The sequence below is a fragment of the Hordeum vulgare genome, chromosome 1H (assembly GCF_904849725.1).
Source record: "Hordeum vulgare subsp. vulgare chromosome 1H, MorexV3_pseudomolecules_assembly, whole genome shotgun sequence".
NCBI lineage: Eukaryota > Viridiplantae > Streptophyta > Magnoliopsida > Poales > Poaceae > Hordeum > Hordeum vulgare.
Window position 1 is genome coordinate 505,742,789 of NC_058518.1, and position 72,089 is coordinate 505,814,877.

At 45.6% G+C, this 72,089-nt stretch overlaps 3 protein-coding genes and 1 non-coding gene across 4 annotated transcripts; 2 read left to right on the forward strand and 2 right to left on the reverse strand.

Annotated features, from left to right (window-relative positions):
* The first annotated feature begins 17,273 nt into the window (after positions 1–17,273).
* LOC123451200 (nuclear transcription factor Y subunit B-4-like) lies at positions 17,274–19,915 on the forward strand. The gene is made up of 6 exons (XM_045128210.1): positions 17,274–17,468; positions 17,604–17,802; positions 17,896–18,025; positions 19,193–19,198; positions 19,284–19,361; positions 19,505–19,915. Exons 2-6 carry the CDS (start codon positions 17,612–17,614, stop codon positions 19,517–19,519), a joined length of 420 nt encoding a protein of 139 aa, XP_044984145.1. The 5' UTR covers positions 17,274–17,468; positions 17,604–17,611; the 3' UTR covers positions 19,520–19,915.
* A 2,765-nt stretch (positions 19,916–22,680) lies between these two features.
* On the forward strand, positions 22,681–23,181 carry LOC123420275. The gene has a single exon (XM_045107312.1). The coding sequence runs from the start codon at positions 22,718–22,720 to the stop codon at positions 22,958–22,960; it is 243 nt and encodes an 80-aa protein (XP_044963247.1). The 5' UTR covers positions 22,681–22,717; the 3' UTR covers positions 22,961–23,181.
* A 3,879-nt stretch (positions 23,182–27,060) lies between these two features.
* On the reverse strand, positions 27,061–27,132 carry TRNAP-AGG. The gene has a single exon. It is a non-coding gene; the product is annotated as a tRNA-Pro (tRNA).
* Positions 27,133–35,399: 8,267 nt separating this feature from the next.
* LOC123451209 (ketol-acid reductoisomerase, chloroplastic) lies at positions 35,400–39,051 on the reverse strand. Its single transcript, XM_045128222.1, has 10 exons — positions 38,493–39,051; positions 38,298–38,390; positions 38,000–38,065; positions 37,540–37,680; positions 37,067–37,294; positions 36,848–36,965; positions 36,632–36,771; positions 36,394–36,561; positions 36,119–36,274; positions 35,400–35,946 (listed from the first exon to the last, which is right to left on the reverse strand). The coding sequence occupies exons 1-10, from the start codon at positions 39,015–39,017 to the stop codon at positions 35,581–35,583; spliced, it is 2,001 nt and encodes a 666-aa protein (XP_044984157.1). The 5' UTR covers positions 39,018–39,051; the 3' UTR covers positions 35,400–35,580.
* Between the last annotated feature and the right edge of the window lie 33,038 nt (positions 39,052–72,089).

Genomic DNA, 72,089 nt, shown 5'->3' on the forward strand with positions numbered 1-72,089 from the left:
ATGATTGGATCGTGTTTATTGCAATACGATTATTCATTTAAAGAGAATAATGGTTACTCTATTTTCTTGAATAATCACCTTCAATGGTTTATTGAATCTCGATCGTAGTGTTACACATGTTCATGATATTGGTGCCAAAAGATACGAGTTGATGATGATAGTACCACTTACCTGTGGCACTGCCGCTTGAGTCATGTTAGTATAAATTGCATGAAGAGGCTCCATGCTGATGGATCTTTGTACTCACCTGATTTCGAATCACTAGTGACATGCGAATCATACCACATGAGCAAGGCCTTGTTTTCATTGAGATGAAATAAGATAGTAACTTGTTGGAAGTGATACATTTTGATGTATGCAGTCCAATGGGTGCCGAGGCACGCAGTGGATATCATTATGTTCTTACTTCACTAACGATTTGAGTAGATACAGGAGTATTTACTTAATGAATCACGAGTCTAAAATGTTGAAGAGTTCAATTCTGTTTCAGAGTGAAGTTCGTCGTAACAAGAGGATAAACTGTCTACGATATGATCATGGAAATGAATATCTGAGTTACGAGTTTTGGTACACAGTTAAGACAATGTGGAAATTGTTTCGCAGTTCATGCCACCTGGAACATCATATTGTGATGATGTGTCTGAACGTCATAGCCACGCACTATTTGGTATGGTGCATACTGTGATGTCTCTTATCGAATTACCACTATCGTTTATGGGTTATGCATTAGAGACAACCGCACTCACTTTAAATAGGGCACCGCATATTTCCGTTGAGATGACACAGTATAGACTGAGGTTTAGAGAAATCTAAACTGTCGTTTCTTGAAAGTTTGGGGTTTCGACACTTATGTGAAAAAATTTCAGTCTGATAAGCTCGAACCCAAAGCGGATAAATGCATCTTCATAGGATATCCGAAACAGTTGGGTACATCTCCTATCTCAGATCCGAAAGCAAAGTGTTTGTTTCTAGAAACGGATCCTTTCTCGAGGAAAGGTTTCTCTCGAAAGAATTGAGTGGGAGGGTAGTAGAACTTGATGAGGTTATTGAACCATCACTTCAACCAGTGTGTAGCAGGGCGCAGGAAGTTGTTCATGTGGCGCCTACACCAATTGAAGTGGAAGCTGATGATGATGATCATTGAGCTTCCAATCAAGTTACTACAAACCTCGTAGGTCGACAAGGTCGCGTACTGCTGCAGAGTAGTACGGTAACCCTGTCTTGGAGGTCATGTTGTTGAGCAACAGTGAACCTACGAGTTATGGAGAAAGCGATGGTGGGCCCAGATTCCGACAAATGGCTGGAAGCCATGAAATCCGAGAGAGGATCCATGTGTGAAAACAAAGTGTAGACTTTGGTAGAACTACTTGATGGTCATAGGACTATTGAGTAAAAATGGATCTTTAAAAGAAGACAGACGATGATGGTGATAAGTCACTATTAAGAAAAGCTCGACTTGTCGCAAAGATGTTTTCGATAAGATCAAACAGTTGACTATGATGAGACTTTCTCACTCGTAGCGATGCTAAAATTCTGTTAGAATTATGTTAGTTGTTGATGCATTATTTATGAAATATTGCACGTAGGATGTCAAAACATTGTTTTCTCGACGGTTTCCTTGAGCAAACATTGTATGTGATACAACCAGAAGGTTTTGTCGATCCTAAAGATACTAGCAAGTATGCAAGCTCCAGTGATCCTTCAATGGACTGGTGCAAGCATCTCGGAGTTGGAATATACACTTTGATGAGATGATCAAAGATTTTGGGTTTGTACAAGTTTTATGAGAAACTTGTACTTCCAAAGAAGTGAGTGGGAGCACTATAGAATTTCTGATAGGTATATGTGGTTGACATATTGTGGATCAGAAGTAATGTAGAATTTCTGTAAAGCATACAAGGTTGTTTGAAAGAAATTTTGAAAGGAGTACCTGAATTACGCTACTTGAACGTTGGGCATCAAAGATCTATGGAGATAGATCGAAAGCGCTTAATAGAAATTTCAACAAGATGCATGCCTTGACAAGTTTTTGAAAGAGTTCAAAATAGACCAGCAAAGAAGGAGTTCTTGGTTGCGTTGTGAGGTGTGAATTTGAGTAAGACTCAAAACCCGACCACGGCAGAATAAAGAGAATAGACGAAGGTCGTCTTCTATGCCTTAGCCGTAGAATCTAAAGTATGCCATGCTGTGTACCGCACCTGAAGTGTGCCTTGACTCAAAGTATGTTGAGAGGTACAGAGAGTGATCCATGATTGAATCACTAGCAGCGGTCGAAATTTATCCTTAGTAACTAATGGACTAAGGAATTTTTCTCGATTATGGAGGTGGTTAAAGAGTTTGTCGTAAAGGGTTACGTCAATGCAAGCTTTGACACTAATCCGGATAACTATGAGTAGTGAAACGGATTCATATAGTAGAGTAGATATTTGGAGCATTTCCGAATAGCACGTAGTAGCAGCATCTATAAGATGACATAAAGATTTGTAAAAAACGCACGAATCTGAAAGTTTCAGAACCGTTGACTAAAACCTCTCTCACGAGCAAGACGTGATCAGACCCCATAACTATATGGGTGTTGGATTCGTTGGAATCACATGGTGATGTGAACTAGATTATTGACTCTAGTGCAAGTGGGAGACTGTTGGAAATATGCCCTAGAGGCAATAATAAATTAGTTATTATTATATTTCTTAGTTCATGATAATCGTTTATTATCCATGCTATAATTGTATTGATTGGAAACACAATACTTGTGTGGATACATAGACAAAACACTGTCCCTAGTAAGCCTCTAGTTGACTAGCTCGTTGATCAAAGATGGTCAAGGTTTCCTGGCCATAGGCAAGTGTTGTCACTTGATAACGGGATCACATCATTAGGAGAATCATGTGATGGACTAGACCCAAACTAATAGACGTAGCATGTTGATCGTGTCATTTTGTTGCTACTGTTTTCTGCGTGTCAAGTATTTGTTCCTATGACCATGAGATCATATAACTCACGGACACCAGAGGAATGCTTTGTGTGTATCAAACGTCGCAACGTAACTGGGTGACTATAAAGATGCTCTACAGGTATCTCCGAAGGTGTTCATTGAGTTAGTATAGATCGAGACTGGGATTTGTCACTCCGTGTGACGGAGAGGTATCTCGGGGCCCACTCGGTAATACAACATCACACACAAGCCTTGCAAGCAATGTAACTTAATGTAAGTTGCGGGATCTTGTATTACGGAACGAGTAAAGATACTTGCCGGTAAACGAGATTGAAATAGGTATGCGGATACTAACGATCGAATCTCGGGCAAGTAACATGCCGAAGGACAAAGGGAATGACATACGGGATTATATGAATCCTTGGCACTGAGGTTCAAACGATAAGATCTTTGTAGAATATGTAGGATCCAATATGGGCATCCAGGTCCCGCTATTGGATATTGACCGAGGAGTCTCTCGGGTCATGTCTACATAGTTCTCGAACCCGCAGGGTCTGCACACTTAAGGTTCGACGTTGTTTTATGCGTATTTGAGTTATATGGTTGGTTACCGAATATTGTTCGAAGTCCCGGATGAGATCACGTACGTCACGAGGGTTTCCGGAATGGTCCGGAAACGAAGATTGATATATAGGATGACCTCATTTGGTTACCGGAAGGTTTTCGTGCATTACCGGAAAAGTTTCGGGCTCATCGGTAGTGTACCGGGAGTGCCGGGAGGGGTGCCGGGGACCATCGGGAGGGGTGTCACGCCCCAAGGGGTCTCATGGGCTATGGGAAGAGATAAACCAGCCCCTAGTGGGCTGGAATAAGTTCCCACTAAGGCCCATAAGGTTTGAGAAGGAAAAAACACAAGGTGGAAAGAGTTTCCAAGTGGGAAGGTGGAATCCTACTCCAAGTAGGATTGGAGTAGGACTCCTCCACCTCAAATTTCGGCCAAACCTTTAGGTTTTGAGGCTGCCTCCTCCCCTCCCTCCCACCTATATATACGGAGGTTTTATGGCTGATTTGAGACGACTTTTCCACGGCAGCCCGACCACATACCTCCACGGTTTTTCCTCTAGATCGCGTTTCTGCGGAGCTCGGGCGGAGCCCTGCTGAGACAAGGTCATCACCAACCTCCGGAGCGCCGTCACGCTGCCGGAGAACTCTTCTACCTCTCCGTCTCTCTTGCTGGATCAAGAAGGCCGAGATCATCGTCGAGCTGTACGTGTGCTGAACGCAGAGGTGCCGTCCGTTCGGTACTAGATCGTGGGACTGATCGCGGGATTGTTCGCGGGGCGGATCGAGGGACGTGAGGACGTTCCACTACATCAACCGTGTTCACTAACGCTTCTGCTGTACGATCTACAAGGGTACGTAGATCACTCATCCCCTCTCGTAGATGGACATCACCATGATAGGTCTTCGTGCGCGTAGGAAAATTTTTGTTTCCCATGCGACGTTCCCCAACACTATCATTATCAACTTTGCATCTTTTGGTACTCACACTATGAATATGTGTAACATCATGATCGAGATTCATCAAGAATAAACCATTCACCAGCGGAGCATGACCATAAAACATATCACTGATATAAATAGAACAACCATTATTCTCTGACTTAAATGAGTAGCCGTCTCGCATCAAGCAAGACCCTAATACAATGTTCGTGCTTAAAGCTGGTACTAAATAACAATTATTAAGGTTTAAAACTAATCCCGACGGTAGATGTAGAGGTAGTGTGCCGACGGCGATCACATCGACCTTTGAACCATTTCCGACGCGCATCGTCACCCCGTCCTTGGCCAGTCTCCGCTTATTCCGCAGTTCCTGCTTTGAGTTGCAAATGTGAGCAACAGCACCGGTATCAAATACCCAGGAGCTACTACGAGCGCTGGTAAGGTACACATCAATAACATGTATATCACATATACCTTTAACGTTGCCGACCTTCTTGTCCGCTAAGTATTTGGGGCAGTTCTGCTTCCAGTGACCTTTTCCCTTGCAATAGAAGCACTCAGTCTCAGGCTTGGGTCCATTCTTTTTCTTCTTCCCGGCATCTGGCTTACCGGGCGCGGCAACAGCTTTGCCGTCTTTCTTGAAGTTCTTCTTACCCCTGCCTTTCTTGAAACTAGTGGTCTTGTTGACCATCAACACTTGATGCTCCTTCTTGATTTCTACTTCTGCAGACTTGAGCATCGAGTACAACTCGGGAATGGTCTTCTCCATCCCTTGCATGTTGTAGTTAAGCACAAAGCCTTTGTAGCTTGGTGGGAGAGACTGGAGGATTCTGTCAATGATAGCATCATCCGAAAGTTCGACTCCAAGTGAAGTGAGACGACCGTGTAACCCAGACATTTTGAGTATGTGCTCACTGACAGAACTGTTCTCCTCCATCTTACAGCTGAAGAACTTGTCGGAGACTTCATATCTCTCGACACGGGCATGAGCTTGAAAAACTAGCTTCAGCTCCTGGAACATCTCATATGCCCCGTGTTGCTCAAACGCCTTTGGAGCCCCGTTTCTAAACTGTATAACATGCCACACCTGACCAGAGAGTAGTCATCACTCCGCGCTTGCCAGACGTTCAGAATGTCCTGGGCTGCTGCGGGAGCGGGAGGGTCACCTAGCGGCGCATTAAGGACATAAGCCTTTTTAGCTGCTTCAAGGATGAGCTTCAGGTTGCGAACCCAGTCCGCATAGTTGCTACCATCATCCTTCAGCTTGTTTTTCTCTAGGAATGCGTTGAAGTTGAGGTTGACGTTGGACATCTACAATATTTATAAAGACAACTTTTAGACTAAGTTCATGATAATTAAGTTCATTTAGTCAAATTAAGTATGAACTCCCACTTAAATCGACATCCCTCTAGTCATCTAAGTGATACATGATCCATGTTGACTAACCCGTGTCCGATCATCACGTGAGACGGACTAGTCACCATGGTGAGCAACTTCATGCTGATCGTATTCAACCATACGACTCATGTTCGACCTTTCGGTCTCTTGTATTCGAGGTCATGTCTGTACATGCTAAGCTCGTCGAGTCAACCTAGGTGTTTCGCGTGTGTAAATCTGGCTTACACCCGTTGTATGCGAACGTTAGAATCTATCACACCCGATCATCACGTGGTGCTTCGAGACAACGAACCTTCGCAACGGTGCACACTTAGGGGAATACGTTCTCGAAATTTTAAGAGGGATCATCTTATTATGATACCGTCATTTTAAGCAATAAGATGTAAAATATGATAAAACATCACAATGCAATCATATAGTGACATGATATGGCCATTATCATCTTTGCTCTTTCGATCTCCATCTTCAGGCATCGCATGATCATCATCGTCACCGGCGTGACACCATGATCTCCATCATCATGATCTCCATCATCGTGTCTCCGTGAAGTCGTCACGCCAACTACTACTATCACTACTACTATGGCTAACCGTTAGCAATGAAGTAAAAGTAGTAAGCACATGACGTTGCATCTCATACAATAAATTAAGACAACTCCTATGGCTCCTGCCGGTTGTCATACTCATCGACATGCAAGTCGTGAAACCTATTACAATAACATGATCATCTCATCTATCATACATGCAACATCACAACTTTGGCCATATCACATCACATGTCAAAACCCTGCAAAAACAAGTTAGACGTCCTCTAATTGTTGTTGCAAGTTTTGCGTGGCTGATTTGGGTTTCTGGCAAGAACGCCTTCTTACCTACGTGACAGCCACAACGATGATATGCCAAAGCTATTTACCCTTCATAAGGATCCTTTTCATCAAATCCAATCCGACTAGAGTAGGAGAGACAGACACCCGCTAGCCACCTTTATGCACGATGTGCATGTCTGTCGGTGGAACCAGTCTCACGTAAGTGTACGTGTAAGGTCGGTCCGGGCCGCTTCATCCCACAATACCGCCGGAAAAGAATAAGACTAGTAACGGCAAGCAAATTGACAAATCATCGCCCACAACTTTTGTGTTCCACTCGTGCATAGAATCTACGCATAGAAAACCTGGCTCGGATGCCACTGTTGGGTAACGTAGCATAAATTCAAAATTTTCCTACGCATGTTCAGATATTCCTATGGAGAGACCAGCAACGAGAGAGGGGTAAGAGCATCTTCGTACCTTTGAAGATCGCTAAGCGGAAGCGTTGCTAGAACGCGGTTGATGGAGTCGTACTCGCGGCGATTCCGATCTAGTGCCGAACAACGCCACCTCCGCGTTCAACACACGTGCAGCCCGGTGACGTCTCCCGCACCTTGATCCAGCAAGGAGGAGGGAGAGGTTGGGGAAGAAGTCCAGCAACACGACGGCGTGGTGTCGGTGGAGAGACGAGGTCTCCCGGCAGGGCTTCGCCAAGCGCCGGCAGAGAGGAGGAGGGAGAGGAGCAGGGCTGCGCCGAGAGAGAGATGAAACCGTGTCTCAAACAGCCCCGAACCCTCAACTATATATAGGGGGAGAGGGAGGGGGCGCAGCCCTTAGGGTTCCCACCCCCAAGGGGTGCGGCAGCCCCAGATGGGAGAGGGGGCGGCGGCCAGGGCAGGGAGGAGGGGTGGCGCACCCCTCTGGTGGGCCTTAGGCCCACCTATGCTAGGGTTTCCCCCTTCCCCCTTTCTCTGGTGCGCATGGGCTGGGTGGGGGAGCACCAGCCCACCTAGGGGCTGGTTCCCTTCCCCACTTAGCCCATCTAGCCTCCCGGGGTCGTTTCCCCCCTTCGGTGGTCCCCCGGGACCACCTCCGGTGGTCCCGGTGGTCCCGGTACATTACCGGTGACGCTCGAAACACTTCCGGTGTCCAAAACCATCCGTCCTATATATCAATCTTTACCTCCGGACCATTCCGGAGCTCCTCATGATGTCCGGGATCTCATCCGGGACTCCAAACAACTTTAGGTAACCTCGTACAACAATTCCCTATAACCCTAGCGTCATCGAACCATAAGTGTGTAGACCCTACGGGTTCGGGAGACAGGCAGACATGACCGAGACACCTCTCTGGCCAATAACCATCAGCGGGGTCTGGATACCCATGGTGGCTCCCACTAGCTACACGATGATCTCATCGGATGAACCACGATGTCAAGGATTCAATCAATCCCGTATACGATTCCCTTTGTCTGTCGGTATAGAACTTGCCCGAGATTCGATCGTCGGTATACCTATACCTTGTTCAATCTCGTTACCGGTAAGTCTCTTTACTCATTCCGTAGCACGTCATCGTGTGACTAACTCCTTAGTCACATTGAGCTCATGATGATGTTCTACCGAGTGGGCCCAGAGATACCTCTCCGTCACACGGAGTGACAAATCCCGATCTCGATTCGTACCAACCCAACAGACACTTTCGGAGGTACCCGTAGTGCACCTTTATGGTCACCCAGTTACGTTGTGACGTTTGATACACCCAAAGCACTCCTACGGTATCCGGGAGTTGCACAATCTCACGGTCGAAGGAAAAGATACTTAAAATTAGAAAAGCTTTAGCATACGAACAATACGATCTAGTGCTAGGCTTAGGATTGGGTCTTGTCCATCACATCATTCTCCCAATGATGTGATCCCGTTATCAATGACATCTAATGCCCATGATCAGGAAACCATGATCATCTATTGACTAACGAGCTAGCCAACTAGAGGCTTGCTAGGGACACATTGTGATCTATTTATTCACACATGTATTACTGTTTCCTGTTAATACAATTATAGCATGAACAATAGACGATTATCATGAACAGGGAAATATGATAATAACTATTTTATTATTGCCTCTAGGGCATATTTCCAACAAGTATTGCGAGCGCGAGTTGTTCCACAAAACCTCAAGAGTTCAATCAAGGATGGAGACGGTAGGTGGAGGTAGGGTTGGAGGAAATCCACTTCTTCAACTTCTTCCTTGTTGAGCACAGATTGCATTTCATCCCATTCCTGATTCTTCTCCTTAGTTTTGCCCTTGGTTTCTTTAGGTAGCCTTTCCTTAGCCTCCATGACCTCCATCCTTTTCAGATGAGCACTTACTTCTCCATAAACTTGAGGGAGATTGTTCTCCCCCACAGATTCCTAGGACGACATCTTGCTCTAAATCTGCGGCAAAAAACAAGCTCGAAACGAAAACAGAGGAAATATGCGTGATACAAGGGCCAGACCTTTCGGGAGAATATATAATGATTTTTTCCAGACCAGAAGGAGTACTCCGCACGAAAACGGAGTCCGGGAGGCACACGAGGTGGCCACAAGCCCCCCAGGCGCGATTAGGGGGTGGGCCCGCGCCTGGCAGGCTTGTCACCTCCTCGCGCACTTTCCGGACTACTCCATTTTTTCTATTTTTTCAAATATTCCAAAACGGAGAAAAAGTCCTACTGGAAAAGTTTTGGAGTCTGTTTTCTTACCGAATCACATACCTCTTCGTTTTCGGAGTCTGAAACAGGCTGATAAATATACCTTAGGTATTATTTTGGGGTTATGGTATCGATGATATTGCTCTCAACATTTATGGGAGTACCTGAGATATAATGCTTGATTCTCTGCCCATTTACAACTCTCGGACAATTACCTTCTGTGTTGTTGATCTTGATAGCACCGGAATGATATACTTCCTCAACAATATAGGGACCTTCCCATTTAGAGAGAAGCTTGCTTGCAAAAAATCTTAAACGAGAATTATATAGCAAGACATAATCACCTACATTGAACTCACGCTTTTGTATCCTCTTATCATGCCACCTCTTAACCTTTTCTTTGAACAACTTGGCATTCTCATATGCCTGAGTTCTCCATTCATCAAGCGATCTAATATCAAATAACCTCTTCTCACCAGCAAGTTTGAAATCAAAGTTGAGCTCTTTGATTGCCCAATAAGCTTTATGCTCTAGCTCAAGGGGTAAATGACATGCTTTACCATACACCATTTTGTACGGAGACATGCCCATGGGATTCTTATAGGCAGTTCTATTAGCCCGCAGTGCATCATCGAGCTTCTTAGACCAATTCTTTCTAGACCTGTTGACGGTCTTTTGCAGAATTAGTTTAATTTCTCTATTGCTTAGCTCTACTTGACCACTGGACTGAGGGTGATAGGGAGACGCAATTCTATGGTTGACATCGTACTTAGCAAGCGTTTTACGGAAAGCACCATGAATGAAATGTGAACCACCGTCGGTCATTAGATATCTAGGGACTCCAAATCTAGGGAAAATAACTTCTTTAAGCATCCTGATAGAGGTGTTGTGATGAGCACTACTAGTGGGGATAGCTTCTACCTACTTAGTGACGTAGTCAACAACAACTAGAATGTGAGTATACCCGTTGGATTTTGGAAAAGCTCCCATATAATCAAAGCCCCAAACATCAAATGGTTCAATGACAAGTGAATAGTTCATAGGCATTTCCTGACGTTTACCGATATTACCTACTCTTTGACATTCGTCACAAGACAAGACAAATTTACGGGCATCCTTGAAGAGAGTAGGCCAATAGAAACCTGATTGCAATACCTTGTGTCCAGTTCTATCTCCCGCATGGTGTCCTCCGTAGGCCTCGGAGTGACACTTCTGTAGGATCTGTCCCTGTTCATGTTCAGGTACACAACATCTAATAACACCATCTACTCCTTCCTTATAAAGGTGAGGATCATCCCAAAAGTAATGTCTCAAGTCAAAGAAGAATTTCTTCTTTTGCTGGTATGTGAAACTAGGTGGTATGTATTTGGCAACAATATAGTTTGCATAATCAGCATACCACGGTGCACTACGTGAAGTATTGATGACATTCAATTGCTCATCGGGAAAGCTATCATCAATAGGTTGTGGGTCATCAAGAACGTTCTCTAACCTAGACAAGTTATCTGCTACGGGGTTATCAGCACCCTTCCTGTCAACAACATGCAAATCAAACTCTTGTAGCAAGAGAACCCATCTGATAAGTCTAGGTTTAGCGTCCTTCTTCTCCATGAGGTACTTAATAGCAGCGTGATCATTGTGAATAGTGACTTTGGAATCAACTATGTAAGACCTGAACTTTTCACATACAAACACGACTGCTAAAAATTCCTTCTCCGTAGTAGCATAGTTTCTTTGGGCACTGTCCAGAGTTTTACTAGCATAGTGAATAACATTCAACTTCTTATCAACTCTTTGCCCTAGGACAGCTCCAATAGCATAATTACTAGCATCACACAAGATTTCAAAAGGTAAGTTCCAATCAGGTGGTTGAACAATAGGTGCAGTTATCAAGGCCTTCTTAAGTATTTCGAAGGCTTCCTCACAATCATCGTCAAAGACAAAAGGAATATCCTTTTGCAATAGATTGGTAAGAGGCCTAGAAATCTTAGAGAAGTCTTTAATAAACCTCCTATAGAAACCAGCATGACCAAGGAAACTTCTTATACCTTTGATATCTGTGGGGTATGGCATTTTCTCGATCGCATCAACCTTAGCCTTATCGACTTCAATACCTCTTTCAGAAATTTTATGTCCTAAGACGATACCTTCATTAACCATAAATTGGCACTTCTCCCAATTCAATACAAGATTGGTGTCTTTACATCTCTGCAAGACTCAATCAAGGTTGCTGAGGCAATCATCAAAGGAAGACCCGTAAACGGAGAAGTCATGCATGAAAAACTCAACAATCTTTTCACAAAAGTCAGAGAATATAGCCATCATACATCTTTGAAAGGTGGCAGGTGCATTACATATGCCAAAAGGCATACGTCTATAAGGAAAGGTACCGAAAGGGCAGGTGAAAGTGGTTTTCTCCTGATCAGATTGTGCAACTCGTATTTGGGAGAAACCAGAATAACCGTCTAGAAAGCATAAGTGTGTGTGTTTAGACAGTCTTTCTAGCATTTGGTCGATAAAAGGAAAAGGGTAATGATCTTTCCTAGTGGCTTTATTCAATTTCCTAAAATCGACCACCATCCTATAGCCAGTAATAATCCTCTGTGGGATCAATTTATCCTTATCATTAGGGACAACGGCAATGCCTCCCTTCTTAGGGACGCAATGCACCGGACTCACCCAATCACTATGAGCGACAGGATAGATGATACCCGCTTCCAGGAGCTTTAGTATTTCTTTTCTCACTACTTCTTTCATCTTAGGATTTAATCTCCTTTGATGATCAGCAACTGGTTTGGAATCGGGATCAATTTTAATCTTGTGCTGGCATAGAGTGGGACTAATGCCCTTAAGATCATCAAGAGTATATCCAATAGCAGCACGGTGCTTCCTCAAAGTTTGTAGTAACTTCTTTTCTTCATGCTCTGAGAGGCTAGCACTAATAATAACATGATATATCTCTTTTTCATCAAGATAAGCATACTTAAGAGTATCATGCAACTGTTTAAGCTCGAACACAGGATCACCCTTTAGTGGGGGTGGATCCCCAAGCAGTTCAACAGGCAAATTATTCTTAAGGATAGGATATTGTTCTAAGACAACTCTATCTATCTCATCCCTTTCATCCATATGCATATCATTTTCATGCTCAAGCAAGTATTGCTCTAAGGGATCAGTAGGAGGCACGGAAATAGAAGCTAAGGCAATAGTTTCATCCTTACTAGGCAACACCTTTTCATGAGGTTGTCTACCAAACTTGGAGAAATTGAACTCATGTGACACACCTTCAAAGCCAACAGTGACAGTTTGCTTCTCACAGTCGATATGAGCATTGACGGTATTGAGAAAAGGTCTGCCAAATATGATGGGACAAAAGCTATCTTGTGCGGTAGCAAGAACGAGGAAATCAGCAGGATACTTCGTTTTACCACACAAGACTTCAACATCCCTAACAATTCCCACAGGGCAGATAGTATCTCTATTGGCAAGCTGAATAGTGACATCAATAGGCTCTATCTCAACAGGCGCAATCTCGTCTTTGATTTCATCATATAAGGATTGAGGTATTGCACTAACACTAGCACCCACGTCACATATACCATGATAACAATGATCTCCTATCTTAACACAAATAACAGGCGTGCCAACAACAGACCTATGTTTGTCTCTAGCGTGAGGTTTAGCAATTCTAGCAGCATCTTCACAAAAGTGAATATTATGTCCCTCAACATTGTCGGAAAGGAGATCTTTGATAATAGCAATGCTAGGTTCAACTCTAATTTGCTCAGGGGGTGTAGGTGTTCTAATGTAGCCTCTACGTATCACAGTTGAAGCTTTAGAATGATCCTTTATCCTAACAGGGAAAGGTGGTTTCTCAATGTAAGCACTGGGAACAATAGGATCATTATAGGCAATGACTCTCTCTTCAACTGGATTGGGTTTAACTACATTGACTTCTAAGGTAGGATGATATTTAAACCACTTCTCTTTGGGGAGATCAATATGAGCAGCAAAAGATTCACACAATGAAGCTACTATCTCAGAGTCAAGTCCATACTTAGCGCTAAAATCACTAAAGGTATTTGTTTCAACAAAGGATTTAACACAATCAAACTTGAAATTCATACCTGACTCCTTACCTTCTTCAAGCTCCCAATCTTCAGAGTTGCGTTTAATTCTCTCCAATAAATTCCATTTGAAGTCAATATCTCTCTTCATAAAAGAACCGGTACAAGAAGTGTCAAGCATGGTGCGATCATCATGAGAAAGTCGAGCTTAGAAGTTCTGAATGATAATTTCTCTCGAGAGCTCATGGTTGGGGCATGAATATAACATTGATTTAAGCCTCCCCCAAGCTTGAGAGATGCTTTCTCTGACACGAGGCCAAAAATTATAAATATAATTCCGATCACGATGTACTAAATGCATAGGATAAAACTTTTGATGAAATTCCAATTTCAACCGATTGTAGTTCCATGATCCAGTATCATCACATAGCCTATACCATGTCAACGCCTTATCCTTCAAAGATAAAGGAAAGACTTTCTTCTTGACCTCATCCTCGGGCAAACCTGCAAGCTTAAATAAACCACAAACTTCATCTAGATAGATTAGATGCAAGTCTGGATGTGATGTTCCATCTCCTGTAAAAGGATTACCGAGCAGTTTCTCAAGCATACCCGAAGGAAATTCAAAGCAAATATTTTCAATAGGTGCAGCAGGTTGAGGAGCAACCTTTTGTGCTTCCGTTCGAGGTGAAGATACCCCGAGCAAGCCCCTCAAAGGATTAGTTTCCATAGTGACAAGTAACAATAAATTTCAGCACACTATATGAATGCTTCCTTACCAAGTTCCACTTACCAAAGGCGCTTCACTCCCCGGCAACAGCGCCAGAAAAGAGTCTTGATGACCCACAAGTATAGGGGATCTATCGTAGTCCTTTCGATAAGTAAGAGTGTCGAACCCAACGAGGACCAGAAGGATATGACAAGTGGTTTTCAGCAGGGTAATATCTGCAGGCACTGAAATTATCGGTAACAAGTAGTTGTGTGGTGAGATGATTCGTAGGAAGCAACAAGTAACAAAAGTAGCAACGGTGCAGCAAAGTGGCCCAATCCCTTTTGTAGCAAGGGACAAGCCTGGACAAAGTCTTATAGGAGGAAAAACGCTCCCGAGGACACACAGGAATTTCTGTCATGCTAGTTTTCATCATGTTCATATGATTCACGTTCGTTACTTTGGTAGTTTGATATGTGGGTGGACCGGCGCTTGGGTACTTCCCTTACTTGGACAAGCATCCCACTTATGATTAACCCCTCTCGTAAGCATCCGCAACTACGAAAGAAGAATTAAGACAAAGTCTAACCATAGCATTAAACTAGTGGATCCAAATCAGCCCCTTACGAAGCAACGCATAAACTAGGGTTTAAGCTTCTGTCACTCTAGCAACCCATCATCTACTTACTACTTCCCAATGCCTTCCTCTAGGCCCAAATAATAGTGAAGTGTTATGTAGTCGACGTTCACATAACACCACTAGAGGAAAAACAACATACAACACATCAAAATATCGAACGAATACCAAACTCACATGACTACTATTAGCATGACTTATCCCATGTCCTCAGGAACAAAAGTAACTACTCACAAAGCATAATCATATTCATGACCAAAGAGGTAATGAGTAGCATCAAGGATCTGAACATAAACTCTTCCACCAAATAATCCAACTAGCATCAACTACAAAGAGTAATTAACACTACTAGCAACCTTACAAGTACCAATCGGAGTCACGAGACGGAGATTGGTTACAAGAGATGAACTAGGGTTTGGAGATGAGATGGTGCTTATGAAGATGTTGATGGTGACGAGTCCCCTCCAATGAAAGGAGTGTTCGTGATGACGATGGCGACGATTTCCCCCTCCCGGAGGGAAATTTCCCCGGCAGGATCGTCTTGCCGGAGCTCTCTAGATTGGTTCTGCTCAAGTTCCTCCTCGTGGCGGCGGCGAATCCTCGAAAAAGCCTCCTCCTATTTTTTTTCTGAACGAAACCCTTCTTATAGCAAAAGGGGGGAGCTAGAGGGCCAGCTGGGTGCCCACAAGCCCCCTAGGCGCGGCCAGGGGGTGGCCGCGCCTAGCAGGCTTGTGGCCACCTGCTGGCGCCCCTCTGGCACTTCTTCGGCCCAGTATTTTTTATAAATCCCGAAAAAAAATCCTCGTTGATTTTTACGGCGTTTGGAGTTGCGCAGAATAGGTATCTCAACTTTGCTCCATATTCAGGCCAGAATTCCAGCTGTTGGCATTCTCCTTCTTCAAGTAAACCTTGCAAAATAAGAGAGAAAAGTCATAAGTATTGTGCCGTGAAGTGAAATAATAGCCCAAGAAGCGATAAATATCAACATGAAAGCATGATGCAAAATGGACGTATCAAGATGGCACGATCTTGATGTATCGCGAGCTTTATTAATATAGATGAATCATATGGAGTTTTCCCCTCTCTATGTTCTTGTGATGAATTGAGTTTTCCCTTTGAATTTTTCTTATCGGATTGAGTCTTTAAGAATTTGAGAACACTTGATGTATGTCTTGCGATGGGATATCTGTGGTGACAATGGGATGTTCTATTGATCCACTTGATGTATGTTTTGGTGATCAACTTGCGGATTCCGTGACCTCGGGAATCTATGCATAGGGGTTGGCAGACATTTTCGTCTTGACTCTCCAGTAGAAACATTGGGGCACTCTTTGAAGTTCTTTGTGTTGGATTGAACATGATAAATCTGAAATTGTGTGATGCATATCGTATAACCAAGCCCATGGGTACTTGTGGTGACATTGGAGTATCTAGGTGACATTAGAGTTTTGGTTGATGTGTGTCTTAAGGTGTTATTTTAGTACGAACTCTAGGGTGTTTGTGACACTTATATGGATAACTCATAAGATTGATCGAAAAAGATAATTTTGAGGTGGTTTCGTACCCTACAATAATTTCTTCGTTAGTTCTCCGCTATTTGTGACTTTGAAGTAAACTCTTTGTCGCATGAGAGGTATTTACATATGATTCAACTATGTTCGTATTGTTGAGAGAACTTGCACTAGTGGAAGTATGAACCCTAGGCCTTGTTTCTAAGCATTGCAATCCCGTTTGTGCTCACTTTTATCATTAGTTACCTTCCTGTTTTTCTATTTTCAGATCACAAAAATCTATATCTACCATCCATATTACACTTGTATCATCATCTCTTCGCCGAACTAGTGCACCTATACAATTTAACATTGTATTGGGTGTGTTGAGAATACAAGAAACTCTTTGTTATTTGATTACAGGGTTGCTTGAGAGACACCATTTTCATCCTACGCCTCCCACGGATTGATAAACCTTAGGTCATCCACTTGAGAAAAACTTGTTATTGTCCTACAAAACACTGCGCTTGGAGGCCCAACACGAGTCTATAAAAGAAGGTTGTGTAGTAGACATCAAGCATTTCCGAGAGACTGAGCCGACATATCATCTTAAAATTTACGAAGTCATCGTAGACATCTCGTCGTCGATGCAAACGTCTCCTCCCACTAAATGCGCATCGTCGGAAATCCTAGTATAAATCTAGAAATAAATGCGAGAACCAGGATTTAAATCCTCGTGGGCCGGGGATACCACAGTCCCTCTCCGTTTAATCACAGGTTGGTTCGTAGATGAATAACGATGTTGAACGGTATTGATAGATGCCACGATGTCAATGCAAGAATAATAAATATAGGAGTGTATCTTCCTTAAATACTGTATTTACCAACAAGTTTGTTGTGTATCTTCCTTTTCAAAAACAAAGAGATAGGAGTGCTACTTGGTAAACAAAAAAAGTTGTTATAATAAATAAAGTTTCTAGAAACCCGCATCAAACAAATGCGATATAATAAAGCATAGAAATCGGACGGTCAGCGACAGGCTCGTGTTGGTAGATCGGACGACAAAGCTCCGGAGCTTTGGCCTCCTCTGTTCCGGTCTCTCGCGACGCCCACCATCCTCCCCACCGAACTCAACCCAGCTCCAGATCCGGCGGCCGGCCGCGCCCTCCTCCCGCACCAACCAACGGCGCTGATCCCCTCCGCCATCTCCGTCCATCTCCCCCACCCCAAATAAGGTAAGCGCCGCTGCTTCTCTTCTCTTCTCTTCTCTTCTCGTCTCGTCTTCCCCCGAAACGCCCAAGGCTTCAAGGAAAGATTTCCCTTTTCTTCACCTCACCGCCGGCCCTTCTTTTTTGCTTGCCATGGCGCAGGCGCGGCGATGTCGGAGGCAGTGGGCACGCCGGAGAGCGGCGGCGGGGGCGGGGTCAAGGAGCAGGAGCGGTTCCTGCCGATCGCCAACATCGGGCGCATCATGCGGCGCGGCGTGCCGGAGAACGGCAAGATCGCCAAGGACGCCAAGGAGTCCATCCAGGAGTGCGTCTCCGAGTTCATCAGCTTCATCACCAGCGAGTCAGTGCTTGCCCCCCTCGCCTCCCTCTCTGATCCGCTCCAGCTTGCTTAGTACAGTACTACGAGCTCACTCGTGTGTGATCCCGGGCGCAGGGCCAGCGACAAGTGCATGAAGGAGAAGCGCAAGACCATCAACGGCGACGACCTGATCTGGTCCATGGGCACCCTCGGCTTCGAGGACTATGTCGAGCCCCTCAAGCTCTATCTCAAGCTCTACCGGGAGGTAATATTCATTCATTGCCCTCTCTGCTAGCCTTGATTCTGTGAGAGGCAGGCTGGGTGGGTACAGTATTGGTGGTGGGGAATTCTGAATTTTCGCCAAGGGGCACTGTATTTGCGATGTTTAGCTGCAGTGGCATGGTTCGTAGGCTTCTGGTTGGCAGGCAAGAGGATGCCCCTGAATCGCGTCTGCTGTCGCTGTGTTCATCAAGGCATTGACTTTAGTTAGGATGTCGCTCACATGGGTTCGCTACTCACCGTGTCGATGAATGCCTGATGGAGTTGTCAACAGCAGGGTAGTTGAACTGCTGGGGGTTCGTTTCTTGCGACCAAGCTGTGCTGGTTTCGTTGCCCACCTGCTGTCTTCTGGGCATGTAATAGGGCTAGATGTTATGGTGATGTCAGGTTTTCGCCCCATAGCATTTGATTTGATGGCGTGCGAATGTGGTGGGTTTCCTAGCAGTGCGTTGGACCCGCTACCTCTCTTTCCCTTCTCCTGGATATTTCCTGAACAATTGTACTCCCTCTGTCCCAAAATAAGTCACTCAACTTTGTACTAACTTTAGTACAAAGTTGAGTGACTTAATTTGGGACGGAGGGAGTATTTCCGTTCTAAGTAATGGAAAGGGGTAAGCCCGGTTCAAACAAAAAGCAGGGTAGTTGAACATTTTCTGCAAAATAAACGTCCTAAGAGTCTGAACTATGCAACTTTAGGGTGGAATTTCCCCTGTACTTATTGACGATAAAGCACGAACCAACTCCATTGAAATCTGTCCAAATTTTGCAGCTGATAGAATAGAGATGATGCTGGTTGGGAATGGCCAAGTTAAGTCCCTTGGTTTTGTGTTCATTAGGCTATGACTCTGTGACTGCTAATGTCAAGTTGTTATTGTTGGATTTACCATTGATGATCAAATTATTTTACATTCTTGTTCAACTGAAAATGAATGTGCGGCCAGAACTGCATAGGCATGATGTTACCTTCTTAATGAAATATTTAGACCAAACACAGTATTTTCTTGTTGTTTCTCTAGTACTAGTATACATAGTTCTGCAAACTCCTCCTTCCTTACCAATAGTATTATTATATTTTATACAAAATAAATTTTGTGCTGATGAGTTTCTTTTACTCTTCTTTCATGAATGATGATGACCCTTGATGGCACTGAAGATGGAGGTATATTCATTGCCTTACATGTTTCGGTGATCCATTTTCTTAGGTTCAAGTTTACTGAATTTACTCTTCGTTCATTGTCTTCTAGGGTGACACGTCAAAGGGTTCAAAATCTGAGCAAGCAGGAAAGAAAGAGGTTGCACTGAACGGGCAGCCTGGATCATCGGTAATATGCACTTCTTTCTCTTAAGTTGATATAAAAAATACCTGACTCCAGCCATTAGGCTTTCTGCTTTGCATAATCTGGCTATACTTATGCTCATGGACATAACGACAGAGATCTCATTGGAATATTTTTGTTTCCAACAGTTCAACGGCATGTAGAATGGAGGATGATACTGATCGTAGTGTGACAAACATACGATTCGTTGGCAGTGTGATCCTAGCGATACTGTGCCTTTGTGGCCGGGGATACTCCCCAACACCACTCTGCTAGTTCTGTGCAAGCAGGAAATGCTGTGATATCTCTTCTATAGATGATAGTTGGTCTTCCCCTCTCCCTGTCTCAAGTTCAGTCTGTGTGTTGTATGGATCTGTCTAACCTTATGGTAAATTTAGAGTTTTCCACGTCAATTTTAGGGGCTAGTGGCTGTAATAAGATGATGATATCTGCTGCTTACGGCGTCGAACAGGTTCGAAAAACCGCAGTGTTTCGCTCGTGTAAGGTATTGACTGAAGAAGATAAAGCGGCTGCTGACGTATGGTTTTGACCGTGATAAACTTGTCATCGTGTTGTTTTCACCGTGGTAACTTGTCATATATTGCCTTGACTGCGAGAACCTGTTGTTTGTCCACCTTAGTGCCATACGTGTGGGTGTCGGCTGTCTTATTATGTGTTGTCTTAGTACAGAAAACTAGTAAAAGAAAGAAATGATATTGCTGAAGGGGCTGCGGTACATCTGATCTGTGTCGTGCTCCTGAAGCTAATAGCTTGAGCTTCCGATCGAGCTGCTTCCTGTGACTGATTCAGACTTGGTGTTTCATCACAGCACAGCAGGTCATTAGATTAACATGCACGATTTACTTCCCCAGCATTTGTGGTTCTGATGAATTTTGACACGTTCTGTTGAGTTACATTTGGATAGTTAGTTTTCTGATAGAAACATGTGCTTTTATAGACAGAATAAAAAAAAAAGTACTCCCTTCGTTTCATAATAAGTATCGTGGTTTTAATCAGGGGCGGATGGCACCCCCTAAAAATTACAAAATATTTTTTAGTATATACTCAGGAAAAGTCTTGTCGACCAACAATTGATCATACAAACTAACAACCCTAGCCGCCCCAACCTCCCAACCCTCCCAACCCTAGCCGCCCCTGACCTCACTCCCTCCCCCTCCCTTCCTCGCCGCTGCGTGAGGCAGCCGCCGGGCAAGCCCGGGGTGCCAAGGATCGTGGCGGCGGGGCCTTGGCTGCCCTGCCTCTGCGTGGGGAACCCCGGATCTGGAGCAGCGGCTCCATGAACGAGGTATGACAAGCTAGCAGCCGTGCGGGCGGTGGATCTGGCGTCCCGGCCGTGCGGGCAGCGGGATCCGGTGGTCGTTGGCGGCCGGCGGCGGCTTCTGCGGTGGTCGGTGCGCGCGATCTGGCGCATCCCCTCCTTTCCTGTTCGACGTGCGGGCTAGCCTGGTCGGACCGCGCTTCCTTGGGTCGTCGGTTTTGTACAGAAGGCTTTGCTGGTGGCTGGGATCTAGTTCGGGCGAAATCCCTGAACGACCATGGCCGGCCGCGTCGACGACGACGCCTGAGGGCGACGTTCCCCTCCTTGGAGGCGTAAGTATGGACTGATCCCCTCACTTCCCCTTCCCCTAGGTCTCCCAGGCAAAATCCCTAACTTTGTTGGGCGACGGCGGTGTGGCGTCGTTCCCTTCTTGAAGGCGTTGTTTTGGGAACCTTGGGGCTGGGTGACGCTTGTGGGTGGTGGGCGACGGCGGTGGTGCGGCCCTATCCTAGCATGGATATGCGTCCGCTGCTTGGAGATGGACTCTCATAGGTGGAGGTCATCGTTCGGCGTCATGATGGCGGAGGCACCTGCCAAGGCTCGCACCTCAATCTGCTCTGAAGATGAACCGGTGGAAGATGGTGACGGCGACACATGTGAGTGCGTCAGACCGGTTTGTGCCCCGGACCTAGTATGTGGCTCGGTCGGGGCCTCCGGCTTTAGATGTTAGGCTTAGGTGAGAGGTCTGGTTATTTGGTCCAGCTTGCACCCCTTCATTATATGCATAGTAGTAGCGGCAGATGTTGCCAAGATGGCGGATTCAGACATATTGTTGTACTACTTTGTAAGGTCCTCGGGAATAATCAAGAAAATGGTCGCATGCATCTCCCAGATGCAGAGACCAGGGGTCATCCCCCTTTTCAAAAAAAAAAAGCCTTAGGAAAAATCTTACCTTCAGCCAGCCGATCGCCTCCGCTTCTATTGGATTAACTCTTGATTGCATGGTCATGAAACCCCCCTTCTCAATCTATGTTTTCTGCAACCGAGTCTTTGTTTCGGCGAAAAAAGTTTGCAACTAGCCTAGATTTTTTGCAGCCATGGAAACTCATGCGGCTGGGAGGAAGATGTTAGACTTTTTGCAGCAGCGGAGACTCGGGCGGTCTGGACTTTTTGCAACTAACCTAAACTTTTTGTAGCAGAGGTGATTTTTCTCTTGCAACATCCTCCCTGCTGTAAGAAAGATTCTACAACATCATTAATGGCAAATTTTTCATCCGTCGATACCTTCATTGGAAAAAAATCTATAACAATACCTTTGTTATAAAAAAAATCGGCAACACAACCTTATTGTAGAAAAATTCTACAACACAACTTTTATTGCACAAAAATTCTGTAACACAATCTTTGTTATAAATGTTTCTGCAACAAAGTCATTGTTGCGGAACTTAATGAATGGGGAAGAAAACAAACGGGACGTGGCAGAAGATCGATAAGGTCGAAAACCAAATAATTCCAAAACACTAAGCCACCATGCATTAACTTCCACTTTGTTTTTTGTTTTTGACTTAAATAAAGGAATCAATCAATAAAAAATGTGGGGCTTGTATGTTTTTAATGACTTGAGGCTAATTAGCTTGCAGTGGTCAATTCATTGCATACAATGGTATCATCACATTTGTCGTGCAAAATAGTTTGATTTGCTTATATTTTTGGGAAAGAGGGAGTAGCTGCTGGTGATAGCCTTTTCGTATGTCAGTCAAGCCGTAAAATGTTTGACTCGCTCGATTATACTACTACTAGTATTTTATACGGAGATAGTATATGGTTCTATCTATAAGAGCCCCAAAGAAGGAAGGGTTCTTCCATGATGGTGTTGCCTCGTCAAAGCCATTGCCGGCTGCCGGGCCATTTGAAGATCACACGTCTCCCTCAGCTTCTTGACCGAGCTTGGTCAGACTCCTGCCGGCGACGGCTCATCGCCTACTTATCCCCCTCTGCGTTTTACTCTTCTTTCACTTCTTCTTCTTCTACCTCTCGCCCTGTACGTCCATTCTCTTAAAGCTAGCCTTAGGTGATTTGGTCGATGTCGACGAGGGAGGAGCAGCAGGGAGCGAGTAAGCCGCCGGCGACGGTGAGGATCATCGAGACGCTCTACGTCGAGGCCGGCACCGCCGACGACTTCAAGTCCGTCGTTCAGCGGCTCACCGGCAGGGACTCCTCCGCCGCGGCTCTACCAGAGCACGACCGGACTACTCCTCAGGGTGCTGAACGGAGGGCCGGTGCGGCGAGAGGTGGCGGCGCCTCCGACGCAAGGCGGAGCAGCTGAGAGATCGACGCTGCGTGGATAAAATGATCATTGGCTCAACTGTTACTCTGTTAGCGATCACTCTCTCTCTCTCTCTCTCTCTTGGTTCCAACCTGCAGTCCTACGTAGCTTAACTGTTAGCGATCGCTCTCGTTTTCATCTCTACTCTTTCTCTGTTGGGTTCTTTTGTTGTAACAGGGAGTTGTTATAGACTTATACATGCATTCTTCTTCTTCTTCTTCTTCTTCTTCTTCTTCTTCTTCTTCTTCTTTTGTTTGATGTATCTATCAGCTCCCTAATTAACTCCCTTGTAAGCATATCATGGAATAACATTTGCGCGTATCAGCATAAATATTAAATACTCCCTCTATAAAATGATATAAAAATATTTATATTATTAAAGTAATGTTCTAAGTGTTCATATACTCTCTCCGCCTCAAAATAACTGTCTTAATTTTATAATAGCTCTAGTATAAAATTATACTAAAATTAAGACACTTATTTTAAGACGAATGGAGTATTAGTTTACAGAGGAATTAGTTACAAAGCGAAAGGTACGCAGCGACATGACATGCGTAACCTTTTATGATGAGTTTTCTCCTTTTATGAAAAGGCCCGATGCCATGTATTTAGAAACACGGGTCATTAGAAACACATCCATACTAAAAAAAAATAAAAATTACGTTCAAATTTTTGAGGGTGCCGAAGTTTTCCCAAGTGGAGTGGAATTTTTTAAACCCAAGCTTCTAGAAGAAACAACCGTGAAGTCGTCGATGCAGATCAGGAGACGCTAACGACCCTGGAAGCAAATCGCCACACAGGAGAGGAAAACATCGAGAAGGTCGTATAAAAATTCTAAAGACCATGAGCGCCGACTCTATCCAGGCGGATCCACACCTAAAAGGACCGGATCCCGGGAGACCTGCCGACACAGGACTACACTTGCCCTCTGCTGATGATAATAAGCACACCAACTAAATTGGCAAAGAGCAGGGAAAGCATTATTTCTACACGGGAACAACGTCGCCGCCCCAAACCAAACTCGAAGACTCCCTAAAGAAAACCTCAAAAAACAATGTTGTTGTAGTCGTCTGCTCTCCATTCGTATTAAGATTTGATGTCGAGCTCGCTGTCATCGAGGACCATGCACCGACTCCCGCTTCTCCAGTGACCTAGCCAGGTTGGGACATTGTTGAAGATTGTCACGTTGGATCACCAAAGCCGTCGTTGAGCACCGCCCGGCAAAGACCGCCACTCGAGCACAAATCTCCTTTGCTCCAACGCCTCCACAAGCAGGCAGCCCCCTCGACCAGGACCTCCCCGCTGCCACCAGCACCACATCGGCTTTGCCTGAAGACCCGCCCTGGTGGCAGTGGGATGGGAATTAGATGGTGCGGCTGCTAGGGTTTAGATCTATGTTTGGTGCCTCTCTCCACACCTCTTATGGCGAGTTGACATGTTTTGTTGCCGATATATTTCAAACTGTAGAGCAAACTTAATACGAATGGAGAGTAGACGAATGGTGTTCAGTTACTATAACTGAAAAATTATTTGATCTTTATTGACGCAAAGTTGGACACCATATTTCAAAAGTGTTGTACTGTACTACTGATCCCCAAAGGTTCTTACAAAGTTTGGACATCATGTTTTAGTGAGCACAGACGGGCAAAGGAAGCGACCAAAATAGTGAGCTAACTATTCACAAGCATTTCACACTTAGTGTGCATGTAAGAAGTCTGAGACATACCATGAAATCCACAAGCACCAAATTGTCCAATGTTTACGACAATATTATACTTGCAAGAGATGTTAATTACAACAATAACAATACCCTAACATAATCATCGTCATATCAACCCACTCATTTATGTCATGTCTCAGATGTCAACACAATCAAACTATACCAAACATAAGCAATAGGTACAAATATAAGGCAAGAACTTGAGCAACAACAATTACGACAAGAGGAACACCAAACCAAGGGGGACACAAGCGAAAAATTCTTAAAGGGGGAAACCACAAACGATGGCAAACAATCTTCCACTATAAAGATGAATCAGGTACAAGGTGGAAACCAATAAAGGAGACTCCAGATCCATAATTTTATCACTCATATTTCAATGGATTCGTGGATTCAATAACCTCACTTCGCTCCATACTCTAAAACTCTCTCAAGAAGAGAAAAATCTCCATGTTTTCAAGTGATTGTCTACTGCAAGAGCTTAGGAATAATTTATGGGTTTTGGTGAATCGAAGATTCACATTGAGTTTAAGAACAACCAGACTATCAAGTGTGCCACAAGCAAAAGATATTTGGTTGAACTCCAAGATTATATCATCACCAAATTCTTCAAGCGTTCTGCTACTCAGTTCATGTTCTTTGACAGTCCCAATACCTCAGTTTTTCCACCCGGTACTACCGAGTCCATGTTATTGAGTTAACCTCGCTAAGTGAACCCTGCTTCCTATAGCGGAATTGCCGCAAGATCATTTCGAGCGTTGGTGATCTATGTTTTTTTGAGACCATCTACGTTAGCTCCGGCACCTCCAAGCATAACATTTTACGAAACTTTCAAGCCTCACTCAGTTTGCTTTAACACAAGAGTTTCAGTATAGGTACCCCCAAGGAAATATTTTTGGAACCTTCGATCTATGACTTAGACTTCTCCACGAAGTTTTCACTCATAAATGCATTGTCGACCACCGGAACTTCTAAGACTTTGGTTCTCTCCGGTACTTCCGAGGTAGTTCAATCTTCACTGAAAGGAGCAACCTTTTTTTATTTGGTATCTCGGTGTTTTTATTTTGCGGTTGACGATGTTACGGCCAGGGGTGCCTCATCATACCATAAGACGGCCCAAGTAGGATGATCCCTAGCCCCCTAGGTCAGTTTATGCCCTCGGTCAGCGTCATGGTCTAAGGACCCAATATAGAGAAGGGCCTGGAAGACTTGAAGTACACGGGAAGGAAGCCAATGTCCACGATCGAGGACTCCTCCACTGATATTAAGGCTGACCATAGTGGGAGTAACTTAGATGGTATCATATACTCGGGACTAGCAAACATGCTGATGTGGCAGACAATTAAAGAAGAGAGAGAGGGTTATAGTAACATATGTAGATACCGTAACATGTTAAATGTTATGCTACTATGTGCCATGCATGTCAATAAATAAAGTCATCTATGATACTACTTTATGATACTATGCACTATGAAGATATTATCATACAATAGTATCATATGCATGATACTACTATATGATAGTCCCCACTATGACCAGCCTAACAGACTAGGATCAAGTAAACCCTAGGCCCCGATATCCCTATATAAGCCGGGTCGGGCTAGTTGTTAGAAAAGAGAACCTAGGGATTATACTCAATCCCTCAACTATCATTGTACACCCCTATACATCAATCAATATGGCACGGGCAGGAGGTAGGTTTTACCTCGATCCCGAGGGCCTGGATCTGGATAACTGTCTCATGTTTCCCCTCTGATCTAATTGTCTAACTGACATACCCTATCGAGGGATCCGGCAGTGGCGCGCTAGTCACGTCACGTGCTCGGCAAACTCAGATATCAGATGGGATATTCTTTAACTGGTGACGGCAACTTCACACTGGGACAAATCACTGCATTCGGCATGATGTGTTACTCTCGGTCTTAGAGTGTGCTACTCTGACGGTCCAAAACCTTTGAAGTCATTCTCGGGCAAAGAGTGTGATCCACTTACAACATTTTGAGCAAATTTGGAAAGGAAGTCTGGCTGCGTTACTCTGAATCAGCTGTACAAGAAAGGCAAACTTCATGATTTTTTTTTTAAAAGATAATAGCACTAGACCAAATGCCTTTGGGCGGTCGTTTAATTTATACTCACTACTGGTTGGCTACGTAAATTTTCTGTTTACTACTGTACACCGTTTGCATGTGTTGATGACAGTCTCCAGCACTGAAGCGGCGTTAACTGAACAACCAGAAACTTCAGTTGAACCACAGCCACAAGATACAGAAAAGGAATGGCCATGCATAGTCAGGCTATGAACCTCATCACACCTGTGGTCCAATACCTTATCCTGGGAGCACCCAAAGCTCAAAACAGCACTGCAAAAGGGTTTTCAACATGGGGATTCCGAGAATTGAACTCGGGACCTTTTGCTCCCTAAGCAAATATCCTACCACTAGACTAAATCCCCATCTGTGTTGTACCACTGCATCACCTTCATTGGAGAGCTTCAGGCAAGAACACACTAGATGCCAAATTTGCAGGACCTTACTATCTGTCTTCAGCTTAGACCTGCATCATGTATCAGAAGTTCAGAACAACTGCCAACAGCAACAGGTTATGCATGTTTAATTATCTGCTTGTTCTAATTTCAATCCTCTGATGCTGTATTACGGAATATAGCAGCATTATTAGACTTTACTTCTAAGAGGAAGTGTTAGACCTTAGAAGACAAGTAGAATAAACGCTGCAGTTCTAGCTAATTAACTAGCTCGAAAGCATAAATTACATCTCTCAAGTATTAACGGCAGCTTAGAGCCCAGGCAGCATAACAGGTGACTGCAGCACTATTCACTGGGAAAGAGGCAGCTTTAAGACATAATATTGCTTGCTCTGAACTAATACTCAAAAAAGATCCAAACACCGGTGTTTTATACAAGTCCAATGCGATTATAGTTAGTAAAAGGGCATGACTAGGTCTAAGTCGACTAAGACTTAACCAAGTCTTTTTTTTAGAAAAGAAGGAAGACCCCCGGCCTCTACATCTGGACGATGCATGCAGCCATAACTTAACCAAGTCTTAGTCAAGTAATATACTCCCTCCGTCCCAAAATAACTGTCTTAACTTTGTACTAGCTCTAGTATAAAATTATATTAAGCTTAAGACACTTATTTTGGGACGGAGGGAGTAGCATATAAGAGAGGTAAAAGAAAAATCTGAAAAGAAAATTTTGCACATATCTCAATGTAAGATCTCACTTACATGTATATAGAATCGGTTGAGACATTACCCACCACCAAATTTAATCTTATTATGTGGTCTGTGAAATGCTCAGCCCAAATACTGGAGAACATCTCGATAACTCAGATGAAGTTAATATCAGTAGGTCTATCGTTACAAATACTTTCATACTACTGATTTGCAATGCCGTTTACCAACATGTATTTGTAAACTGAGGCAGTATGCATTGAAGATCACGAGTGAATTCCCAGAGTTTCCACCAGAATGACTACTCACCGCGTTCCCTCCATTTCAAATATATGCCCATATTCATGGAAAGCCATGCCGTCCAATTGGGAAAATCAACAGTGTAGTTATTCCAATATCTCCAACCTGTACACTTGTTATATTGCCGTGACATGGGTTGGGTGGAAATAAATATAGTACCCCTCCTTCCTACTCCCTCCATTCGAAAATACTTGTCATGAGAATGAATGTATTTAGATGTATATTAATTTTAGATACATTCACTTCTATTAATTTTTTAGACAAGTAATTTCGGCTACAGAGAATATAATGTATGGCCATATGGAGTGTCAAAAAACATCTTATATTATTGAATGGAGGGAGTATTTTACGTCCATTTAAAATACGAACTTGTCCAGCACGCTCACTATCCATGAACTCACAAATAATTAATCAATGAGAAAACAACTCGTCCAGTGTGCTCACTTCGGTCCAACTCTCAACCAAACGAGGCCAGGTCAAACGATTTTACACATATGGGCCGGTAAGTCAAATTCATATAAGAAATAAAAAAGTAGATCTTGACTATCAGTTCTCATAAAACTGATTTTTTAAAATTTGTTTGTAGATGCTAAAAACAAAAATTGCTCTCTACCAAGAGATTTTTACTTGTCAGTCAGGAGACATTGTAAAGGAGTTGTGTATAAAACTGAGAAAAGGTGTTGATTGGCAACAAAAATTAATAGGATCTATTGCTGGTAGAATTACACTAGTGGGGACAGGGCCTTTAGTCCCGGTTCACCAACCGGGACTAAAGGCCTAACCTTTAGTCTCGGCCCTGTTTCAAGCCGGGACCAAAGGTGCTTCACGTGGCCGCCTCGGAGGGAGTACCTTTAGTCCCGGTTCTACTTACGAACTGGGACTAAAGGATCCGTCTGTTTTTTTTTTGTTTGACCAAAATTTTATTTTTGAATATTTTTTATGTTTTATTCCAATTTTCTAATCTCTAATCACCCATCCTCACTGCTCTAGCGTGGATCACTCATTTCAAATGTCTAACTTCCCGGCCGATCACCCATCCTTTCACTGCTTTAGCCCGAGCACGCTTAACTTTTTGGTTCTATCGCCCCTAGTTGCCAAGTGTGCACTTGTTGTTTTCTTGACAATAGTAAGCTATCAATCCTAAACAACTTGGGTCTTGATGTCATGTCACATGATTTAATTTTTTGAATTACAAACAATTATTAAAATAAACTTAATAAGTAACAATAATAGTGAATTTCAATAAAAACAACCTAATATTTTTAAATAAATTTTTTTTTGTTTTTGGAAAAAACTTTTTTTTTGAAATAACTTTTTTTCCATTTGGAATTTTGAGCATGTGAGAAAACTTCACCGGGCAAGCCCGGATGAAATCGAGTACCAATTTTTTCTAGTTTTTTTTATATATTAATTTTTTTTGGACGTCGTATGCAAAAGTTATGGCCGTTTATTTTTTTTTTCCTTTTTTTGCAAAAACGGTCAAAATTCATATCTCAAAATTTCTATACCGACTAGACACTAAAACCTAACAACATCTCAAAGGATTTTATTTTTTGAAGATTTTATCATTTTTGTTTATTTTTTGAAGATTTTATCATTTTTGTTTATTTTCTACAAAACTCAAAGTATCAAGGTTTCAGACGAAAACCCATCTGCTACAAAGGCATTTTTTTAAATTAATTGAACTGTAGATTTTTTTTGTGCATTAAATATGCACCATACTACAACATGTTAAAATCTATAGAAAGAACTAACTAAAAATAATAAAAAACAACAATTAAATGACTAAAACAACTATATAAGCAAAACAATATTTCTTTAATTAAAATCCTAATTTAAATTATTCGAAAAATAACCAAATAAATCTTATTGTGACAAAAATCTAACACATGAGTGGGAGCAAAAAGAATTAAATTAAAAACTATTTGTAAACTCAAGTTATTCAAAAACTGGGTTTGAAGCAAATTTAAACAAATTCAAATTTAAACCATTCAAATTTGAAAACTAATAGCACAAACAGAAACTAGACAAAATTTTAAATCTAATGCAAAAAGAATCAATCAAAAACATCAAATATCCTAAAAGATATAAGCAATTTAAAACAAAAACTACAAACAAGAATTTAAAAACAGAAAAAAAATCTGAACACCTTTTGTCCCGGTTCGTGTCACGAACCGGGACTAAAGGTCTACCCTTTAGTCCCGGTTCAAGACACCAACCGGGACTAAATCCTCCAAACCCTTTAGTCCCGGTTCGAGACACGAACCCGGACTAAAGGTCCAAGACACGAACCGGGACTAAATCCTCCAAACCCTTTAGTCCCGGTTCGAGACACGAACCGGGACTAAAGGTCCCATTTGAACCGGGACTAATGCCCGACCGGCGCCTTTGCCGCTCGAACCGGGACTAATACTAACATTAGTCCCGGTTCGTAAAGGAACCGGGACTAATGTGTTTTTTGAGCTGGGACGAAAGCCCTTATTTCTACTAGTGTTACTCTCGTTCAGGCTTGTCTCACTAATATTCCTTTGTTTAGGATGCCATTTTACCCTATTCATGTTGGAGTAAAAAGAAGGCTGCTTTCTTTACAGCTAGAATGGTTTGGGAAGTTGATGAAGATATCTTGTTAATTCGAATCCATGTTGTAAACCCAACACCAAGGTTGTTTTGGAAATCTGGTGCTTATGAATAAGGTCTTGCTTGCCAAGTGGTTCTGGAAGTTGGAAACTAAGTTTGTTTTATGAAAACCGTGTAGTTAAACAACTATGCCCCTAACAAATGCATATCTAGGGTCGAGTCCACAATGGGAGATTTTCAATTTCGAAAAATCCTCTTAAAATTTAAAGATCTTTTCTATCAATGTTGTAAGAACAGCATTGGAGATGGAAGTAGCAGTAGCTTTTGGCAAGACTGGTGGGGTTGGTGATAAACCACTCAAACATGCTTGCCCTAGATTGTATAATCTTAGTTTCGATCATAATATCACTGTAGTTGATGTTTTGGTGAAAGGCTCGAATGGATTTACCTTTAGAAGAACAGTTTTGCTAAGCTTCACTCGACCGAGACTTCGTTATGTCTCAGTCGATGCTATAGTCTTTTGATCTTGCATGGAGATTCGTACAAAGAAATTATTTTCAGTTTTTTCTTCTTCTTAGATACTACATTACTTGACTGAGACTTGGTTAAGTCTGAGTCGACTATGACCTAGCCACAACCTTAGAAGAACTCTTTATGGGGAGTCTCTGGAATTGTGGGCGAGTTTGAAACAGAAATGTGAAGAAGTTCAAATGGGAAAGGGTAAAGACAAAATGGAATGGACTTTTACTTTTTTTTAGAAAAGGAGGCATAGCCCCGGCCTCTGTATCGAGAGATGCATGCAACCTTATATTAAAATCAAAACCAGGTATCAACAAAGTACATAAAGGTCTAACAAAAAGTAAATAAAAAGATACAAGGTGTCTGTCGCGCCACAACAGGAGAGGATAATAGGCCCAGATGACTAATCATCTATCCTATTAATATGTCGCCATTCAAACCGGTTGAAGATACCCTGAGCTACCATCTCTCATTGGACACAACCACTAACCATAGGCTCCCTGGCTTTCAAAGGAGTGAGTAAGGACCACGTGTGGATCAAGGCAGTAGCCCTGAAGATAACCTGCAAAAAGTGAATATAGCGTTGTGTGTTAAACACTAAGTCATTTCTGCAATTCCATGCAGCCCAAACTTTTTTAAAAAATGGGTAGAATTTCACTTCCCGGCCACTGCACCAACTAGGGATGCATACAACCATTTTAGTATGAGTACCAAGATAAACATGGTCCTCTAAATTTTTTAAATGAGTATTAAGATATTTTTTATGAGTGGTATCACCACACGTCAAACTTGATCCTCAATAAATGGAACAAAACTCCCTGTGCATCACCTGTCAATTCTAGGAATTGAACTCGGGTCGTTGGGTTGCACAACCGCATGCCCAACCACTGAGCCAAGACTCTCTTTGCAAATGGACTTTTACTGAAGATAGAAATTTCACTGTGAGATTTCATTATAAGAAACTGGTGGAATCTGAATGTATTTCCCACATAAATATATGTGCAAAGTTAAAATACCTGCTAGAATTAAAGTGTTTCTTTGGCTAACGGCGAAAAAGAGAATTCCTACTCAAGACAATCTCTTTAGAAGGGGTTGACATGGAAACAAAATGTGTGTTTATTGTGGGGAACATAAAAGGATTGATCACCTTTTCTTTCAATGCTCTCTTTCTAGACTCATATGGAGTTTCATGAGAAGTGATTTTGATTTAAATTCCACTCCGAATAACCTAACTAAATGTTTTGGAAGTTGGATTAAGAGATTCCAATGCATGATTAAAAAGTTTGCATGAGTTGCGATTTCTGTTTTTTTGGACTCTATCGGGATGCAGGAATGATGTTATCTTTGAGATGAACATTATTAGTGACCCCATGGTCTTAGTGAAGCTGTTATGCTATTAGATTTCTATTGCAGATAAAGGAGGGAAATCGAAAGGTGCTGACGCAGCAGGCAAGGCTCATCAAGCAGATAGCAAATGAGGCGTACCGCTCCTCGCAAGGTTGGAGGCCAGGAATTCTTAGGATTGATGGTTGATGCTTCGGTTGCTCCTCCGGAAGACTTCACGAATTAGCTACTTGTGAAGATCTTCTCTAACATTCTTCAGTTCGTTTCTTGCTTTCCCTTTTCTTCGCTCAACTAGTAGTTATCCTGGTAGTTGATATGGCTGGTTGTAAGCTGGAGTCTATTCTTAGCCTTGCTTCGGTTACTTTCTTGTTTTCCTTTTCTTCGCTTAGCTAGTACTAGTTATCCTAGTAGTTGATATGGTTGGTTGTAAGTTGGAGTCTATTCTTAGCCTTGCTTCAGTTCCTTTCTTGTTTTTCTTTTTCTTTGCTTAGCTAGTTGTTATTCTAGTAGTTGCTATGGTTGGACGTTCTTAGCTTTGTTTCATTGTGCTTTTGTGCTCCTTGTGCTTCGGGCAGGTTTGTGTGTTGCGCCCTGCGGTCGTTTGTCATACATGCAGTACAAATAGTTGGAGTCTGGATTTAGCTAAAGCCGATTTTTCGTTTGTTCTAGGGTTCAATCATATGGTTTCGAGAAGTCCATATTTATTTCTTTTTGTGGGTAGATAAGCCTATATTTCAACGTTGAATCGTCATCAAAGTCCAAGAAACAATTCCAAACTTCAAAACCGTCTACTTTATTACCACCCTAAACTCTGAAAACGAGAGAACTATCAACCCTCCTCTCCTCGAACTAGTTCTCTCGGTTGTTTTAACCGGTTTTCACTTGTTGCCTGCCTAGTCGGCAGCCAACTCAGTCGCCACTTCACTATGACATCTAAACCTTGTAAGTTTTCATTTGTTTTGAAAAAGGATTGGAACTACCCAAGAATGATCAACACGATACTGTTCTTTTTTAGAACTTTTGGCAATTTTCCTGGCACTTCCATTTTGGGGTTAATGGCATTTTTGGGACTGCTCTACTCCATAAAAATCAGCTCCGCTCCACCAAATCCACTTTGAAGCAGTTTCATACAGAAGTTATAACTTTTTTAAAGAAAATCTTTGGCTTTCATCTAGCTCTAGCTTCAAGAATAAGAGATTTGGTGAAAGGATATATCTGATTGGATGAGTGGGAAGAAACAAAGGGGTGTGCACTTTCTGGTGTTCATAAAAACATTTTTTTTGAAGCACCTCCTAAAGGGCTTCATAAAAAACATGGAGTTGTACCCTAGATTCTAGGTTTTGTGCTGAGTGTCATGTCGTGAAGGTACCCCGTTTGGCTTGTGTTTTCTAGAGCAGAGCTGAAATTCAATGAACGGAGTAGTCCCAAACAGGCCCTAAATTTTGAGGAAATATTGTCCTAAATATGAAATTTCCTTGTAATTTTTAATCTATTTGGCCAAAAACAAATAGAACTTTCCCATAATGATCTTTTCAGCCAAAACAAATAGAACCTTCCCATGATGATCATGATAGTACTGTTCATTTCATGCTTTTTTAATGAAAGAGAAAAACCAAGCACTTCCATACTTTGGTCAAATTTGGACCAAAAAATGTCCTACATATGTTTATTTTTTTCCTTGTAATTGTTAATCTGTTCGATAGAAAATTGAAACCTTCCACGGGTGCTACTAGGCGTCTGCTGGTTGATGTTTAGAAAACATCCATCGCTTTAGTAGCCGTAGCATCGTTTGCTTGTCAACCGTCCGGTAGTGAGTGTACATCAAGTTTTGCAACAAGGTTTGTGTCGCCCTCGGGGTTTTGCAACACGGGCCTTGTTGCGCTCCTGCCGAACCATTTTTTTCTAAAACAAAGCCTATGTTTCAGAAACAAAGATCGGCGGAAATATCTATAGAATTTTATTTACAACGAAGTTTGTTACAGAATATTTTCTGCAACAAAGATCGTATTACGGAAACATCTATCGATCGGACTTAGATATTATTACAGATTTTTTTACAACAAAACTAATGTTGCAGTTTTTTTTTCAACAGAATGGTTTTAAAACATAACTAATGTTGCAGAAAATTTTCTTGCAACAAGAAGGAAAAAAATAACAATTACCATTCACCGAGAGCTCTGTCGAACGGTGCAGAGAGAGGAGAGGCGCCGCCCGTCCCCGTCGACAACAAGCATTGTACCTCCGACCAGGTCGCCTCGTCGCTCCTTTGCTCCGACGAGGTGGACGCACCACACGTGGACGAGATGTGCTGAAGGCCACCGCCAACGATGTACGTCGCTCGGATCATGGAGGCCACCGCCAATGGAGTTACCTTCTAATTCGGTCTGCAGCATATGAGTAGGTAGAGAACACATTAATGATCAGGGTTTCAAAGAGATATAACAAGGATTAAGTAGAGGTGCGACGTTTATGGGTCTAATCAAGACTCGTGGCAAGCGTAACATTCTGCGGACATATCAAGAAAGATCGATCTGTTGAACACAAGCTTTTCCCATTGTACTGTTCATTTATATTAGATTAAAAAATATGAGACTTCTTTTTCAAATTTTGACCAAAAATTGTAAGTATGTATAATAGAAATCTGAGGGGGATACCATGAAATCAGAGAGGAAGACCCTCTTGGTCATAACAGCCCATGTCCCTGCTGTTACTGCCACTGCCGGCAAGCTCTACCAGAATTTCGAGAGAGATGCGGCAAAAGCTACACAAACAAAACAACCAACAACATCTAACCGGACGAACTAACTTTTATTATTCGAGAAGAAACGGAGACGACTCACTCGATCCAACCCCAACAGGGGGCTCTCTCTACCTGACACAGCAGCTCACAGGTTCAAACAGCTAGTCGCACGCATACATTACAGTCCATGAATTGTCCACCCATCAAAAAACAACTCTTCAGACCCGAATCTAGGCAGACTGCCGGAGCTCCGGACGCACGAAGTCAGCATCGGCCGTCACCGAGATGTCGACGGTGGGCCTCAGCTCGGCGCAGACCTCGATGGCGCCGTGGACGGGGTCCGACATGAAGTTGCTGATGAGGTCCTGGTTGATGGGCGCATCCTTGTCCACCGTCACAAACGCCTGCTGGGTCAGGATGTAGTCGAAGCGGGGCGCCCACTTCCTCGACCCCAGCCGGGCCGTCGTCGAGCAGTTGTCCACCATGAAGGCCACCCCACGCGCGTGCATGAACGGGTTCAGCGAGTCCACTGACTCGATCACGCTCTCGTTGATGATCTCAGAGTAGGAGTGACCCTTCTTCCTCAGCACCTCGATCTGCAGTTTAGAAGGGGAAATAGGTCAGATCAGTAGTCCCTTTTGGCTCATGTGGAGTAATCAATCATTCAGGAAGTATAATCTACAGCTTACACATCGCAATCGACTCGAATAAGATGTCAAGCCATCGCATTCTAGTGTACCAGTATAATAACAAGTGGATAGGACTGACCTGGGCCATCATAAGTGCAACGTAAACTCCAGCCGTGAAGGGGTGGAGTGGGCCAAGGTCACCATCTGGCCGGGTCGAGCGCACCTTTTCGCCGACCTTCCACATGCGAGTTTGGTCGATTTTGCCCATAGGGAAAGCAGGAAGGCCTTCCTTGTCCTGTGCAAGCATAAAGAAAATGAGATAGTGTAAATCGATAATATAACCTTGTCTTCTTTGGTGTCCATACCCAATACTTAATCATGGAAAGTTGCAGTTTTAATAGCAGCAGAACTTACATAAAACCTCCGACCAGCCAACACAACACTCCGGATTTCACTTCCAGAGGCAACATCTTCATAGCATTCGTAGAGGATGTCCATGCAAGGGTAAAATGATGCACTGTATGCCTTGTTGAACTCCTTTTTGCCTTCCGCGCTCAAGGAGTTGTATACCTCAAGCATCCCCTGGTAAAAAGGGGCAAATTACACTGATAAGTAAAGATGAAATGGGGTTACAGAAAGAACAACGACATACCTTCTTTGAGATGGTCTTTGAGATGATTCCAGTGATGCCCTCAACAGTGCTTTTGTATGCCGACTCCTCATCCATTCCTTGCTCTGTGTATCTCCTAAACAGAGCCTCCACGATGCCATGGACAGCACCCAGCAAAATTCCTGGACACAAACTTGTTAGTAACAGCGCCAATCATACCAGGCAACATAACTTCACAAAGAAGAAAAGGAGGTTCACCTCGCTCCCCAAAGATATCACTCTTGTACTCCTGTTCTAGAGTAGTAGCAAAGGTGAACGGGGATCCTAGTGCAACCGACCATCCAAGAGCAACATCAGTTGCCCTTCCATCAACATCCTATACACCAAAAAGAGCAAACACACAAAGGTGCTCAGTCCATAGCTGCATCTCTTCACACCAAATTGATACTAGAAAAGAAGTCTGGCAAAATACCATACCTGGTGAACAGCAAAGCTAGCGTTGATGCCAGCACCGTTTACTTCCTTGCCCTGAACATACAGTCTCCGAACCGACGGGCCCATTCCCTTGGGACATACAGCAACCACGCTGATGTTCTTTGGGAAATCAAGGCCATGTGATTGCAAATGACCAAGGAGAAACCCATGAGATAAACCAAGAATGCTGTTTGGTTTCATGTGAGAGAAGATCTTCTCATAGTTGTCTGCCTGCAGAAAGTAAATGAGAACTTTAATTACAAGGATAGAATAAAGTGATGGTGGGAATCGTCAAATGTATCATGCAGGGAATGATAGATAGTATGCTCCAGATCGAACATGCAGGTTAAATATAATAATTAATTAAAACAACAGGATGCAAAGTAACATCATCCTGAAACTAAGCCAAATCTAAACAAACACTTAACAAAGGAAAGCTGAAAATCACGCAGAAAGCTGGTGAGCATGATGCGCACCTGTGCAGAATCTGAGATCAACAGCAGCACAAGGTCGCTGCCTGAAACTGTCTCCCATATGTCCCCCAATGTTCCGTCCTCCTCAGTGAATCCAGCACCACGTGCTTCCTCAAAAGACTTGGAACCTTTCCTGAGACCAATCTGAAACCAAAAAGACAGCCTATTTGAACAACTGACATTTATACTGCCAAAGTACATACTACCAAATGGCGCAGAATATAAGCTGTCACATAATTTGCATATTCCAATTTGTATAGCACCAAATTTTCACTTTAAGCAAGAACAAGTGATAAAACAGTGCCCGGTGCAAGTTATTATAAAGCTGAAGAAAACAATAAACATTAGCTGTGGGTGTTCGCTCAGGGCTGCAAGCCAAAGCTTCAGAACTTTTTCACTTAACAGACAGTGAAAACTCAATCCCATGTCTGAAGCTGGATACTACTACATGAGGATAGCTAACCTTGACGACGATGTCAGACTTGGCTTCCACCAAGGAATCCCTCAGGTTCTGGGCCTGCGCCGGACCCTGCAAAAGCACCATGAGAAATCTCTATTAGAGCCAGCGCACGGACCTGCAGACTCCTCTGAACCCAAACAGCAGCAGAGCAGAACAAATCTGTGTGAAATCGGTCGGTCCGTTTGACCGCATCGAGTGATGTGCTCATCCAAGCACAGTCTCAAGTAGCAGTGGAGTAGACAGTCATGGTAAATCGAGAGAGAGAGAGGAGGGGGGGCAAAGGGGAAGGTGGAGAGTGGACCTGTGAGCCCCATCCGATGACCCCGATCTGCTTGACGCCCTTGAAGGCCTCCGGGAGCAGCGGGAAGAGGTTCCGCCCGCCCCTGACGATGTACTGCGGGCAGCACAGGAAACGGATAAATCGTGAGAAATTAGAGCGGAAAGCAGCCGCAGGGGAGACGGGAGACATGAAAAGCAGTGGGGGGGTGCGGGGTACCTCCTCGTGGCCGGCGAGGGAGACCTTCTCCTTGTTGAAGACGGCGGTGTCGAAGTCGAGCGAGGGCATGGCGGCGCCGACCTTGGCCGGGGCCGCGACCATGGCGGCGACCGCCCGGCGGCGTGTGAGGGCGCATGCGGGGTGCGAGGCGGCCGGGGAGAAGGCGACGGAGGATGAGATGGACGAGGAGCCTCCGGCGGCGGCTAGGGTTTTGGGGTGGGGGAAGGGGGCGAGGGTGGAGGAGGTGGGCGCCGCCATCGTGGGTGCCGCGTCTCTCTGCGGAGCCAAGGGCTGCCCTCTGCTGTGCTGCTGCGGCCGGGGAGGTTGGTGAGGTGCGGTGCGGGTGACCTGGCTGGATGGATGGGTGGATTTATACGGCCCGCCTGGCGCCTGGCCGTCCGATGCTCCCGACGGCCGCGATGCGCTCACAAGCGCGGCTCCTCTGTCGTGTAGTCTGGAGTCACGTGCACGGGCAGTAAATATGTTTCGATTTCTGGTGGTTTGCGCCTCGCACGTTGCTGGCATGGAGATGCGCGCGCGCGCGCTGCAGTCAAGCGGCTCGACGCGCTCCTCCTCTTTGGCCTCGGCTCGGAGGCTGGCCGCCGGTGAGGGGGGTTGCTGCCAACAGTGGGCAACCGGATCTGGACGGTACAGCAGCAGCACCGGCAGTGGGTGTCAGCGTCGGACAGTCGCCGTCCGGCGGCATCTCGGCACGTATCCTCCTGTTGGACACACGGATCCGCTCTGAAAGCCACACCGGAAAGGGCCGGCCCATCAACTTTTTTCCGAGGAAGTGCCGGCCCATCAACTTTTTCCCAAGGAAGTGCCGGCCCCTTGTGGACCAAACACTCCTCCTACTCGCTTTTGATTTCAAATAAATAAATGAATGACATGAACACGTCCATATTGGTTTCCACTAGTTAGGGTTTCTCATCTCGAGACTCGAGAGTGCCTCCGTACAATTCTCCCGATCTGGGACTCAAGGGAAACGATAGTTGATGAATATTCGAAAAATTGCTTGCATGCATTTTTTCTTAAACCTCGAGGCAACTGAAGATGAGGATGGAGTTGATCCTTTCGAAAAAGATCGTAGAGCTATATTGTAATTTACTTTACTGTTTTGTAATCTTTCCTTAAATCTAGTAAATGCGTGCGTGTACACACACGTTAATATTAGGCGGAATATTAATTGCAACTGGATATTTCATATGATCTCAATTTCTAAGGAGCAAGTCTGCGGTCATGATGATAGGTTTGGTAGCCGGTGTGTATCGGTTTATTTTCGTCACTCTTTTCATCTTTGTCGGATTTTTTTCCTACTCTCCTTCCACCAACATCTATGAGTAGAATGCCCGTACTTGTTACAGGCTTTTCAAAAAATCTATGGTTACATATATAAACATAAGGACTATGATAACGTCCAGTCGACCGGACGTTAGCGACAAATTCGGACGATCGTAACCCATCTCCCTCTCGCGACCCGCACGCTCGATTCCATCGATTTTTTTTCTTCTCTCGAAAACCATATACATCAATATTAAATCTTTTACTTTGAGCCCAATAATCAACTAAGGCACCTTTAGTTGTTGTCTATTGTAGATAAACAATGTTATTTGAACCTTTCTTGTTTCTGCCATATGAGAAAAAATAATAAAGATTGGCTTGATAACTTTGGTATGGCGAGCGTGATAAATATAGTATGAGCAACATGATAATTACACCATGATAAGGGTGGTAACTACAGTACGAGAAGGTTAAAGCATGGGACAGTTATCATGTATACTGTGTGTATAGCACCTTGCAATTAACAAAAAAAATATCAGGGGTATGTTTTCAAACAACCCATCCCGAATCATAGTTACCATGTTGTTTGTGGATGAGTTATCAGTTTGGTTTGTGCGCATGTTAACATGCTTTTTACACACAATTCACCATGTATTTTTTCAACACCCCCACCACAAATCAAAAATAGTTATCATGTCTCGGCTAAGTAAGTTATCAATGCCGGTGTGTGTAAATTACCATAATAGAGACATGAGTTACCAGAAAAGGGTGGTTCAACACTTTTTTCCCTCGTCAAAAAATTACCACATCTAAGTAAATTATCAGCTCTATTGTGCATATATTGTGCGTGGAGCACCTTGTTATTAACACAAAAGTTATCGAGGGTATGTTTTCAAACAACCCATTCCGGATCAAAGTTATCATGTTGTTTATGGGTCAGTTATTAGTTTGGTTGTGCGCATGTGATCATGCTTTTTATACATAATTTATCATGTAATTTTTCAACAACCCCCATAGTTACCATCTCTCGGCTAAGTAAGTTATCAACCCTAATATGTGTAGATTAGCATGCTAGTAGACATGAGATACCAGGAAGGGCGGTTCAACAACTTTTTTCCCTAGTCAAAAAATTACCACATTTCGGCTAAGTAAATTATCAGCTCTATTGTGCGTATATTACCATGTTAATTTTTCATATAAGTTACCGGTGTATGTTTGTCAACAACTTTTTTCTTGGGTCAAAAGTTATCACGATGTTTGTGCATGAGTTATGAGCCACGATGTGCGTGTATTATCACGTATTTTATATGGAAGTTATCAGGGTATGTAATCAACGACTCACCCATCCCGGCGTACGTTTTAGTAATTCACTAACAGCTCTTGTGGAAATAAAAGCAGCCTAACCTGTATCTAAGCACTAGCGGAGTATTAACCCAGATGACTAGCAAGAATAGAACTAAACCACTAGGTATAAGGTTTGATTCCTGTTGTCATCATTTTTTGCGAGAAAAATCAACAGCGAAGGAAAACAAAGAAAGAGAACGGGATGTACTATGGTTTTCAAGAGAAGGAAATAAAACCAGTAAAAAGTGGTACTAAAACGAATCAAGAGATTGAGCGGAAGGGAAGATGCGGATCTGTTGCTAATGTCCAGTCGACTGGACGTTAGCTTTCTCGTAAACATAATTCATGTAAAAATTTACATGTATAAAAAAGATAGACATGAGATAACATAACAATATTGACAAGTTGTATTTATCCCGACTGCTTTATCTCTTCGTCGAGTGGTTCTAAAGTTTCTCAATGCACACATCTTATTTCTCACACCCCATCAACAAGAAATAAATTGATCTTCCTTCACCCTGTTTTATCTCGGACTACTACTTGCTCTAGCTTTTCGTGTCATCACTTTATACTTGCTCAAGAGTTTCATTGTGACATGATAAGCAAGCGCTTACTATGCTTGTCAATTGTTAATTTTATGGGTTGGAAACACCCATATATAGGGGGTGTTTATGAGAATGGCGTTTTGACATGCGGGCTCCATGGGGGCCGAAATTTTTGAGAAAATCAAAATACAAAAGATTTGATTTTAAAAAATCTGAAAAAAAAATTATACAACTAAACAAGTGTGTGAACCGTGTGTGTAAAATTTCAGGCCAAAAAACTTTGAGACACGACCTGCAAAAAAAAGACAAATTCATGGTCTGAAAAGATGAATAGTGTCATGTGTTAAAAAGATTCATATTTGTCTTCTTTGCATAGCCCACATTTCAACATATTTAGTTTGAAAAAGTTACACACTTGTGCATTATACCTTCATCTATCTGTGTATTTTTTTATAATTTTTTGAAATGTTAAATACGGATTTTCATGAAAGTTGAAGTTTGCTTTTGGAGGCCTCCATGGAGCTCGACCTCCAAAAGCAATTTCCATGTGTTTACCAACTATTGGATTTTGGACTGTGAGACCATTCAAATAAATGCTTCTTAAGATTTTCTTGAGCTGAACATATTTTCATTCCCGGGTCAAACCAAGCATAGTAAAAACATTAGTAGTTTTGGAAGATGAAAACTAAAACATGATAATCATGTGCATTGCAACGGTGGCATACATATTATAGTGCTTCAACATTTATCATGTCTAACATATACCTTAGAATCCTGAGGAACATCACATGGGTTTGTCATGGTCATTTTGTCACGTGGTGACAACCATCTTTTGTTCCCCCTTCATGGTCATCCTTCTGATCCTCGTTGAGTAGCTCCGTGAGTTCTGCTTCTTCTCGAGACTTTCCTTTACCCAGGAAAAAGATCAAGCATATTGTGGAAGCAAATTTCACCATGTTGGTAAATCACCAATGACCTGAATCAATTTCGGGCTTTCATGGTGTGAATAACACCACTATGTGTCATCACACCATTGAAATGTAACCTTGGGAGTTGGGAAACAATGCTTCTATTACATTTCTTTCGCCTATGATACGTCGCTAACGTATCGATAATTTATGAAGTATTCATGCCATGCTTGTCTATGTTTACAATACTTATATATGATTTTGATGCAATTTATATGATCTATTTGGAACTAACCCGGATTGATGTTGTTTTCAGCAGAATTACCATGGTGTTGTTTTTTTTTTGCAGAAAATGAAAGTTCACGAAATTGTCCGAAACTTTTTTATATTTTCTATGGAGGAAATAAGCTATATTGGAGCGAAGAAGCATAGGAGGGGAGCCACCTGTTGCCCACAAGCCAACAGGGCGCCCCTAGGGTGCGCCCTGATGCCATCATTTTTGGAGCATTGTCTCAATGAGGAAATAAAAATGGGGGAGGCCAAATGAGCCCACCATAATAAAAATGAATGAGAGAAAAAAAGGACTTTGCTACTATCCTTTACCACACTTGTGCCTCAAAGTGACACCTTGTTCTTCATATAAAAAGTCTCGTGTTATATCATTCATATGCTAGTGGGAATCACTTTTTTCATAAATTTGGCTTGTATATTCCGATGAAGGGCTTCCACAAATACCCGAGGTCTTCATGAGCAAGCAAGTTGGATGCACATCCCACTTAGCTTCAGCTAAGCTTTCATACACTTATAGCTCTAGTGCATCATTTGCATGGCAATCCCTACTCCTTGCATCGATATCTATCGGCGAAAATTTCCATAGCTCGTTGGTATGCCTAGTTGATGTGAGACTATCTTCTCCATATTTTACCCCTTTGAAACCTACCACCATATTCTATTCCACCTATATGCTATGTCCAATGGTTCATGCTCATGTATTGCGCGAAGAATAAAATGTTGATGTATCTCGAAAAAGTACGATCCAATTCCCTGACATGAACACCGTGGTGCTTGATATTTGTATTACTGTGGTGAATATGGAGCCATGCCTTACTAATATAATAAGATGAATGGGGTAAAACAATCTTTGAGGATCGTATACTTTGAAAGATTGATATGTATCTATCGTATCTACTTTTCCGAACTCTTTTGCCCTTATTTTGGACACTAATTTGCATGATTTGAATGGAACTAATCCGGACTGACGCTGTTTTCAGCAAAATTGCCATGGTGTTGTTTTTGTGCATAAATTAAAGTTCTCGAAACACCCTGAAAATTTACGGAGATTTTTTCTGGAATAAAAGAAAAATACCTGCGCAAAGATCCACGTGAGGGGGCATGCCAGTGGGCCACAAGCCCCTGGGCCGCGACCATCCCCTATGACCGCGCCATGAGGGCTTGTGCGGCCCATGTGGCACCACCGCCCCCAATCTCAGTTCTATATCTTCCGTTTCACCTGGAAAAAAATCAGGGAGAAGGTTTCATCGTGTTTTGCGATACGGAGGTGTTGGAATTATGCCCTAGAGGAAATAATAAATATAGTTATTATTATAATTCCTGTATCAAGATAATCGTTTATTATCCATGCTATAATTGTAGTGAATGAAGACTCATTTACATGTGTGTACACATAGACAAAACACTTTCCCTAGCAAGCCTCTAGTTGGCTAGCCAGTTGATCAAAGATAGTCAGTGTCTTCTGATTATGAACAAGGTGTTGTTGCTTGATAACTGGATCACGTCATTAGGAGAATCACGTGATGGACTAGACCCAAACTAATAGACGTAGCATGTTGATCGTGTCATTTTGTTGCTATTGTTTTCTGCGTGTCAAGTATTTGTTCCTATGACCATGAGATCATATAACTCACTAACACCGGAGGAATACTTTGTGTGTACCAAACGTCGCAACGTAACTGGGTGACTATAAAGATGCTCTACAGGTATCTCCAAAGGTGTTAGTTGAGTTAGTATGGATCAAGACTGGGATTTGTCACTCCGTGTGACGGAGAGGTATCTCGGGGCCCACTCGGTAATACAACATCACACATAAGCCTTGCAAGCAATGTGACTTAGTGTAAGTTGCGGGATCTTGTATTACGGAACGAGTAAAGAGACTTGCCGGTAAACGAGATTGAAATAGGTATGCGGATACTGACGATCGAATCTCGGGCAAGTAACATATCGAAGGACAAAGGGAATGACATACGGGATTATATGAATCCTTGGCACTAAGGTTCAAACGATAAGTTCTTCCTAGAATGTGTAGGATCCAATATGGGCATCCATGTCCCGCTATTGGATATTGACCGAGGAGTCTCCCGGGTCATGTCTACATAGTTCTCGAACCCGCAAGGTCTGCACACTTAAGGTTCGACGTTGTTTTATGCGTATTTGAGTTATATGGTTGGTTACCGAATGTTGTTCGGAGTCCCGGATGAGATCACGGACGTCACGAGGGTTTCCGGAATGGTCCCGAAACGAAGATTGATATATAGGATGACCTCATTTGATTACCGGAAGGTTTTCGGAGTTACCGGGAATGTACCGGGAATGACGAATGGGTTCCGGGAGTTCACCGGGGGCGGGAACCCACCCCGGGGAAGCCCATAGGCCTTGAGGGTGGAGCACCAGCCCTTAGTGGGCTGGTGGGACAGCCCAAAAGGTCCCTATGCGCATTGGAAGAAAAATCAAAGAGGAAAAAAGGAGGAGGTGGGAAGGGAAGGAAGGACTCCCACCCACCAAACCAAGTCCAACTCGGTTTGGGGGGGAGACCTTCCCCCCTTGGCTCGGCCGACCCCCTTGGGGCTCCTTGAGAGCCAAGGCAAGGCCCCCCTCTCACACCTACATATTATTTCTTGAAGGTTTAGAGAATGGCACACCCTCCTCAGCCGCCTCCGAGGCAGCCATGTACTCCGCTTCACATGTAGAATCTGCTACGACGCTTTGCTTGGAACTGCACCAGCTTACCGCACCCCCATTAAGAATAAATACGTATCCAGTTTGCGACTTAGAGTCGTCCGGATCTGTGTCAAAGCTTGCATCGACGTAACCTTTTACAGCGAGCTCTTCGTCACCTCCATACACGAGAAACATCTCCTTAGTCCTTTTCAGGTACTTCAGGATATTCTTGACCGCTGTCCGGTGATCCACTCCTGGATTACTGTGGAACCTACCTGCCATACTTATGGCCAGGCTAACGTCCGGTCTAGTGCACAACATTGCATACAAGATAGAACCTATGGCTGAAGCATAGGGGACGGAGCGCATATGCTCTCTATCTTCATCAGTTGCTGGGCACTGAGTCTTACTCAATCTCGTACCTTGTAAAACTGGCAAGAACCCCTTCTTGGACTGTTCCATTTTGAACCTCTTCAAAACTTTATCAAGGTATGTGCTTTGTGAAAGTCCCATCAGGCGTTTTGATCTATCCCTATAGATCTTAATGCCTAGAATGTAAGCAGCTTCTCCTAGGTCCTTCATAGAGAAACTTTTATTCAAGTAATCCTTTATGCTCTCCAAAAACTCCACGTTGTTTCCAATCAGCAATATGTCATCCACATATAATATTAGAAACGCCACAGAGCTCCCACTCACTTTCTTGTAAATACAAGATTCTCCAACCACTTGTATAAACCCAAATGCTTTGATCACCTCATCAAAGCGTTTGTTCCAACTCCGAGATGCTTGCACCAGTCCATAAATGGATCGCTGGAGCTTGCACACCTTGTTAGCATTCTTGGGATCGACAAAACCTTCGGGTTGCATCGTATACAATTCTTCCTTAAGGAAACCGTTAAGGAACGCCGTTTTGACATCCATCTGCCAGATTTCATAATCGAAATATGCAGCTATTGCTAACATGATTCTGACGGACTTAAGCATCGCTACGGGTGAGAATGTCTCATCGTAGTCAACTCCTTGAACTTGTGAAAAACCCTTTGCCACAAGTCGAGCTTTATAAACGGTCACATTGCCGTCAGCGTCCGTCTTCCTCTTAAAGATCCATTTGTTCTGAATAGCCTTGCGGCCTTCAGGCAGTACCTCCAAAGTCCACACTTTGTTCTCATACATGGATCCTATCTCGGACTTCATGGCTTCTAGACATTTGTTGGAATCTGGGCCCACCATTGCTTCCTCAGAATTTTGCAGGTTCATTGTTGTCCAACAACATGATTGATAAGACGGGATTACCGTACCACTCTGGAGCAGCACGTGGTCTCGTCGACCTGCGTGGTTCGACAGAAACTTGAACCGGAGTTTCATGATCATCATCATTAACTTCCTCCTCAACCCGCGTCGCAACGATAGAGGTTTCCCCTTGCCCTGCGCCACCATCCAGAGGGATGAAAGGTTCGACAACCTCGTCAAGTTCTATCTTCCTCCCACTCAATTCTCTCGAGAGAAACTCCTTCTCGAGAAAAGCTTCGTTTTTAGCAACAAACACTTTGCCCTCGGATTTGAGATAGAAGGTGTACCCAACTGTCTCTTTTGGTAACCTATGAAGACGCACTTTTCCGCTTTGGGTTCCAGCTTTTCAGGCTGAAGCTTTTTGACATAAGCATCACATCCCCAAACTTTAAGAAACGACAACTTTGGCCTTTTGCCATATCACAGTTCGTATGGTGTCATCTCAACGGATTTTGATGGTGCCCTATTTAAAGTGAATGCAGCTGTTTCTAATGCATAACCCCAAAACGATAACGGCAAATCGGTAAGAGACATCATAGATCGCACCATCTCTAATAAAGTACGATTACGACGTTCGGACACACCATTACGCTGTGGTGTTCCAGGCGGTGTTAACTGTGAAACAATTCCACATTGTCTTAAGTGAGCACCAAACTCGAAACTCAGATATTCACCCCCACGATCGGACCGTAGGAACTTGATCTTCTTGTTACGATGATTTTCAACTTCACTCTGAAATTGCTTGAACTTTTCAAATGTTCCAGACTTGTGCTTCATCAAGTAGACATAACCATATCTACTCAAATCGTCAGTGAAGGTGAGAAAATAACGATATCCGCCGCGTGCCTCCACGCTCATCGGACCACACACATCGGTATGTATGATTTCCAACAAGTCACTTGCACGCTCCATTGTTCCGGAGAACGGAGTCTTAGTCATCTTGCCCATGAGACATGGTTCGCACATGTCAAGTGAATCAAAGTCAAGTGACTCCAAAAGTCCATCGGCATGGAGTTTCTTCATGCGCTTTACACCAATATGACCTAAGCGGTAGTGCCACAAAAATATGGCGCTATCATTGCTAACTCTAACTCTTTTGGTCTCAATGTTATGTATGTGTGTATCGCTATCAAGATTCAATATGAACAATCCTCTCACATTGGGTGCATGACCATAAAAGATGTTACTCATAGAAATAGAACAACCATTATTCTCTGACTTAAAAGAGTAACTGTCTCGCAATAAACAAGATCCAGATATAATGTTCATGCTCAACGCAGGCACTAAATAACAATGATTCAAGTTCATAACTAATCCTGATGGTAACTGAAGTGAAACTGTGCCGACGGCGATTGCATCAACCTTGGAACCATTTCCTACGCGCATCGTCACTTCATCTTTCGCCAGCCTTCGTCTATTCCGCAGTTCCTGTTTCGAGTTGCAAATATGAGCAACAGAACCGGTATTGAATACCCAGGCACTACTACGAGATCCGGTTAAGTACACATCAATAACATGTATATCAAATATACCTGATTTTTCTTTGGCCACCTTCTTATCTGCCAGATACTTGGGGCAATTGCGCTTCCAGTGACCCATACCCTTGCAATAGTAACACTCTGTTTCAGGCTTAGGTCCAGCTTTGGGTTTCTTCGTCGGATTGGCAACAGGCTTGCCGCTCTTCTTTGAATTACCCTTCTTGCCTTTGCCGTTTCTCTTGAAACTAGTGGTCTTATTCACCATCAACACTTGATGCTCTTTACGGAGTTCAGACTCTGCGACTTTCAGCATCGCAAACAACTCGCCGGGAGACTTGTTCATCCCTTGCATGTTGTAGTTCAACACAAAGCTTTTATAGCTTGGCGGCAGTGATTGAAGGATTCTGTCAGTGATAGCCTCTTGCGGGAGTTCAATCCCCATCTCAGCTAGACGGTTTGAGTACCCAGACATTTTGATCACATGTTCACTGACACACGAGTTTTCCTCCATCTTGCAAGCATAGAATTTATCGGAGGTCTCATACCTCTCGATCCGGGCATTCTTCTGAAAGATAAACTTCAACTCCTGGAACATCTCAAATGCTCCATGACGCTCAAAGCGTCGTTGAAGTCCCGGTTCTAAGCCATACAAGACTGCACATTGAACTACTGAGTAGTCCTCCTTACGTGCTAACCAAGCGTTCTTAACATCCTGATCAGCCGTAGCGGGTGGTTCATCTCCTAGTGTAGCATTAAGGACAAAATCCTTCTTCCTAGCTTGTAAGATTAGCTTAAGATTACGAGCCTAGTCTACAAAGTTGCTTCCATCATCTTTCAACTTAGCTTTCTCTAGGAACGTATTAAAATTCAGGGTGACTGTCGCGTGAGCCATGATCTACAACACAAATATATTCAAAGTGGACTTAGACTATGTTCAAGATAATTAGAGTTTAACTTAATCAAATTATTCGCTAAACTCCCACTCAAAAAGTACATCTCTCTAGTCATTTGAGTGGTTCATGATCCACTTACACTAGCTCAAGTCCGATCATCACGTGAGTTGAGTATAGTTTCAGTGGTAAGCATCCCTATGCTAATCATATCATCTATATGATTCATGATCGACCTTTCGGTCTCATGTGTTCCGAGGCCATGTCTGCACGTGCTAGGCTCGTCAAGCTTAACCCGAGTGTTGCGCGTGCGCAACTGTTTTGCACCCGTTGTATGTGAACGTTGAGTCTATCACACCCGATCATCACGTGGTGTCTCGAAACGACGAACTGTAGCAACGGTGCACAGTCGGGGAGAACACAATTCCGTCTTGAAATTTTAGTGAGAGATCACCTCATAATGCTACCGTCGTTCTAAGCAAAATAAGGTGCATAAAAGGATTAACATCACATGCAATTCATAAGTGACATGATATGGCCATCATCACGTGCTTCTTGATCTCCATCACCAAAGCACCGACACGATCTTATTATCACCGGCGCCACACCATGATCTCCATCAACGTGTCGCCATCGGGGTTGTCGTGCTACTCATGCTATTACTACTAAAGTTACATCCTAGCAAAATAGTAAACGCATCTGCAAGCACAAACATTAGTATAAAGGCAACCCTATGGCTCCTGCCGGTTGCCGTACCATCGACGTGCAAGTCGATATTATCTATTACAACATGATCATCTCATACATCCAATATATCACATCACATCGTTGGCCATATCACATCACAAGCATACCCTGCAAAAACAAGTTAGACGTCCTCTAATTTTGTTGTTGCATGTTTTACGTGGTGACCTTGGGTATCTAGTAGGATCGCATCTTACTTACGCAAACACCACAACGAAGATATATGAGTTGCTATTTAACCTCATCCAAGGACCTCCTCGGTCAAATCCGATTCAATTAAAGTTGGAGAAACCGACACTTGCCAGTCATCTTTGAGCAACGGGGTTACTCGTAGCGATGAAACCTGTCTCTCGTAAGCGTACGAGTAATGTCGGTCCAAGCCGCTTCAATCCAACAATACCGCGGAATCAAGAAAAGACTAAGGAGGGCAGCAAAACGCACATCACCGCCCACAAAAACTTTTGTGTTCTACTCGAGAAGACATCTACGCATGAACCTAGCTCATGATGCCACTGTTGGGGAACGTCGCATGGGAAACAAAAGATTTCCTACGCGCACGAAGACCTATCATGGTGATGTCCATCTACGAGAGGGGATGTGTGATCTACGTACCCTTGTGGACCGTACAGCAGAAGCGTTAGTGAACGCGGTTGATGTAGTGGAACGTCCTCATGTCCCTCGATCCGCCCCGCGAACAATCCCGCGATCAGTCCCACGATCTAGTACCGAACGGACGGCACCTCCGCGTTCAGCACACGTACAGCTCGACGATGATCTCGGCCTTCTTGATCGAGCAAGAGAGACAAAGAGGTAGAAGAGTTCTCTGGCAGCGTGACGGCGCTCCGGAGGTTGGTGATGACATTGTCTCAGCAGGGCTCCGCCCGAGCTCCGCAGAAACGCGATCTAGAGGAAAAACCGTGGAGGTATGTGGTCGGGCTGCCGTGGAAAAGTCGTCTCAAATCAGCCCTAAAACCTCCGTATATATAGGTGGGAGAGAGGGGACCTTGCCTTGGGGCTCAAGGAGCCCCAAGGGGGTCGGCCGAGCCAAGGGGGGAAGGTCTCCCCCCCCAAACCGAGTTGGACTTGGTTTGGTGGGTGGGAGTCCTTCCTTCCCTTCCCACCTCCTCTTTTTTTTCTCTTTGATTTTTCTTCCAATGCGCATAGGGCCCCTTTTGGGCTGTCCCACCAGCCCACTAAGGGCTGGTGCGCCACCCTCAAGGCCTATGGGCTTCCCCGGGGTGGGTTGCCCCCCCGGAACCCATTCGTCATTCCCGGTACATTCCTGGTAACTCCGAAAACCTTCCGGTAATCAAATGAGGTCATCCTATATATCAATCTTCGTTTCCGGACCATTCCGGAAACCCTCGTGACGTCCATGATCTCATCCGGGACTCCGAACAACATTCGGTAACCAATCATATAACTCAAATACACATAAAACAACGTCGAACCTTAAGTGTGCAGACCCTGCGGGTTCGAGAACTATGTAGACATGACCCGAGAGACTCCTCGGTCAATATCCAATAGCAGGACCTGGATGCCCATATTGGATCCTACATATTCTACGAAGATCTTATCGTTTGAACCTCAGTGCCAAGGATTCATATAATCCCGTATGTCATTCCCTTTGTCCTTCGGTATGTTACTTGCCCGAGATTCGGTCGTCAGTATCCGCATACCTATTTCAATCTCGTTTACCGACAAGTCTCTTTACTCGTTCTGCAATAGAAGATCCCACAACTTACACTAAGTTACATTGCTTGCAAGGCTTGTGTGTGATGTTGTATTACCGAGTGGGCCCCGAGATACCTCTCCGTCACACGGAGTGACAAATCCCAGTCTTGATCCAAAATAACTCAACTAACACCTTCGGAGATACCTGTAGAGCATCTTTATAGTCACTCAGTTACGTTACGACGTTTGATACACACAAAGTATTCCTCCGGTGTCAGTGAGTTATATGATCTCATGGTCATAGGAACAAATACTTGACACGCAGAAAACAGTAGCAACAAAATGACACGATCAACATGCTACATCTATTAGTTTGGGTCTAGTCCATCACGTGATTCTCCTAATGACGTGATCCAGTTATCAAGCAACAACACCTTGTTCATAATCAGAAGACACTGACTATCTTTGATCAACTGGCAAGCCAACTAGAGGCTTGCTAGGGACAGTGTTTTGTCTATGTATCCACACATGTAAATGAGTCTTCATTCAATACAATTATAGCATGGACAATAAACGATTATCTTGATACAGGAATTATAATAATAACTATATTTATTATTGCCTATAGGGCATAATTCCAACACTCCCGTGGCAGCGGGGTCCAAAAGGATACTGCGGGATATTAAGGTCTTCTTTTAATAAAGAATCGGACCAACGCATTAGCACTTGGTGAACACATGACCTCCTCAAACTATGGTCATCACCGGGAGTGGTTCCGGTTATTGTCACTCTGGGGTTGCCGGGTCATAACACATAGTAGGTAACTACAACTTGCAAGATCAGATCTAAGACACTCATATATTGGTGACAACATAATAATTTCAGATCTGTCATGGCACTCGGGCCCTAGTGACAAGAATTAAGCATGACAAAGTAGTAGCAACATCAATCTCAGAACATAGTGGATACTAGGGATCAATCCCCGTCAAAACTAACTCGATTACATGATAGATCTCATCCTACTCATCACCGCCCAGCGAGCCTACGAATAGATTACTCACGAACGATGAAGAGCTTCATGGAATTGGAGAGGGAAGAAGGTTGATGATGACGATGGCGATGATTTCTTGATCCGGAGCCCAAAACGGACTCCAGATCTGTCTTCCAGATGAAGAACGGGATGTGGCGGCGCCTCTGGATCGAAAACGCGATGAAATCTTCTCTTCTGATTTTTTCGGGACGAAAGGGAATTTATAGAGCTGAGTTTGGGGGCGGCAGAGCCACGTGGGCCCCACAAGCTTGGTTGACGTGGCCAGGGGGCCGCAGCAACAAGGCTTGTGGCCCACTGGCCCGTCCCCTCCGGTGGATCTTTCCGCAGGTATTTTTAATATTTTCCAGAAATATTCTCCGTAAATTTTCAGGACGTTCCGAGACTTTCATTTCTGCACAAAAACAACACCATGGCAATTCTGCTGAAAATAGCGTCAGTCCGGGTTAGTTCCATTCAAATCATGCAAGTTAGAGTCCAAAGCAAGGGCAAAAGAGTTTGGAAAAGTAGATACGATGGAGACGTATCAAGGGCCTGTCTATTTATATTCCCGTTGAGTCATCCTCCTCTTACAAAAGCACCAATTAGAGAGCACCTCTGTCATTTTTATGCTTTGCTTTTAAGTGTGTTGAGTATGACTATGACTGGATCTTCATTGCCATGAATTACAATGTTTAGTCAGCCCTTGGTCTTTTAAGGTGCTCTGCATTTATGTTTTGCGGTCTCAGAAAGAGCTAGCGAGATACCATATATTCGTACTGCTTCATGTTGTTTTGATTGAAGTGTTGACGTTTGATACTTATTATTATTTGCTCGCTAGTTGATTATGCCATTGATATGAGTTTACCGTGAGACCTAGATGTCATTTGCTTATGTGGTTTGCTTGTGATGTTGCTGAAATTCTGGTTGTGAGTTAGACATAGTTACAACAACAAGATCAAACAGACTTCGTCAAATTTTTTCTTTTGTCTCTCTCAGTTTGTCAACTGAGTTGCTTGAGGACAAGCAAGGCTTTAAGCTTAGGGGAGTTGATACGTCTCTGTCGTGTCTACTTTTCCGAACTCTTTTGCCCTTGTTTTGGACTCTAATTTGCATGATTTGAATGGAACTAATCCGGACTGACGCTGTTTTCAACAGAATTGTCATGGTGTTGTTTTTGTGCAGAAATGAAAGTTCTCGCAACGTCCTGAAAATTTATGGAGATTTTTTCTGGAATAAAAGAAAAATACCTGCACAAAGATCGACGTGAGGGGGCGTGCCAGTGGGCCACAAGCCCCTGGGCCGCGGCCACCCCCTATGGTCGCGCCATGAGGGCATGTGGGGCCCACGTGGCACCACCGCCCCCAATCTCAGTTTTATATCTTCCATTTCGCCTGGAAAAAATCAGGGATAAGGTTTCATCGCGTTTTGCGATACGGAGGCGCCGCCACATCCTGTTCTTCATTTGAAGGGCAGATCTGGAGTCCGTTTCGGGCTCCGGAGAGGGGAAATCGTCGCCATCGTCATCATCAACCTTTCTCCATCGACAATTCCATGATGCTCTTCATCGTTCGTGAGTAATCTCATCGTAGGCTTGTTGGACGGTGATGAGTTGGATGAGATCTATCATGTAATCAAGTTAGTTCTTGACGGGGATTGATCCCTAGTATCCACTATGTTCTAGATTGATGTTGCTACTACTTGGCTATGCTTAATGCTTGTCACTAGGGCCCGAGTGCCATGATTTCAGATCTGAACCTATTATGTTGTCACCAATATATGTGTGTTTTAGATCCTATCTTGCAAGTTGTAGTCACCTACTATGTGTTATGACCCGGCAACCCCGGAGTGACAATAGCCGGAACCACTCCCGGAGATGACCATAGTATGAGGAGTTCATGTATTCACCGCGTGTTAATGTGTTGGTCCGGTTCTTTATTAAAAGGAGAACCTTAATATCCCATAGTTTCCATTAGGACCCCACAGCCACGGGAGGGATGGACAATAGATGTCATGCAAGTTCTTTTCCCTAAGCACGTATGACTACATACGGAATACATGCCTACATTAGATCGACGAACGGGAGCTAGCCACATATCTCTCCGTTTTATAGCTGTTACATGATGAATCATATCCGTCACACTCATCCATCACTGATCCACTGCCTACGAGTCTTTTACTACTGGTTCTCTCTACGTTACTTTGCCTAGGCTTGTCCCTTACTACAAGAGGGATTGGGCTACTTTGCTACTGCTGTCACTTTGCTGCTACTGTTGCTACTGCTGTTACTTGTTACTTTGTTGTTGTTGCTGCTATTACTGTTCCTTGCTACCATGCTGTTACTTGTTGCAAGACTTTGTTGGCGCCGTTGCCGAGGCTAGGTAAGCGGTACTGACAATCCCGTCAACCAAGGCTTTTCCTGGCACCGTTGTTATCATACTACCTTGCTACTGATACTTTGCTTGCAGATACTAATCTTTGAGGTGTGGCTGAATTGAAAACTCAGCTGCTAATACTTGAGAATATTCTTTCGCTTCCCCTTGAGTCGAATCAATAAATTTGGGTTGAATACTCTACCCTCGAAAACTGATGCGATCCCATACGCTTGTGGGACATCAAAGATTAATGATTTTTGCTGCTTATACTTATAAGTATTGCCATGCTAATATTTGTTAATTCACCGTTTGTAAATGAGAATACATGCATACGGTTACATAATGGGTAGCATGTCACATCAAAATTTCTTTTTTTTATCATTTACTTACTCAACGACGAGCAGGAATTAAGTTGGGGATGCTTGATACGTCTCCAACGTATCTATATTTTTGTATGGTTCCATGCTGATATATTATCATTCTAGAATACTTTTTGGGTATTTATTTACCAATTTATATTATTTGTAAGCACTAACCTATTGACCCAGTGCCCAGTGCCAGTTGCTATTTTATACATGTTTTTCACTTTTCTGGTTTACCATATCAAACGAAGTCCAATTGACTTGAAACTTTTTGGAGATTTTTCTCGACCAAAAGAAGACCACCGAGCATCGAAAGAAGGCTCGAGGTCACACGAAGGCCCCACAAGCCAACCTGGCACGACATCGGGGATGCCGTGATGTCTTGTGGGCCCCTCAAGGTCCTCCCAACTTCGTTCTCTAGCTTATAAACTCTCAATTATCTAAAAAACCCAGAGGAAGTCCCGAAACACATTTTACACTGTTGCAAGTCTCTTTTCTCATGGGAGGCCATGTGGAGCAGGTGTCAGCCCAGGCGACGCTGGTGTCGTCGGCCCCTGGCCCTTCCCCTCCCCGGGCTCCTCCGGTGCAGGACGGAGCAGCTCAGACGGTGCTCTTAGGCGGCGGCAGTTCTGTGTGGACGGGGGCGGGCTGTGGGCTACGACGTCGTTGTTGGCTACGGGGATGTGGCGGCGCGGGCTTCCCAGATCTGGGCCCTTTGGTCCCCATCCGGGTCTTGGCGGGACAACGACACGTCCTGGGTTGGCATGGCTCTCGGGAGGCGGCGACGATGCGTCCGTCTAGTGGTGGACGGCGGCTCGGTTGTCGGTGTGCAGCAGTGTGGTGGTCGGGGCTTTGTGGGCCCAATCTAGGCCCGACCGGGCCCGGTGGCCATGTTTGCCTCGTTCGTCGGCGTACGGACGACAACCCATGTCGGTGTTGGAGGTAAGGGCCTCCGGCGTGACGACTGTGAAGGTGGCTCCCTCCCGTGCGGCTCCCGTGCTCCTGCCATCACAGCTGGACGCTCCTCGACTCTTATCTCCTGACCTCATGGTGGTGTTCGCAACGAGGCGACGTGAATGGGTCCAAGACCGTGGTGGCGCATGCTTACGGTGGCAAGATGGATGTATGGCTCCGGTTCGGGTGGTGGTGCATGTGGTGCGGGAGAAATCCCAGCCGGTTCATCCGGCTTCGACGCGGTGACGCCTGAGGGTGCTGTCATTCCTTCATGAAGGGTGTTGGTGCTCCCCATCCTGTGCTCCACGTCGCGTGTTGAGGGAAACCCTAGGACATGTCCAGGCAGCAACATCGTTGGCATCGCATTCCTTCTTGGAGGTGTTGTTTAGGTACGCGATGGTCCAGAGCCATGACTCATGGTGGGACAAAGACGGAGGGCGCAAGTGTGGCGGTTCATCTGTGCTTGCTAAGTTGCCGTTGTTGGCATTTATTTCTTCTTCTTTTTGTCATTTGGTCTTGATGTGATGTTCTCCCCAGCAGTTACCTTGTGATCGATGGTCGGTGCTTTATAATATAAAGTGGTAGGTAACCCTATTTCGTGAGATTAAGGATGAGGACAGTAATACTAGGTACCACCATGCTAAAGAAAATGGTAAAAAATGGAAGAATAAGATACTTTCCCTCATTCAAGATGAATGTGTGATTTAAGGGAGCAATATCTTCTTAAATATATTACTAATTTTTATGAACATTAATTTGGGCAAGCTGAGCCTTCCACGGTGAGCTTGAATATCGAGAATGTTCCTAGAATTTCAACGTAGGATGCTGCTAATCTTGTGAAACCATTCACTGTGGAAGAACTCCATTCAATTGTTTTTAATATGGACTTGTCCTCATGGACTTTGTGTTGATTTCTATCAACAATTTTGGGAGCTGGTAAAGTGGGACCTCAAGAAACTTTTTGATGATTTCCACTTAGGGAGCCTAGATATATCTAGCCTTAACTATGGTGCTATTAATATAATTCCAAAAGTAGCTGATGCCAAACAAATACAAAAATGCAGACCAATATGCCTGTTGAATGTGAGTTTTAAAATCATCACTAAAGTCCTGATAAATAAGCTGAGTGTGACAGCCCGATGCCGACGTTCCAGAAGATTCCCCTTTATTTCCGTTTTCGTCGTGTGATTATTTTTATTTGTTGCATCATCTTTTAGTTTGCATCATGGCATCTTGCATCATCTGTTGCGTATCTGTGTTTTGAGTGTGTGTGCTTCAAGTGCTCTCAGAGTCTTTAGTGCAATAGGAACTCCCCTCTCCTCTCCTAATTCTTTTGAGGCAATTCCAGTTTCTGTTTTGCCTAAAATAAAATGTTCCTCCTCTTTAAAAAAATATTCTTATTATTTGGGGCAACCCTCTGGTTTTAGTTTTTATTTCTCCTTTTGTTTTATTGCCAAATAGAGTCTCATTTTTATTTATAAAAAGGTTTTATTTTTATTCTTCAAAAAAAGGCTCAATCTATTTTTTTATAGTTGGGGCATGTCTTAAGGAGCCCAAAAGTATTTTTGTTTTAGTTAAAAAGTTTCTTTTTATTTTGGTTGTGATTTTTTTCTTTTTAAACCGTCTATTTTTTTTGTGCTAGGCATTTTTTATTCTTTTATTTTCGGGAGAGAGAGCCCAGCCCTTGTGCCAAGCCGGCCCAAGTGCCTAGTCGGGCTCCCTCCTCTGATCTAGCGACAGGGGCGATCCCTCTCGTTCCCCCGCGCAGTCATCCTCCCCCTCGTCCCGTGCCTTATCCTCCCCTCCTCGATCCCCCTCGTCTCGTGCCTCCCCATTCCTTCCTCGGATTCCCTCGCCTCCGGTGTCGTGGGTATAAGTCTAACAGTAGAAGTATGGGGTACGAAAGGATGGGCAGAGCCTTAGCTACGGCGAGGATGTATGAGTTCAGGCCCCTCTACGGTGGAGGTAAAAGCCCTACGTCTCAGTGCTCTTGGGAGCTTTGTGTCGAGTGGATTATAGGATTACAGCAAGTGCCAACCCTTGCACCAGTGGGGAAGGGCGGCTTATATAGAGTGTGTTGTCCTTCATAATGGCCCGGTGGACAAGGGTGGAATAGTGGTGAATAAATGCCTACGTTACAGGTAACATAAGCTTTAAATGCTAATAATGGTGTATGAAAACGTATGACCGTTGCCCTCCTGGGAGGTTACGATGTACAGAGTGGATTCCAGTCCTTAGTTCAATCGGAACTGTCTAAGGGCCTTGTCTTCTATGAAGGGTAGTCCTTGGGTAGGACCTATAGGGCAGACCTATGAGCCTACCCTGGGACTATAACCCCATCATTAGTCCCCGAATGGATCGGGGTTGGAACGATGAAGTAATGTCTGGAGTTTGGAACCGACTGGTATTGAGGTGACTTTGGCGTTGTTTGCCTCGATCCATTTTATCTTTTCAGCTAGAGATCCGAGTGAATACGCCAGTGAAACGAACCGTCAGGGACCGAGTGCTTCCGCGGAATCTTTCGACGTGACTGGTCAAATTGACAGCGCCGGATTTTTCAGGATCCTCAAATTTCGGTTGCCGCGCATTTAGCGGGGATGACGACATCGCCATCGAGTAGGTTTTGCCTCCTCGATTACCGCGCCGTTATCTTCTCCACTAACCTCACAGCGGCCGGTTGGGCGATAAGATCCTAGGCCCACCTGTAAGTGACCCAGTCGGAGGCCTATTAAAGCCTCCCCGGCGGGATTTCCTGTTGCATTGCTCATCTTCCTCGCATTAATCTTGCTTCTCCCGCAGCTCTCTGCACACCCCAAGCCATCTCCTGCCTCTCCTCCTCCGCGGATCTGTCGTCCTCGCCATGACGAAGGGGCAGACCAGCAAGCTCGAGGCGCAGAAGAAGAAGAAGAAGAAGAAGAAGGGGGCGGCCTCCACTCAGCGGCGGTAGTGGGCGTTGTCGACGGGCTGGATCCAGGGGGACTTCCTCCCCTCCTCGGTGACGGAGAATGACGTGCTGGAGCTGGTGGAGCACGACATGGTCACCAACAAGTTCTGGAGGCTGCCGGAGGGCGAGATGGAGCCGGCGCCGAAGGAGGGGGAGCGCGTTCTGCTGCTCAGCCACGTGCCTCGAGGTTTCTCCTTGCCTCCCCATCCTTTCTTCCGAGGTATCATGACTTACTTCGGGGCACAGCTCCATCACTTTCCTCCGAACGCAATAGCTCACCTTGCTGCATTCGTCACCCTCTGTGAGTGCTTCATAGGATGTCCTCCCCATTGGGGGCTCTTTAAGTATGTCTTCTCCGCTAGATCCCAAACTGTCAAAAAGCTTAGCCAGTTGGACGATAAGACACACATCCTCCAGCTCTGCGGGGGTTTAGGCTTCCAGAAGAAACAAAGAGTATCTATCCCTCCCTCCAACTATCCGAGTCAGTTAGGAACTGGCAATCGTCCTGGTTCTATTGCCAGGACATTGCTTGCCCGAATGCTTCGAGTGGATTGCCACCTTTCAGTTTAGACCTTCTGGGCCCTCCCAGGAAGCTTGCGCTCTCTAAGGGAGAAAAAATCCAGATCCAGCCTTTGGTCCATGCGCTGATAGCCGTCGTCCGTAAGGGAGTCACCGGCACAGACCTGCTGGAGACTTTTCTGGGTCGGCGCATCCAGCCGCTGCAGGCCCGAGACCACGCCACGTGGCAATACGCGGGGCCTTCGGATTCCACTCGGTCTCATCCAGAGGACGTGAGCGGGGAGACTGTGAGTGCGTGGGTCCGCAGCATCACAGACGCGTGTGATAACCCCGTGGGAGCCCGGCGGGTGAAGCCCTTCCGCGCCGAAAATCCTCCTCCGAATGAGGTGAGTACATGTTGTCGAGTGCTTTTTATCTTCTTAGCTTTATTGCTTTTCTTGTCCCGCTGACTGACGTTGCCGACTGTGTTTTGTGCAGGAGTGGACTAACCGGCATTCTGCAGTCTCGAACGGGAATCCAGCCGAGGAAGAGGAGGGCAGCCAGGAGGGCAGCGCGGATAGCGCTGAGTACGTCTCTGACAGTGGGGAGACGGAGGAGGAGACGGAAGAGGAGGAGGAGGAGGAGGGAGAGCAGAGATCGCCACCCTCACCACCAGAGCACCGAACCAGGCGCCGTCATGACCCCGCTGCTCTGCCGGCTCCTCCCGCGGCCCCGAGTGCTCCGCCAGCTCCTCCCGTGGCTCCGAGTGCTCGGAGCGTGAAGAGAACCAGGGGTGCTTCTGCCGAGCCCGTGAACGAGCCGTCCAAGGTGGCCAAACCTAGTGGGCCTAAACCTCAGAAAGCCTTGCCTCGGATGAGGATCGCTGTTCCGGTCGCCTCAGCGTAAGTATCTTTACTCTTTCATCTTCCTTCAGTATCCGATTGAACTCCTCTTTTTGGAACTCATGTTTATCCGTCGAGTGGATTTCACTCAACAGAGCTGCTACCTCCGCCACCTCTCTGCCGCGCCAGGACAATGATCCCATGGACACGGATAACGCCGCCACGTCCCAGCAAGGTACGTTGTCACGACTCCAAGAGCTGTATTACTGTTTCGCGAGTGCTGTCTTTGATCTTGACCTTTTTCTGTAATTTTATTTTGTTCAGTCGGGCTTCCTTCGGAGGTGATCCATCTGGACAACGACGACCAAAGGAGGTCAGAGCCAGCTTTGGCGCCTGCCCCTGGGGTTATCCCATCTGCTGCCAATCCCACCATGAACATGCCGCTGACTGAGACGGTGCCGGTGACTGAGACAGTGCCGCCGACTGAGACGGTGCCCCTCACGACGGAACCGACTGGAGCGAAGCTCGGGATGCCCAGGGAGCCTTCTGCCGCGCCGGGTCCGTCGGCCCGTTCAATATGATGCCCGACGCCTCCCGGAAGATCAGGTAGGAGCCGCCAAGGACGCCATGGTGCAGGTGGAGCTGATGGTGGGCGACGCCAAGGGAGCGTATGACTCTATCGCGTCCCTGTACAAGAAGAGCTTGGAGCTTCGGGACGACATCCGAGTAAGTGCGCTATTAAGTGTTTACATTCCTCTTGGTATCCACTGGGGGTTTCAGCGAGTTGCTCGGATGCAATAAGTTGGTTTTGCAGTGGGTTCACTCCGAGTGAACCCAGTGGGTGTAGTCCCCGAGACTTCTACCGAGTGCTTGCACCGGCAGTTGTCTTTATATGTATTTTCCGTAATCTGAACAGATCAGAGCTGATCTGCCCGAATGGTACCAGTGGGGGCATGCCGAGTGCACCCACTGGGTGTAGTCCCCGAGAGTAGTGTTACTCGGGTCTAGAGATAGGAATCTCATAGTGTTGTTGGTTTTCTATGGAGCTCAATAGGGCCGACCTGTTCGAGCTTCATACCAGTGGGGTCACTCTCAGTGAACCCACTGGGTGTAGTCCCCGAGACCGCTGTCGATTGCTTGCATCGGCAGGGGTCTGAAGAATTTTGATCTTTGATTGTTTTGTCATATCTATCGAGACTTTTCCTTGTTGAATGTGGCTGATCCTCCCTTTGTGTCTCTTTGGCAGAAGACTTGTGAAATGGGATCTGCGTACAATACTCTGAAGGCTGAGAAGACTCAGCTTGCTGCGGACTTGGAGGTGGCTGTGAATGACCTGGCTGGCGTGAAGAAGGCTCTCGCTGACCGAGAGAATTCTTTGGAGGAATCTCTGGAGACCAACAAGGCACTGGTGGCCGAGGTAGAAAAGATGAAGAAGGAAAGATCCGACTGGATGGCCCAGCTGAAGGTGATGAACACTCGGTGCAGAGCGCAGGAGAACTACGTCAGCGACTGGGCGAAGAAGATGGTCGCTCCGCTTGGTGGTAAGTTCTTGCCGAGTGCTTTTTTGACTTTGGAGTTCACTCCGCGCTGATTTTCTGCTTGTCTTTTCTTTGCAGATTTCTGTCGGGACGTTGAGGCTGAAGCAGCAGAAATTGAACGGTCGCTTGTTCCGAATGTTCCACTCGGCGATGAAGCTAACCGGGACATGCTCCGACGCATTCTCGCCTTAACAGGGTGGGCCCTTTCATTGGTCGCCTGAGAAAAGTTGTCGGCCGAATCGACAAGGAGATGTGGCCTGAAGACGACTCCCGGAACGAAATAGATGGGTTGATGACTCGGCTGGAGGACGTTCCAAGCAGGGTGCAGGCATGGAAGAAGTCTGCCACTCGGTGTGGTGCGGACGTGGCATTGTCTCTGGTCCGAGTGCACTGCAAGGAAGCCCGCGAAGACAAGTTGAAGACGTTGTAGGTCACCAACACCAAGAAGCTTCGATTCGAAGATTTCATGGAGACCTTCCTCGACACAGCCACTCGCATTGCAGACGGAATCGACCTCGACACCTTTGTGGAGCCTGCCAGTCCCGGCGACGCTTGAAAAAACTTTATGGTGAACGCACATTTACCTCGGTATGCCGAGTGGAATCTGTATTAAACTTTGGCCACTATTGTTGGCCGTTACATTCGTGGTTCGGTGTGGATAAACTTGATCCACACCGAGCCGACTGATCGTAGATCCAACTTGAATTCGAATCGGATCTTTTGCTCTTCTTTCGCTGAGTTTTTTTTTTGACACGATTTTGGCTCGTTGTTTTTGTTTGGCGTCTCTTGGTGAAGCCAATGGCAAACATGCGGAGCATGTAGTTGTCAGTTGTCTTCACATCCACATGAGCCTCAATGAGGGTCTGCTAAGCCTCCGAGTGTATCTTGAGTGCCCACTCGGAGGAAGCTTTTTACTTAGGCGACTCTGGTTCGCAGCTAAGTCTCCGAGTGTGACTTTTGGTGCACACTCAGAGCGAGTTTTTACTTAGGCGACTCTGTGTCGCGGCTAAGTCCCCGAGTGTGACTGTTAGTGCGCACTCAGAGCGAGTTGTTACTCATGTAGTTGTCAGTTGTCTTCACATCCACATGAGCCTCAATGAGGGTCTACTAAGCCTCCGAGTGTATCTCGAGTATACACTCGGAGGAAGCTTTTTTACTTAGGCGACTCTGAGTCGCAGCTAAGTCCCCGAGTGTGACTTTTAGTGCACACTCGGAGCGAGTTTTTACTTAGGCGACTCTGGGTCGCAGCTAAGTCTCCGAGTGTGACTTTTAGTGCACACTCGGAGCGAGTTTGTACTTAGGCGACTCTGGGTCGTAGCTAAGTCTCCGAGTGTGACTTTTAGTGCACACTCGGAGCGAGTTTGTACTTAGGCGACTCTGGGTCGCAGCTAAGTCTCCGAGTGTGACTTTTAGTGCACACTCGGAGCGAGTTTGTACTTAGGCGACTCTGGGTCGCAGCTAAGTCTCCAAGTGTGACTTTTAGTGCACACTCGGAGCGAGTTTTTACTTAGGCGACTCTGGGTCGCAGCTAAGTCCCCGAGTGTGACTTTTAGTGCACACTCGGAGCGAGTTTTTACTTAGGCGACTCTGGGTCGCAGCTAAGTCCCCGAGTGTGACTTTTAGTGCACACTCGGAGCGAGTTTGTACTTAGGCGACTCTGGGTCGCAGCTAAGTCTCCGAGTGTGACTTTTAGTGCACACTCGGAGCGAGTTTGTACTTAGGCGACTCTGGGTCGCAGCTAAGTCTCCGAGTGTGACTTTTAGTGCACACTCGGAGCGAGTTTGTACTTAGGCGACTCTGGGTCGCAGCTAAGTCCCCAAGTGTGACTTTTAGTGCACACTAGAAGTTAGTTTCTTAGAATGGAGTCTGCAAACGCGGTAGAATTTTGAATCGGCAAGAAATCAATCTGCTTTGTATTACTTCAATGATACTTGTTCTTTACATTGTCTCCGTCGGCGGTTATGTGTAGAAGCGCTTCAGTAGATCTCCATTCCATGCTCGCGGCTCGTTCGTTTCCCTGTCGAGGTTGTAGAGTCGATATGCTCCGTTGTTCAGCACCTTAGAGATGATGAACGGTCCTTCCCAGGCGGGAGCCAACTTATGTGGTCTCTGCTGATCGACTCGGAGCACCAGGTTGCCTGCTTGGATTGTGCGGATCCTGACGTGCCGCGCGTGAAATCGCGGGAGATCTTGTTGATAAATCATTGAACGGATCAGTACCATCTCGCGCTCTTCTTCTAGAAGATCCACTCCGTCTTGCCTGGCTTGCTCTGCTTCAGCTTCGGAGAAGAGTTCGACTCGTGGAGAGTTGTGAAGCAAGTCACTCGGAAGGACTGCCTCTACTCCATAAACGAGGAAGAACGGGGATCGCCATGTCGATCTATTCGGAGTTGTGCGGAGGCCCCACAGCACCGAAGGCAGCTCGGTGACCCATGCGCCGGCGGCATGTCCAACTTCTCGCAGGAGTCGAGGCTTCAACCCTTGAAGAATAAGTCCATTCGCTCGCTCTGCTTGCCCGTTTGTTTGAGGGTGCGCCACGGATGCAAAATCCACTCGGATACCTTGGCCTGTGCAAAAACCTTTGAACCTGTCCGAGTCAAAGTTTGTGCCATTGTCGGTGATTATGCTGTGCGGAACCCCGTATCTGGCAATGATGTCTCTGATAAATTTGATGGTCGTAAGGGCACCAAGCTTCTTGATGGGCTTGGCTTCAATCCACTTGGTAAACTTGTCAACTGCTACCAGTAGATAAGTGAATCCTCCTTGGCTTGTTCTGAATGGTCCGACTGTATCTAATCCCCATACGGTGAATGGCCAAGCAAGAGGAATTGTCTTCAGCGTAGACGTTGGCTTGTGGGACTTGTTTGAATAGAACTGACAACCTTCGCAATGGTCGACCATATCTTTTGCCATTTCATTGGCCTGCAACCAGAAGAAACCAGCTCTGAATGCTTTGGCGACGATTGCCCTTGAGGAGGCATGATGTCCGCAGGTTCCCGAGTGGATTTCTTCCAAGATTAACTGCCCCTCCTCAGGAGAGATACACCGCTGAAGGACGCCTGAAACATTTTCCCTGTATAACTGGCCATTAATGACGGTGAAGGACTTCGACCTGCGAACGATCTTCCTAGCTTGGACTTCGTCTTCTAGTAACTCTTGCCTCATGATGTACGCAATGAAAGGCACAGTCCATTCGGGAATGACAGCTAGAATCTCCATGATCAAATCAACCACAGCGGGGACCTCGACTTCAGTTGGATCTGTTGAGCTCTTCGGTTGTACTGGTTCCTCTGTAAAAGGATCTTCTTTCACCGAGGGGAGGCGTAGGTGATCGAGGCAGACATCACTCGGGACCGATCTCCGAGTGGATCCAAGTTTTGCCAATTCATCTGCTGCTTGGTTTTTCAGTCGGGGAACATGGTGAAGTTCCAGACCTTCAAACTTCTTCTCGAGCTTCCGTACTACGTTGCAGTATGCAGTCATGGTGGGGTTTCTTACATCCCATTCCTTCATTACTTGATTAACCACCAGATCTGAGTCGCCATAGACCATCAGGCGACGGACGCCGAGTGTGATGGCCATGCGCAACCCGTAAAGGAGAGCTTCGTACTCTGCTTCGTTGTTGGAAGAATCAAAATGTATCTGCAACACATACTTGAGTTTATCACCTTTTGGGGATATGAGCACTACGCCAGCACCGGAGCCATTCAGCATCTTGGACCCATTGAAGAACATGGTCCAATGAGCCGAGTAGATGTGAGTCGGTTGCTGTTGTTCTACCCATTCCGCTATGAAATCAGCAAGAGCTTGAGACTTTATAGCTTTCTTGGCTTCAAACTTGATGTCACAGTATAGCATCTCCATTGCCCACTTTGCCACTCGGCCTGATGCGTCCCGATTGTGGAGAATTTCCGACAACGGAGCATCAGATATGACAGACACCGAGTGCTCTTGGAAATAATGAGCCACATTCTTTGCAGTCATGTAGATCCCATAAATAAGCTTCTGATAATGGGGATACCTCTGCTTGGAAGGAGTCAGGACTTCGGAAACATAATATACTGGCCGTTGAACCTTGTACGCTTTGTCTTCTTCTTCGCGTTCGACTGTCAGAACGGTGCTGACGACTTGATTTGTAGCCGCGATGTACAGAAGAAGGGGTTCTTTACTGAGCGGGGCAGTAAGAACCGGCTGGGCGGAAAGCAGGGCTTTGAGGTCGTCGAATGCAATTTGGGCTTCGTCTGTCCACTCGAAGGTATCTGACTTCTTCATGAGTCGGTACAGAGGTAACGCCTTCTCGCCGAGTTGAGCGATAAACCTGCTCAAAGCCGCTAGGCAACCTGTGAGCCTTTGAACATCATGTACTCTTACCGGCCGCTCCATTCGGACAATGGTCCCGATCTTTTCGGGGTTGACATCGATCCCTCGTTCGGAAACGAAGAAACCGAGTAACTTCCCGCTGGGAACGCCGAATGAACACTTGGCTGGGTTGAGCTTGATATCGTACCTATGGAGGTTGGCGAATGTTTCTGCCAAGTCAGTCAGCAGGTCGGAACCTTTGCGTGACTTGACGACGATATCATCCATATATGCCTCCACATTTCGACCGATCTGGTCTAGGAGGCATTTTTGAATCATGCGCATAAAAGTTGCTCCTGCATTCTTCAAACCGAATGGCATAGTGATGTAACAGAAACACCCGAATGGGGTGATGAAGGTTGTTTTTAATTCATCTGGACCATACAGACGGATCTGATGATAGCCCGAATAGGCATCAAGGAAGGATAAGCGCTCGCAACCTGCAGTCGAATCAACAATTTGATCAATGCGGGGGAGCGGGAAGTGATCTTTCAGACATACCTTATTGAGATGCTTGAAATCGATGCACATACGGAGAAACTTGTCCTTCTTGGACACCATGACAACATTAGCGAGCCACTCGGAGTGGTGTACCTCGCGAATGAAGTTGGCTGCCAAAAGTTTAGCCACCTCCTCTCCGATTGCTTTCCTCTTGTGCGCGGCAGACCGACGCATGCGTTCTCGGACGGGCCGAGCGGCAGGATCCACATGCAGTCGGTGCTCAGCCAACTCCCTGGGTACACCTGGCATGTCAGCAGGCTTCCATGCAAAAATGTCCCAGTTCTCACGGAGGAATTGGGTGAGCTCGGCTTCCTATTTTGGATCAAGGGTGGTGGAGATGTTTGTCGGGGGTGGCGGCGTCGTCCGTCGGGTGGATGCTGACTTTCTTCGTGTCTCCCACCGACTGGAATGCGGACTCGGAAGCTGGCTTCTTTGAACGCATCAGGTCAGCGGGGTCGGCGGTCTTCTTGTACTCATCCAGCTCAAGAATAGACATCTGTTGATCAGCAATCCTCGACCCCTGGTGCAGACACTCCACGGCCCGTTGCCGATTGCGTGTGACCGTAATCACACCTTTGGGACCTGGCATCTTCAGCTTCAAATAGACGTAACATGGACGGGCCATGAAACGCGCATATGCCGGACGGCCCAGAATCGCATGGTATGCACTCTGGAAGTCCACCACCTCGAATGTCAGCTTCTCCTTGCGGAAGTTCTTGTCAGAGCCGAAGACGACATCCAACACAATCTAGCCGAGTGATTTGGCCTTTCTTCCTGGGACGACTCCGTGGAACTGCATACTGCTCTCGCTAAGTTTGGACATCGGAATGCCCATTCCCTTGAGAGTGTCGGCGTACATGATATTCAAGCCGCTACCGCCGTCCATGAGGACTTTGCGCAGCCTAACTCCTTCCACCACCGGGTCGACGACCAGAGCCTGCCTCCCTGGGGTGGGTACGTGCGCTGGGTGGTCTGACTGATCAAAGGTGATTGCAGTCTGTGACCACTTGAGGAACGTGAGAGTGGATGGGGTTGCCATGTTTACCTCCCTGTTGACCAGCTTCATTCGACTTTTGCTTTCCACATCAGCAAAAATCATCAACGTTGCATGGACTTGGGGGAACGGATCCTCCTTGTCCTCATCATCCTGCTCGGTGTCCTTCTCACTCGGATGTCCTTCGCCGAATCCTTGGATCAGGAGGCGACACTGCCGAGTGGTATGCTTCGGCACTATGACATTGCCTTCTTCATCCGTTTTCGTCTGGATTGGACACGGTTGATCTAGGATGAAATTTCCTGACTGCCTCTTCTTGGGGGTGTACTGTACTTTCCCCTTGCCTTTGCACTTGGCATTTGTAACGACTGCTGCCTCTGCCTGCGGAGTGGATTGAGCTTTCTGCTTTTGCTTCCGATTGCTGTTCCCATCTCTATCGGCGACTGACTTATGCTTGCCGCTACGTATGCGGTCCTCCTCTTCGCCATTTGCATAGCGCGCGGCTATCTCCATCATCTTGCTCATGGAGATGTCGCATGTCCGACCGAACTTCAGGTACATGTCTCTGTACCGCACGCCTGCCTTGAAGGCGTAGACTTCTTGGTGCTCTGTGACGTTCTCCACCATGTGGTAGAGGGTCGTCCAGCGCTGGATGAAATCGCGCAAGGGCTCGTTCTGCTTCTGGACACAGTGCTGGAGCTCTACGAGACCAGCAGGGCGTTTGCACGTACCCTCGAAGGTCTTGATGAAGACTCGGGACAGATCTGCCGAGTTGTAGATGCTTGACGGAGCTAACTGATTCAGCCAGGCTCGCGCCAAACTATCGAGCATCAGTGGGAGATGTTTCATGGCGACATGGTCATCTCCGCCACCGATCTGGACCGCCACTCTGTAGTCATCCAACCAAGTTTCTGGTTTGGACTCTCCTGTGAACTTGCTAATTCCCGTCGCCAACCGGAAGTTGGGAGGGATGTTAGCTGAGCGGATGGCCCGACTGAAGCACTCGGGGCTAGAAACAACGGTCCTGCTTCCACTCGAACGGTCTCTATCGTGACCAACACGGTGGGCTCGACTTCTGTCGACCTTCTTCTGGGCGATGTACCCTCTTGCATCAGGCCTTGGATCATGCGCGTCACCGCCCGAACAACGATCATCGTGATGCCGGGGCCCGTAAGGCCCACCCCACGGAGGAGTACGCGAACGGCGATGATCTTCGGGGTGAGACCGAATGGGAAGCAGATTCCGACTCGGGTCCCTGGAACGGTTGCCCCCTCTGCGTCGCTGATGAGAGTCGGGACTGAAAACCGACCGATGTGTGTTTTCGTGAACAAAACTGTTGTGGATCCTGTTGTGCGACTGGGAGACCGCCGAATTTTGCTGCTGCGCCGTATGCAATAGGGCAAGGATCTCCTCGATTCCTCTACCAGCCTTTGAATCAGTCGGCTGGAGATAATCGGCTATCCTGGCAGCCGCAGCCAAGTTGAGGATGGGTGTGCGGAACACCTCGACGTTGCTCTGGCGAGTGCGTCGACTCGAAGAACGATGGTGTTGACGATGAACGCCGGATGATTCTCCGAACTCACGCTCGTTCCGACCAGTCCCGAGGGGACTTTCATGGGAATCGGCCATTAGAACTTCGGCTGCAGGCCCGCGACCCGGATACTCGGAAGGTAGCTCAGTCGGAACTGACTCCAAGCACTCGGATGGCGGCGGGACCACAACCGATTCGAGCACCGCCACTTGAGAGGAGGATGCGCTCTGTCGCGCCTGGGCATGTCGCACCCAACGCTGGAGCCGCGGACGACGAGATCGCTTGTTGCGGCGCGTGACGGGGGCGAAGATCGACACCGGGGTCGATGGCTGGAGAAGAAGAACACCGCGGGAACTGGCACGGAAGTGCGTAGCCCTGCAACTGGGAAGCGCCTCGACATCGAGGGGCGCATCCCGAAGCCATGCCGAATTGTCGGCGATGAAGGAGAGGGCACCGAAGAGGATCTCACGATCCATGCACAGATCTCCGCCGGATGACATGACGAAAAGATGAAATCGCAAACTCGCCGGAAGTCGCTTAGACGCCTGCCCCATGGTGGGCGCCAACTGTCGTGGGTATAAGTCTGACAGTAGAAGTATGGGGTACGAAAGGATGGGCAGAGCCTTAGCTACGGCGAGGATGTATGAGTTCAGGCCCCTCTACGGTGGAGGTAAAAGCCCTACGTCTCAGTGCTCTTGGGAGCTTTGTGTCGAGTGGATTATAGGATTACATCAAGTGTCAACCCTTGCACCAGTGGGGAAGGGCGGCTTATATAGAGTGTGCTGCCCTTCATAATGGCCCGGTGGACAAGGGTGGAATAGTGGTGAATAAATGCCTACATTATAGGTAACATAAGCTTTAAATGCTAATAATGGTGTATGAAAATGTATGACCGTTGCCCTCCTCGGAGGTTACGATGTACAGAGTGGATTTCAGTCGGTACGTTAGATATGCTCCGAGTGCATCGTCGCCGACTGGATGATGGGGGCGTCCTTAGTTTAGTCGGAACTGTCTAAGGGCCTTGTCTTCTATGAAGGGTAGTCCTTGGGTAGGACCTATAGGGCAGACCTATGACCCTACCCTCGGACTATAACCCCATCATCCGGTCCCTAGCCCCGTTTCCCAGCCTCGCCTCGCTCACGCCGGAGGAGCTCCCTGCCATGGCGACCTCGCCCCTCCCCACGTCGCCCCTGGCCTCCCGTGCTCGCTCGAGCTCTGCCCTGAGATGCCCGCCGCCAGCAGCTCACCTCCCCGCGCCGCCTCGCTGCTCACCGGTGCGCCGCCCCACCGAGCTCGCCTTCCCGCGCCGCCCCGCCGTGCTCGCCAGCCCCGTGCCAAGTCCCTCCAGGCACCAGCCTCCTCCTGCCTGCTGCCGCTGCCGACAGCTGCTGTTGCTGTCGTCGTTTTGGCTGATGCTTGCCGCTTGCTTGCTGATGTTGCTGCTTGCCTGCGTGCGTTGCCTGCCTGCCGATGCTCTTGCTGACGGCTGCTACTGTGCTTGCTGCCGGCTCATGCTAGCTTGCTTGCCAGTTGCTGCCTGGCGCTGTAGTGTTGCTTGCTGCTAATGCTGATGCTGTAGTATGCTAGTGCTAGTTGCCGCTTTGCTGTTGCTGTTACTTGTGCTGCCGCTGAGGCTAGTCCCTGCTGCTAGGTTGTTGTTGCTGTTGCTTGCCTGCGTGTCGGCTCCTGCTAGCTGATGTGGCTTGTGCTGCCGGTTGCTGCTTGTGATTGCCTGCCGTCGCCGCTTGCTGTTGCCGTTGCTGTTGGGTGCTTGCTGTTGTTGCCTTGCCCGGTTGCCTGTTGGAACGTCGCCGAAGACCGCGTGCACCATCCCCGCCACCGTGGATCCGACAAGTTCACCGAGTACCACGACGTCCTCGACGACCCCGAACATCTACGGAACCGTGTTCGACTACCGACGCTAAGAGTACGACTACCGTCGACGAGATCGCGAGTACAACGACTTCCACGACGTCCGCAACGACTCGATTCGCTCTGATACGCACGCTTCGAAGGTATACGTTGGAACGTGTCGTGTACCGAATGCATATGATGTATGAGATGTAACCGTATGTTTGCGCCATATATGTTTGCCTGTTGCACGTTGTCCCTCTTTCGTCGTGCCTCAAGACATGGGAACCCGGTAACCGGGATCACCCCATCATTATTTGGCATGTCCCGCACACGCGTCCAATTCGTTGGCACCGATATCTTGTTGAGTTATCGGGATAGGAACGTTGCCGTGGCATCATTTCCGTTTTGCCGCCATGGTTCCCTTTCGCTCGCCGTGGCGAGACATGCTTATTTCTCTTCTTGCCCGTGATGTTATGAACTCGCATGCATGACGCATTCATGGCATAAAATCTTGTGTTGCATGTCTCTTGTAACGTAGCTCCGTTCTATGTTCCGCGTGTTAACCGACTAGGATGTCATGTAGAATCACCGCTTCACCCCTTGCCATGTGAAACAACATTTAATATTGCGTGTAAATAAACGGGAGTGAACTAAATAATTAATCGTGGAGTTTCGTCGATATGCAACTCGTTGCATATCGAGCTTC

Bases quoted from the DNA above. Each gene is read 5' to 3' on its own strand.
- LOC123451200 (XM_045128210.1), top strand. From the start codon at position 17,612: ATGTCGGAGGCAGTGGGCACGCCGGAGAGCGGCGGCGGGGGCGGGGTC. The intron at 17,803-17,895 runs GTCAGTGCTTGC...TCCCGGGCGCAG, and splicing joins ATCAGCTTCATCACCAGCGA to GGCCAGCGACAAGTGCATGA.
- LOC123420275 (XM_045107312.1), top strand. From the start codon at position 22,718: ATGTCGACGAGGGAGGAGCAGCAGGGAGCGAGTAAGCCGCCGGCGACG.
- LOC123451209 (XM_045128222.1), bottom strand. From the start codon at position 39,017: ATGCCAGCAACGTGCGAGGCGCAAACCACCAGAAATCGAAACATATTT. The intron at 36,966-37,066 runs GTATGGTATTTT...TTTGGTGTATAG, and splicing joins CTAGCTTTGCTGTTCACCAG to GATGTTGATGGAAGGGCAAC. The intron at 36,275-36,393 runs GTAAGTTCTGCT...ATGCTTGCACAG, and splicing joins TGGCTGGTCGGAGGTTTTAT to GACAAGGAAGGCCTTCCTGC.